The sequence below is a fragment of the Rhipicephalus microplus genome, unplaced genomic scaffold (assembly GCF_043290135.1).
Source record: "Rhipicephalus microplus isolate Deutch F79 unplaced genomic scaffold, USDA_Rmic scaffold_259, whole genome shotgun sequence".
NCBI lineage: Eukaryota > Metazoa > Arthropoda > Arachnida > Ixodida > Ixodidae > Rhipicephalus > Rhipicephalus microplus.
The window spans coordinates 7,465-79,553 of NW_027464830.1; positions in this window are offsets into that span (position 1 = coordinate 7,465).

Sequence of the window (72,089 nt, forward strand, 5' to 3'; positions counted from 1 at the left end):
TGCGATAGGTGAAATGTTGTGAAAGCACACAAAACGGCATGAACAAGCCAAATACTGCGTGTTCTACCGTTACAAGTGCGAAACTGCTATATTGTGATATTCTCGTTAAATAGCATGCAAGCATCGTGAAACCTTAAAGAACAATGTCATTTAGCGAGATACAACGTTCTGTACTGCAATAAGTTGGTGAAAAACTGTGAGGTTATGCAAATATGGTAATTGTGAACAAAACAGTGTAATAGAGCGTTTTTAGATACAAGTGCGAATGTTAGGTTAAGATATGAACCGTCGTAAAACCGCATTAAACAATGTCAATTAGTGAGATGCAGTGTTTTTCACCATTAAAAGTCGGGAACTGCGATATCTAATGTGAAAGCGCTTGCAACCGTCGTTAGGTTAGGTTAGATTAGGTTAGGTTAGATTAGGTTAGGTTGGGTTGAGTTGGGTTAGGTTAGGTTAGGTTAGCTTAGGTTGGGTTAGGTTAGGTTAGGTTAGGTTACGTTAGGTTAGGTTAGGTTACGTTAGGTTAGGTTAGGTTACGTTAGGTTAGGTTAGGTTAGGTAAGGATAATTTGGTTAGGTTAGGTAAGGTTAGGTTAGGTTAGGTTAGGTTTGGTTAGGTTAGGTTAGGTTAGGTTAGGTTATGTTAGGTTAGGTTGGGTTAGGTTAGGTTAGGTTACGTTAGGTTAAGGTATGAACCGTCGTAAAACCGCAATAAACAATGTCACTTAGTGAGATGCAGTGTTTTTCACCTTTACAAGTTGGGAACTGCGATATCTAATGTGAAAGCGCATGAAACCGTCGTAATCTTGTAGAAAACATTGTAAAGTAGCGAATAAAACGTTTTCTAACGATAGAAGTGCGAAGGTTCGGTTAGTTTAAACTAGGTAGGGTCGTGAAACCACCAAAAACGACGTCATCTAACGAGATAGTGTTGTTTATTGCGAGTACGAAACTGCGATAGGTAAAATGTTGTGAAAGCACACAAAACGGCATGAACAAGCCAAATACTGCGTGTTGTACCGTTACAAGTGCGAAACTGCTATGTTGTGACATTCTCGGTAAAGCGCATGCAAGTATCGTGAAACCTAAAGAACGATGTCATTTAGCGAGATACAGCGTTCTGTACTGTAATAAGTTGGTGAGAAACTGTGAGGTCAAGTAAATATCGTAATTGTGAACGAAACAGTGTAATTGAGCGTCTTTAGATACAAGTGCGAATGGTAGGTTAGGTTGACATATCAACCATCGTAAAACCGCATTAAACAATGTCACTTAGTGAGATGTAGTGTTTTTCAACATTACAAGTCGGGAACTACGATATCTAATGTGAAAGCGCATGAAACCGTCGTAATCTTGTAGAAAACATTGTAAAGTTGCGAGTAAAACGTTTTCTAACGATAGAAGTGCGAAGGTTATGTTAGGTTGAGTTATGTTAGTTTAAGCTAGGTAGCGTCGTGAAACCACCAAAAACGACGTCATCTAACGAGATAGTGTTGTTTTATTGCGAGTACGAAACTGCGATAGGTAAAATGTGAAAGCACACAAAACGGCATGAACAAGCCAAATACTGCGTGTTGTACCGTTACAAGTTCGAAACTGCTATGTTTTGACATTCTCGGTAAAGCGCATGCAAGTATAGTGAAACCTTAAAGAACGATGTCATTTAGCGAAATACAGCGTTCTGTACTGTAATAAGTTGGTGCGAAACTGTGAGGTCAAGCAAATATCGTAATTGTGAACGAAACAGTGTAGTTGAGCGTCTTTAGATACAAGTGCGAATGTTAGGTTAGGTTGACATATCAACCGTCGTAAAACCGCATTAAACAATGTCACTTAGTGAGATGTAGTGTTTTTCAACATTACAAGTCGGGAACTACGATATCTAATGTGAAAGCGCATGAAACCGTCGTAATCTTGTAGAAAACATTGTAAAGTTGCGAGTAAAACGTTTTCTAACGATAGAAGTGCGAAGGTTAGGTTAGGTTAGGTTAGTTTCAGCTAGGTAGCGTCGTGAAACTACCAAAAACGACGTCATCTAACGAGATAGTGTTGTTTTATAGCGAGTATTAAGCTGCGATAGGTGAAATGTTGTGAAAGCACACAAAACGGCATGAACAAGCCAAATACTGCGTGTTCTACCGTTACAAGTGCGAAACTGCTATATTGTGATATTCTCGTTAAAGCGCATGCAAGCATCGTGAAACCTTAAAGAACAATGTCATTTAGCGAGATACAACGTTCTGTACTGCAATAAGTTGGTGAAAAACTGTGAGGTTATGCAAATATGGTAATTGTGAACAAAACAGTGTAATAGAGCGTTTTTAGATACAAGTGCGAATGTTAGGTTAGGTTAAGATATGAACCGTCGTAAAACCGCATTAAACAATGTCAATTAGTGAGATGCAGTGTTTTTCACCATTGAAAGTCGGGAACTGCGATATCTAATGTGAAAGCGCTTGCAACCGTCGTTAGGTTAGGTTAGGTTAGGTTAGGTTAGCTTAGGTTTTGTTAGGTTAGGTTAGGTTAGGTTAGGTTAGGTTAGGTTAGATTAGGTTAGGTTGGGTTGAGTTGGGTTAGGTTAGGTTAGGTTAGGTTGGGTTAGGTTAGGTTAGGTTAGGTTAGGTTACGTTAGGTTAGGTAAGGTTAGGTTAGGTTAGGTTACGTTAGGTTAAGGTATGAACCGTCGTAAAACCGCATTAAACAATGTCACTTTGTGAGATGCAGTGTTTTTGACCTTTACAAGTTGGGAACTGCGATATCTAATGTGAAAGCGCATGAAACCGTCGTAATCTTGTAGAAAACATTGTAAAGTAGCGAATAAAACGTTTAATAACGATAGAAGTGCGAAGGTTCGGTTAGTTTGAGCTAGGTAGCGTCGTGAAACCACCAAAAACGATGTCATCTAACGAGATAGTGTTGTTTTATTGCGAGTACGAAACTGCGATAGGTGTAATATTGGGAAAGCACACAAAATGGCATGAACTAGCCAGATACTGCGTCTTGTGCCGTTACAAGTGCGAAACTGCTTTAATGTGATATTCTCGTTAAAGCGCATGCAAGTATCGTGAAACCTTAAAGAACGATGTCATTTAGCGAGATACAGCGTTCTGAACTGTAATAAGTTGGTGAGAAACTGTGAGGTCAAGCAAATATCGTAATTGTGAACGAAACAGTGTAATTGAGCGTATTTAGATACAAGTGCGAATGTTAGGTTAGGTTGAGATATCAACCGTCGTAAAACCGCATTAAACAATGTCACTTAGTGAGATGTAGTGTTTTTCATCATTACAAGTCGGGAACAACGATATCTAATGTGAAAGCGCATGAAACCGTCGTAATCTTGTAGAAAACATTGTAAAGTGGCGAGTAAAACGTTTTCTAACGATAGAAGTGCGAAGGTTAGCTTGAGTTATGTTAGTTTAAGCTATGTAGCGTCGTGAGACCACCAAAAAGGACGTCATCTAACGAGATAGTGTTGTTTTATTGCATGTACGTAACTGCAATAGGTGAAATGTTGTGAAAGTACACAAAACTGCTTGAACAAGCCAGATACTGCGTGTTGTACCGTTACAAGTGCGCAACTGCTATAATGTGATATTCTTGTTAAAGCGCATGCAAGCATCGTGAAACCTTAAAGAACGATGTCATTTAGCGAGATACAGCGTTCTGTACTGCAATAAGTTGGTGAAAAACTGTGAGGTTATGCAAATATCGTAATTGTGAACGAAACAGTGTAATAGAGCGTTTTTCCATACAAGTACTAATGTTAGGTTAGGTTAAGATATGAACCGTCGTAAAACCGCATTAAACAATGTCACTTAGTGAGATGCAGTGTTTTTCACCATTACAAGTCGGGAACTGCGATATCTAATGTGAAAGCGCTTGCAAACGTCGTTAGGTTAGGTTAGGTTAGGTTGGGTTAGGTTACGTTAGGTTAGGTTTGGTTAGGTTAGGTTAGGTTAGGTTATGTTAGGTTAGGTTGGGTTAGGTTAGGTTGGGTTAGGTTAGGTTAGGTTAAGATATGAACCGCGCTAAAACCGCATTAAACAATGTCACTTAGTGAGATGCAGTGTTTTTCACCTTTACAAGTTGGGAACTGCGATATCTAATGTGAAAGCGCTTGAAACCGTCGTAATGTTGTAGAAAGCAATGTAAAGTAGCGAGTAAAACGTTTTCTAACGATAGAAGTGCGAAGGTTATGTCAGGTTGAGTTATGTTAGTTTAAGCTAGGTAGTGTCGTGAAACCACCAAAAACGACGTCATCTAACGAGATAGTGTTGTTTATTGCGAGTACGAAACTGCGATAGGTAAAATGTTGTGAAAGCACACAAAACGGCATGAACAAGCCAAATACTGCGTGTTGTACCGTTACAAGTGCGAAACTGCTATGTTGTGACATTCTCGGTAAAGCGCATGCAAGTATCGTGAAACCTTAAAGAACGATGTCATTTAGCGAGATACAGCGTTCTGTACTGTAATAAGTTGGTGAGAAACTGTGAGGTCAAGCAAATATTGTAATTGTGAACAAAACAGTGTAATTGAGCGTCTTTAGATACGAGTGCGAATGTTAGGTTAGGTTGACATATCAACCATCGTAAAACCGCATTAAACAATGTCACTTAGTGAGATGTAGTGTTTTTCAACATTACAAGTCGGGAACTACGATATCTAATGTGAGAGCGCATAAAACCGTCGTAATCTTGTAGAAAACATTGTAAAGTTGCGAGTAAAACGTTTTCTAACGATAGAAGTGCGAAGGTTAGGTTAGGTTAGGTTAGGTTAGTTTAGGCTAGGTAGCGTCGTGAAACTACCAAACACGACGTCATCTAAAGAGATAGTGTTGTTTTATTGCGAGTATTAAACTGCGATAGGTGAAATGTTGTGAAAGCACACAAAACGGCATGAACAAGCCAAATACTGCGTGTTCTACCGTTACAAGTGCGAAACTGCTATATTGTGATATTCTCGTTAAAGCGCATGCAAGCATCGTGAAACCTTAAAGAACAATGTCATTTAGCGAGATACAGCGTTCTGTACTGCAATAAGTTGGTGAAAAACTGTGAGGTTATGCAAATATCGTAATCGTGAACGAAACAGTGTAATAGAGCGTTTTTCAATACAAATACGAATGTTAGGTTAGGTTAAGATATGAACCGTCGTAAAACCGCATTAAACAATGTCACTTAGTGAGATGCAGTGTTTTTCACCATTACAAGTCGGGAACTGCGATATCTAATGTGAAAGCGCTTGCAAACGTCGTTAGGTTAGGTTAGGTTAGGTTAGGTTAGGTTACGTTAGGTTAGGTTTGGTTAGGTTAGGTTAGGTTAGGTTAGGTTATGTTAGGTTAGGTTGGGTTAGGTTACGTTAGGTTAAGGTATGAACCGTCGTAAAACCGCATTAAACAATGTCACTTAGTGAGATGCAGTGTGTTTCACCTTTACAAGTTGGGAACTGTGATATCTAATGTGAAAGCGCTTGAAACCGTCGTATTGTTGTAGAAAGCAATGTAAAGTAGCGAGTAAAACGTTTTCTAACGATAGAAGTGCGAAGGTTATGTTAGGTTGAGTTATGTTAGTTTAAGCTAGGTAGCGTCGTGAAACTACCAAAAACAACGTCATCTAACGAGATAGTGTTGTTTTATTGCGAGTACGAAACTGCGATAGGTGAAATGTTGTGAAAGCACACAAAACGGCATGAACAAGCCAAATACTGCGTGTTGTACCGTTACAAGTGCGAAACTGCTATGTTGTGATATTCTCGTTAAAGCGCATGCAAGCATCGTGAAACCTTAAAGAACGATGTCATTTAGCGAGATACAGCGTTCTGTACTGCAATAAGTTGGTGAAAAACTGTGAGGTTATGCAAATATCCTAATTGTGAACGAAACAGTGTAATAGAGCGTTTTTTAATACAAGTGCGAATGTTAGGTTAGGTTAAGATATGAACCGTCGTAAAACCGCATTAAACAATGTCACTTAGTGAGATGCAGTGTTTTTCACCATTACAAGTCGGGAACTGCGATATCTAATGTGAAAGCGCTTGCAAAAGTCGTTAGGTTAGGTTAGGTTAGGTTAGGTTAGGTTAGGTTACGTTAGGTTAGGTTAGGTTAGGTTTGGTTAGGTTAGGTTAGGTTAGGTTAGGGATGTTAGGTAAGGTTTGGTTAGGTTAGGTTAGGTTAGGTTGGGTTAGGTAAGGTTAGGTTAGGTTAAGATATGAACCGCGCTAAAACCGCATTAAACAATGTCACTTAGTGAGATGCTGTGTTTTTCACCATTACAAGTCGGGAACTGCGATATCTAATGTGAAAGCGCTTGCAAACGTCGTTAGGTTAGGTTAGGTTAGGTTAGGTTACGTTAGGTTAGGTTTGGTTAGGTTAGGTTAGGTTAGGTTAGGTTAGGTTAGGTTGGGTTAGGTTAGGTTAGGTTAGGTTAAGATATGAACCGCGCTAAAACCGCATTAAACAATGTCACTTAGTGAGATGCAGTGTTTTTCACCTTTACAAGTTGGAAACTGCGATATCTAATGTGAAAGCGCTTGAAACCGTCGTAATGTTGTAGAAAGCAATGTAAAGTAGCGAGTAAAACGTTTTCTAACGATAGAAGTGCGAAGGTTATGTTAGGTTGAGTTATGTTATTTTAAGCTAGGTAGCGTCGTGAAACCACCAAAAACGACGTCATCTAACGAGATAGTGTTGTTTATTGCGAGTACGAAACTGCGATAGGTAAAATGTTGTGAAAGCACACAAAACGGCATGAACAAGCCAAATACTGCGTGTTGTACCGTTACAAGTGCCAAACTGCTATGTTGTGATATTCTCGTTAAAGCGCATGCAAGCATCGTGAAACCTTAAAGAACGATGTCATTTAGCGAGATACAGCGTTCTGTACTGCAATAAGTTGGTGAAAAACTGTGAGGTTATGCAAATATCCGAATTGTGAACGAAACAGTGTAATAGAGCGTTTTTTAATACAAGTGCGAATGTTAGGTTAGGTTAAGATATGAACCGTCGTAAAACCGCATTAAACAATGTCACTTAGTGAGATGCAGTGTTTTTCACCATTACAAGTCGGGAACTGCGATATCTAATGTGAAAGCGCTTGCAAACGTCGTTAGGTTAGGTTAGGTTAGGTTAGGTGAGGTTAGGTTACGTTAGGTTAGGTTAGGTTAGGTTAGGTTTGGTTAGGTTAGGTTAGGTTAGGTTAGGGATGTTAGGTAAGGTTTGGTTAGGTTAGGTTAGGTTAAGATATTAACCGCGCTAAAACCGCATTAAACAATGTCACTTAGTGAGATGCTGTGTTTTTCACCATTACAAGTCGGGAACTGCGATATCTAATGTGAAAGCGCTTGCAAACGTCGTTAGGTTAGGTTAGGTTAGGTTAGGTTACGTTAGGTTAGGTTTGGTTAGGTTAGGTTAGGTTAGGTTAGGTTGGGTTAGGTTAGGTTAGGTTAGGTTATGAACCGCGCTAAAACCGCATTAAACAATGTCACTTAGTGAGATGCAGTGTTTTTCACCTTTACAAGTTGGAAACTGCGATATCTAATGTGAAAGCGCTTGAAACCGTCGTAATGTTGTAGAAAGCAATGTAAAGTAGCGAGTAAAACGTTTTCTAACGATAGAAGTGCGAAGGTTATGTTAGGTTGAGTTATGTTAGTTTAAGCTAGGTAGCGTCGTGAAACCACCAAAAACGACGTCATCTAACGAGATAGTGTTGTTTATTGCGAGTACGAAACTGCGATAGGTAAAATGTTGTGAAAGCACACAAAACGGCATGAACAAGCCAAATACTGCGTGTTGTACCGTTACAAGTGCGAAACTGCTATGTTGTGACATTCTCGGTAAAGCGAATGCAAGTATCGTGAAACCTTAAAGAACGATGTCATTTAGCGAGATACAGCGTTCTGTACTGTAATAAGTTGGTGAGAAACTGTGAGGTCAAGCAAATATCGTAATTGTGAACAAAACAGTGTAATTGAGCATCTTTAGATACAAGTGCGAATGTTAGGTTAGGTTGACATATCAACCATCGTAAAACCGCATTAAACAATGTCACTTAGTGAGATGTAGTGTTTTTCAACATTACAAGTCGGGAACTACGATATCTAATGTGAAAGCGCATGAAACCGTCGTAATCTTGTAGAAAACATTGTAAAGTTGCGAGTAAAACGTTTTCTAACGATAGAAGTGCGAAGGTTAGGTTAGGTTAGGTTAGTTTAGGCTAGGTAGCGTCGTGAAACTACCAAAAACGACGTCATCTAATGAGATAGTGTTGTTTTATTACCAGTATTAAACTGCGATAGGTGAAATGTGAAAGCACACAAAACGGCATGAACAAGCCAAATACTGCGTGTTCTACCGTTACAAGTGCGAAACTGCTATATTGTGATATTCTCGTTAAAGCGCATGCAAGCATCGTGAAACCTTAAAGAACAATGTCATTTAGCGAGATACAGCGTGCTGTACTGCAATAAGTTGGTGAAAAACTGTGAGGTTATGCAAATATCGTAATTGTGAACGAAACAGTGTAATAGAGCGTTTTTCAATACAAGTACGAATGTTAGGTTAGGTTAAGATATGAACCGTCGTAAAACCGCATTAAACAATGTCACTTAGTGAGATGCAGTGTTTTTCACCATTACAAGTCGGGAACTGCGAATCTAATGTGAAAGCGCTTGCAAACGTCGTTAGGTTAGGTTAGGTTACGTTAGGTTAGGTTTGGTTAGGTTAGGTTAGGTTAGGTTATGTTAGGTTAGGTTGGGTTAGGTTAGGTTAGGTTACGTTAGGTTAAGGTATGAACCGTCGTAAAACCGCAATAAACAATGTCACTTAGTGAGATGCAGTGTTTTTCACCTTTACAAGTTGGGAACTGCGATATCTAATGTGAAAGCGCATGAAACCGTCGTAATCTTGTAGAAAGCATTGTAAAGTAGCGAATAAAACGTTTTCTAACGATAGAAGTGCGAAGGTTCGGTTAGTTTGAACTAGGTAGCGTCGCGAAACCACCAAAAACGACGTCATCTAACGAGATAGTGTTGTTTATTGCGAGTACGAAACTGCGATAGGTAAAATGTTGTGAAAGCTCACAAAACGGCATGAACAAGCCAAATACTGCGTGTTGTACCGTTACAAGTGCGAAACTGCTATTTTGTGACATTCTCGGTAAAGCGCATGTAAGTATCGTGAAACCTAAAGAACGATGTCATTTAGCGAGATACAGCGTTCTGTACTGTAATAAGTTGGTGAGAAACTGTGAGGTCAAGCAAATATCGTAATTGTGAACGAAACAGTGTAATTGAGCGTCTTTAGATACAAGTGCGAATGTTAGGTTAGGTTGACATATCAACCGTCGTAAAACCGCATTAAACAATGTCACTTAGTGAGATGTAGTGTTTTTCATTATTACAAGTCGGGAACTACGATATCTAATGTGAAAGCGCATGAAACCGTCGTAATCTTGTAGAAAACATTGTAAAGTTGCGAGTAAAACGTTTTCTAACGATAGAAGTGCGAAGGTTAGGTTAGGTTAGGTTAGTTTAGGCTAGGTAGCGTCGTGAAACTACCAAAAACGACGTCATCTAATGAGATAGTGTTGTTTTATTACCAGTATTAAACTGCGATAGGTGAAATGTTGTGAAAGCACACAAAACGGCATGAACAAGCCAAATACTGCGTGTTCTACCGTTACAAGTGCGAAACTGCTATATTGTGATATTCTCGTTAAAGCGCATGCAAGCATCGTGAAACCTTAAAGAACAATGTCATTTAGCGAGATACAGCGTGCTGTACTGCAATAAGTTGGTGAAAAACTGTGAGGTTATGCAAATATCGTAATTGTGAACGAAACAGTGTAATAGAGCGTTTTTCAATACAAGTACGAATGTTAGGTTAGGTTAAGATATGAACCGTCGTAAAACCGCATTAAACAATGTCACTTAGTGAGATGCAGTGTTTTTCACCATTACAAGTCGGGAACTGCGAATCTAATGTGAAAGCGCTTGCAAACGTCGCTAGGTTAGGTTAGGTTAGGTTAGGTTACGTTAGGTTAGGTTTGGTTAGGTTAGGTTAGGTTAGGTTATGTTAGGTTAGGTTGGGTTAGGTTAGGTTAGGTTACGTTAGGTTAAGGTATGAACCGTCGTAAAACCGCAATAAACAATGTCACTTAGTGAGATGCAGTGTTTTTCACCTTTACAAGTTGGGAACTGCGATATCTAATGTGAAAGCGCATGAAACCGTCGTAATCTTGTAGAAAACATTGTAAAGTAGCGAATAAAACGTTTTCTAACGATAGAAGTGCGAAGGTTCGGTTAGTTTGAACTAGGTAGCGTCGCGAAACCACCAAAAACGACGTCATCTAACGAGATAGTGTTGTTTATTGCGAGTACGAAACTGCGATAGGTAAAATGTTGTGAAAGCTCACAAAACGGCATGAACAAGCCAAATACTGCGTGTTGTACCGTTACAAGTGCGAAACTGCTATGTTGTGACATTCTCGGTAAAGCGCATGCAAGTATCGTGAAACCTAAAGAACGATGTCATTTAGCGAGATACAGCGTTCTGTACTGTAATAAGTTGGTGAGAAACTGTGAGGTCAAGCAAATATCGTAATTGTGAATGAAACAGTGTAATTGAGCGTCTTTAGATACAAGTGCGAATGGTAGGTTAGGTTGACATATCAACCATCGTAAAACCGCATTAAACAATGTCACTTATTGAGATGTAGTGTTTTTCAACATTACAAGTCGGGAACTACGATATCTAATGTGGAAGCGCATGAAACCGTCGTAATCTTGTAGAAAACATTGTAAAGTTGCGAGTAAAACGTTTTCTAACGATAGAAGTGCGAAGGTTATGTTAGGTTGAGTTATGTTAGTTTAAGCTAGGTAGCGTCGTGAAACCACCAAAAACGACGTCATCTAACGAGATAGTGTTGTTTTATTGCGAGTACGAAACTGCGATAGGTAAAATGTGAAAGCACACAAAACGGCATGAACAAGCCAAATACTGCGTGTTGTACCGTTACAAGTGCGAAACTGCTATGTTTTGACATTCTCGGTAAAGCGCATGCAAGTATCGTGAAACCTTAAAGAACGATGTCATTTAGCGAGATACAGCGTTCTGTACTGTAATAAGTTGGTGCGAAACTGTGAGGTCAAGCAAATATCGTAATTGTGAACGAAACAGTGTAATTGAGCGTCTTTAGATACAAGTGCGAATGTTAGGTTAGGTTGACATATCAACCGTCGTAAAACCGCATTAAACAATGTCACTTAGTGAGATGTAGTGTTTTTCAACATTACAAGTCGGGAACTACGATATCTAATGTGAAAGCGCATGAAACCGTCGTAATCTTGTAGAAAACATTGTAAAGTTGCGAGTAAAACGTTTTCTAACGATAGAAGTGCGAAGGTTAGCTTGAGTTATGTTAGTTTAAGCTATGTAGCGTCGTGAGACCACCAAAAAGGACGTCATCTAACGAGATAGTGTTGTTTTATTGCATGTACGTAACTGCAATAGGTGAAATGTTGTGAAAGTACACAAAACGGCTTGAACAAGCCAGATACTGCGTGTTGTACTGTTACAAGTGCGAAACTGCTATAATGTGATATTCTTGTTAAAGCGCATGCAAGCATCGTGAAACCTTAAAGAACGATGTCATTTAGCGAGATACAGCGTTCTGTACTGCAATAAGTTGGTGAAAAACTGTGAGGTTATGCAAATATCGTAATTGTGAACGAAACAGTGTAATAGAGCGTTTTTCCATACAAGTACTAATGTTAGGTTAGGTTAAGATATGAACCGTCGTAAAGCCGCATTAAACAATGTCACTTAGTGAGATGCAGTGTTTTTCACCATTACAAGTCGGGAACTGCGATATCTAATGTGAAAGCGCTTGCAAACGTCGTTAGGTTAGGTTAGGTTAGGTTAGGTTGGGTTACGTTAGGTTAGGTTTGGTTAGGTTAGGTTAGGTTAGGTTATGTTAGGTTAGGTTGGGTTAGGTTAGGTTGGGTTAGGTTAGGTTAGGTTAAGATATGAACCGCGCTAAAACCGCATTAAACAATGTCACTTAGTGAGATGCAGTGTTTTTCACCTTTACAAGTTGGGAACTGCGATATCTAATGTGAAAGCGCTTGAAACCGTCGTAATGTTGTAGAAAGCAATGTAAAGTAGCGAGTAAAGCGTTTTCTAACGATAGAAGTGCGAAGGTTATGTTAGGTTGAGTTATGTTAGTTTAAGCTAGGTAGTGTCGTGAAACCACCAAAAACGACGTCATCTAACGAGATAGTGTTGTTTATTGCGAGTACGAAACTGCGATAGGTAAAATGTTGTGAAAGCACACAAAACGGCATGAACAAGCCAAATACTGCGTGTTGTACCGTTACAAGTGCGAAACTGCTATGTTGTGACATTCTCGGTAAAGCGCATGCAAGTATCGTGAAACCTTAAAGAACGATGTCATTTAGCGAGATACAGCGTTCTGTACTGTAATAAGTTGGTGAGAAACTGTGAGGTCAAGCAAATATTGTAATTGTGAACGAAACAGTGTAATTGAGCGTCTTTAGATACGAGTGCGAATGTTAGGTTAGGTTGACATATCAACCATCGTAAAACCGCATTAAACAATGTCACTTAGTGAGATGTAGTGTTTTTCAACATTACAAGTCGGGAACTACGATATCTAATGTGAGAGCGCATGAAACCGTCGTAATCTTGTAGAAAACATTGTAAAGTTGCGAGTAAAACGTTTTCTAACGATAGAAGTGCGAAGGTTAGGTTAGGTTAGGTTAGTTTAGGCTAGGTAGCGTCGTGAAACTACCAAAAACGACGTCATCTAAAGAGATAGTGTTGTTTTATTGCGAGTATTAAACTGCGATAGGTGAAATGTTGTGAAAGCACACAAAACGGCATGAACAAGCCAAATACTGCGTGTTCTACCGTTACAAGTGCGAAACTGCTATATTGTGATATTCTCGTTAAAGCGCATGCAAGCATCGTGAAACCTTAAAGAACAATGTCATTTAGCGAGATACAGCGTTCTGTACTGCAATTCAGGTAAAAAATTGCGCTGAAATAGAAAGGACACCACAAAGAAGGAACACTTAAACAGATCGAGCGCAAACTACCAACTGTTTTTTATTGACTGTAGAACGTCGGTAAAATAGGGAACCCGTACATAGCTGCGCCGACGCGTCGAGGATCAACACGTGCTACTTAACGCACCTTATCAATCAAAAAGGACACTTCTGCACCGTAGAGCGATACCGAGGCCTCACTTACACAGCTATCACCTTTCATGTTGATGAAGAATGCTTCCAACACCTCACGAGCACACGCATCTCTGCTATGTCCCAGTATCTTAGTCTCCTGAAATAGTGGTTCACATCCACATGCTGCGCAGTGTGCAGGCAAATTTCCCATTTCGCTATTTTTGATCGACAGCTGGTGTTCACGTATGCGATCGTTAACGCAGCGGCCTGTTTGGCCCACGTAAGATCTGCCGCAGGAAAACGGAGTCGCATATACCACTCCCACATCGCATTGCACCACCGGGTTGGCATGCTTCTTGTTACACAGGCTAGTGCGCTCATTGCCGCTCGAAATTCGCGCGCACAACCTCGAGAGCTTCTTAGGTGCAGAAAACACCATGTCAACTCCGTGCCGGTTAGCAACCTTCTTCAGGTTGTGCGTCACCCGGTGTAAATAGGGTACCACTAACGGCCTCTCACGCCCACTGGGCGCGTCTTTCAGGCACTGCTTCCGTGATCGCCCTTTTAGCTTCTTCAGGAGGGTTTCGGCCACCGCCGCCAGCACAGACTGCGGGAACGCGGCTGCCTTCAGTCGTTCAATCTGAGCACGGAAGCTGGCCTGCCTCTCATGCGAGCACGACCTCACCAGCGCAGACTCCAAACACATTGAAGCGATCGCCCTCTTAACTACCTTAGAATGTGATGATGTATATGGTAAAGGCTTCTTTCTAGCACGCGGACAGTACGCATAACAAGTATGTTGATGCTTGAATATGAGCTTAAGATCTAAAAACTGAAGCGTTCCTTCCTGCGGTAGCTCGTAAGTAAAACATAGACCCCTCCCATACAGCTGTCGATCAAAAATAGCGAAATGGGAAATTTGCCTGCACACTGCGCAGCATGTGGATGTGAACCACTATTTCAGGAGACTAAGATACTGGGACATAGCAGAGATGCGTGTGCTCGTGAGGTGTTGGAAGCATTCTTCATCAACATGAAAGGTGATAGCTGTGTAAGTGAGGCCTCGGTATCGCTCTACGGTGCAGAAGTGTCCTTTTTGATTGATAAGGTGCGTTAAGTAGCACGTGTTGATCCTCGACGCGTCGGCGCAGCTATGTACGGGTTCCCTATTTTACCGACGTTCTACAGTCAATAAAAAACAGTTGGTAGTTTGCGCTCGATCTGTTTAAGTGTTCCTTCTTTGTGGTGTCCTTTCTATTTCAGCGCAATTTTTTACCTGAATAGAATGAACCAACTAGCCCCTCAAGACGTCCTGATCGACTGCAATAAGTTGGTGAAAAACTGTGAGGTTATGCGAATATCGTAATTGTGAACGAAACAGTGTAATAGAGCGTTTTTCAATACAAATACGAATGTTAGGTTAGGTTAAGATATGAACCGTCGTAAAACCGCATTAAACAATGTCACTTAGTGAGATGCAGTGTTTTTCACCATTGCAAGTCGGGAACTGCGATATCTAATGTGAAAGCGCTTGCAAACGTCGTTAGGTTAGGTTAGGTTAGGCTAGGTTAGGTTACGTTAGGTTAGGTTTGGTTAGGTTAGGTTAGGTTAGGTTATGTTAGCTAAGGTTGGGTTAGGTTACGTTAGGTTAAGGTATGAACCGTCGTAAAACCGCATTAAACAATGTCACTTAGTGAGATGCAGTGTTTTTCACCTTTACAAGTTGGGAACTGTGATATCTAATGTGAAAGCGCTTGAAACCGTCGTATTGTTGTAGAAAGCAATGTAAAGTAGCGAGTAAAACGTTTTCTTACGATAGAAGTGCGAAGCTTATGTTAGGTTGAGTTATGTTAGTTTAAGCTAGGTAGCGTCGTGAAACTACCAAAAACAACGTCATCTAACGAGATAGTGTTGTTTTATTGCGAGTACGAAACTGCGATAGGTGAAATGTTGTGAAAGCACACAAAACGGCATGAACAAGCCAAATACTGCGTGTTGTACCGTTACAAGTGCGAAACTGCTATGTTGTGATATTCTCGTTAAAGCGCATGCAAGCATCGTGAAACCTTAAAGAACGATGTCATTTAGCGAGATACAGCGTTCTGTACTGCAATAAGTTGGTGAAAAACTGTGAGGTTATGCAAATATCCTAATTGTGAACGAAACAGTGTAATAGAGCGTTTTTTAATACAAGTGCGAATGTTAGGTTAGGTTAAGATATGAACCGTCGTAAAACCGCATTAAACAATGTCACTTAGTGAGATGCAGTGTTTTTCACCATTACAAGTCGGGAACTGCGATATCTAATGTGAAAGCGCTTGCAAACGTCGTTAGGTTAGGTTAGGTTAGGTTAGGTTAGGTTAGGTTAGGTTACGTTAGGTTAGGTTAGGTTAGGTTTGGTTAGGTTAGGTTAGGTTAGGTTAGGGATGTTAGGTAAGGTTTGGTTAGGTTAGGTTAGGTTAGGTTGGGTTAGGTAAGGTTAGGTTAGGTTAAGATATGAACCGCGCTAAAACCGCATTAAACAATGTCACTTAGTGAGATGCTGTGTTTTTCACCATTACAAGTCGGGAACTGCGATATCTAATGTGAAAGCGCTTGCAAACGTCGTTAGGTTAGGTTAGGTTAGGTTAGGTTACGTTAGGTTAGGTTTGGTTAGGTTACGTTAGGTTAGGTTAGGTTAGGTTAGGTTGGGTTAGGTTAGGTTAGGTTAGGTTAGGTTAAGTGGGCCCGGCGGCACGTTAAGGATGCATCGCCCTAACTGGCTTCGTTTCTTCGTAACGCAGCTCGTCGTGCTTTCCTGGCAGCCTTTCCCGGTTCGGATCGAGAGGCAGCCCGTCGGTGTTCTACAGGATGCCGGCGTTCCGCACCCCGGACCTGCAGATACGCTCAACAGTGACTACAGTTTCCACGAGGATGGCCGTGATGGCTGCATGCCTGCACAAACAGTCTGCGCAGAATCATCTGCGCGGCAGGCTCATCTTTGGTGGTACGGCCCGCGCATGGATCGGACTTACTACGTGCTATCTGCAACCAGCATATTACCCTCCCCCTTGGAAAAGTCTATAAAGCCTGGTGAAACCATCGCCGCGACTAGTGGGCCCGGCGGCACGTTAAGGATGCATCGCCCTAACTGGCTTCGTTTCTTCGTAACGCAGCTCGTCGTGCTTTCCTGGCAGCCTTTCCCGGTTCGGATCGAGAGGCAGCCCGTCGGTGTTCTACAGGATGCCGGCGTTCCGCACCCCGGACCTGCAGATACGCTCAACAGTGACTACAGTTTCCACGAGGATGGCCGTGATGGCTGCATGCCTGCACAAACAGTCTGCGCAGAATCATCTGCGCGGCAGGCTCATCTTTGGTGGTACGGCCCGCGCATGGATCGGACTTACTACGTGCTATCTGCAACCAGCATATTACCCTCCCCCTTGGAAAAGTCTATAAAGCCTGGTGAAACCATCGCCGCGACTAGTGGGCCCGGCGGCACGTTAAGGATGCATCGCCCTAACTGGCTTCGTTTCTTCGTAACGCAGGTAACGAATCAGCATTGCCTCTATGCTAAGCGTACTAGCTCTCGTGCATTGTTTGTGCTGCCGGGCCCACGGCGAACGCTCGTGATAATATATGACTGTACATGCATGCTGATGAGAGTACTTTTGTTAGCAGGTGATGTCGAAACTAATCCCGGCCCCGCTACCAAAGCGTCGGGCGACTTACTTGAAATGCTCAAAGTGTTACAAAATGGGCAGTCAGCTATGATCGAACAATTAACTTCCATTAAGGAGACGCTGTCCGAAAACGAAAAAAAGTTTAATGACATCAATAACAGACTCTACAAGATTGAATCCGACCTTAAGTCAATTCAAAGCATCAATCTCAAGCTTGAAAATATAGAAACAGTCACGAACAACTGCGGTGTTCAGGTATCTCAGCTGACTGCTCGCGTTGAAGATATGGAATGTAGATCTCGCCGATGCAACCTAGTGTTCTATGGCCTCGCAGACAAACAAACGGAGACGTGGCGCGATTCAGAGGAATTAATCATCCAGCATTGCGAAAAAAATCTTGATATAACAATTCAAGCACGCAACATTGAAAGGGCTCACAGGCTTGGCGCTTTTAAAGACAGAAAGAATCGACCAATAATTGTCAAGTTTGCCCATTTCAAGGACAAAGACCACATTCTTTCTAGGGGCGGCAAGCTGAAAGGCACTGTCTACGGTATAAGTGAAGATTTTCCTCCGCATACGCGCTTGGCCCGTAGACGCTTGGTTGAATTCGGCAAGGCTCAAAACATGCCCATCAAACTGCGCTACGATAAACTTATCTGTGGTAACAAAACATACGTATTTGATCATCCTACTCAGACTGTTGTCGAGTACAAACGTTAGCAACTAGCAAAGAAAGTCGGCAACCCAGATAAGCCTTCTAAACATGATGTATCAATTCTTTACAGTAATATTCGTAGCCTCATACCGAAACGTGACGCCATAAGCAGCCTCATTTCATCCTCTTCTAGTAACGTCGTACTAATCACCGAAACTTGGCTCAATTCTCTGGTCTCAAGTCCTGAGCTCTTTCCCAACCTGCCTGAGTTCGATATCTTCCGCAAGGATAGGGACAGCTCTCGCGGTGGCGGTGTACTAATAGCCACTAATCGTCAATTGCAATGTTCCCTTGTAAGCGTGCAAACGCCTTTAGAAATGTTGTGGGTCCGCAGCCACGCAACCACGCCGCATATGCTCATTGGCGTCTGTTACCGTTCACCCAATTCTGAAAGTTCGTTTGCATCTGATTTTCATGACGTATTACATGAGATAACGCTTACTAATCCTAGTACTCCCATCTTGCTTTTTGGCGATTTCAATTTTCCTTTCATTGACTGGTCCAAGCTATCCACCTGCCAAAACACAGATAATGTCTCCAATGAATTCTTACACACGTGCTTAACGTTTGGTCTATCACAGCTTGTCACTTCTCCTACGCGCACAACCGATCATTCAAGCAACGTTCTTGACCTTCTGCTTACGTCACATCCTGATAACTTTTCTTCTCTTTCTTATATTAGCGGTCTCAGTGACCACACCGCGATCCACACTACGTTTCCCGGTAACATGATAAAAAAAAGCGTCAAATCGAAGAAATTACTGACTCTTTACGACAAAGCCGACTATGTCGCTATGAACAACGACTTAGCAGCCTTTTATAGTGAATTTTCCTCAACTTACGATCAACAATCCACTGAATCTAATTGGGCTTTATTTAAATCCAAGATGCAGGACTTGATCAAACTTTACATTCCAACAATCACTATATGTGAAAGATCTCGTTCTCCCTGGTTTAATGTCAATATAAAACGTATGAAAAATAAGAAGAAACGACAGTTTCGTTCTGCCAGGCAATCGAACTCTCAACTAGCCTGGGACAAGTATAAAAGTACAGCCAAAGAATACATGGCATTATTGGCATTGGCAAAGAGAAACTTTTTTTCAACCACACTACCCAACATGCTTCGGGACAACCCACGCCGCTTTTGGAAAATAATGAAACCGGATGATAAAACTACACTTTCTCTTTGTGACAATTCTGGATCCCCTATTGCCGATTGTGACGTTCCATCTGTCTTGAACTCTGCATTTTGTTCCGTTTTTACTAACGAAGCTAGCGGAGAACTTCCTGAATATCCGCATTTTGCTTTTCCGCAAATGCCGAAGATTGAGTTCAGCTCAGAGGGAATCGTTAATGTAATCAATCAATTAAAAAATTCTTCATCATGTGGTATAGATGGCATCAATGCCAAAATTCTTAAAAATACTAAGCATATCTCTGGTTCCATACTATCAATCATTTTCCAACAGTCGCTCGATACAGGTGAAGTCCCATTGGACTGGAGAATTGGGAAGGTCATTCCGGTCTTCAAGAAGGGCGATCGTTTATCTGCAGGTAACTACCGCCCCATCTCGCTCACTAGTGTTTGTTCTAAGATCATGGAGCATGTCATCTTCTCTCATGTTGCCAGCTTTTTATCATCTGCAAGTTTTTTTCACCCAAACCAGCATGGCTTTCGTAAAGGTCACTCCTGTGAGACCCAACTAACATTATTCCTGCATGACATCCATCTCCACATAGATCGTAACATCCCAGTTGATACACTGTTTCTTGATTTCGAAAAAGCATTTGACAAGGTGCCTCACTCTCGTCTCCTACTAAAAGTCTCGCGTCTAAGCCTTCACCAGTATGTTTTCAACTGGATCAAAGCATTCTTAACAAACCGCAAACAATTTGTGCATGTTAATAACCTTTCTTCCAACCTCTCCCCAGTTCTGTCTGGCGTGCCCCAAGGTACCGTCCTCGGGCCTCTCCTATTCTTGATATATATTAACGACATTCCACTTTCTGTTCAATCTAATATTCGTCTTTTTGCCGACGATTGTGTCCTTTACCGTCCAATACATAACTCTACCGATGTTTCTTCCCTACAGCATGACCTCTTACGCATTCAACAGTGGTGTAACACTTGGCTGATGTCTCTGAATACGAATAAAACATTGCTCATTTCTTTCCATCGTCGCAGAAACTACGCGCCGGCTACTTACACCATCAACAACTGTCCTATAGCTGCTACTAACTCAATCAAATATCTAGGTGTCCATCTTACGAGCGACCTATCATGGGGTGACCACATAGATCACATAGCTTACTCCGCTAACCGTGCCCTTGGTTACGTACGCCGCAACATTTTCATGGCACCACCTTCCGTTAAACTACTCGCTTATATCACCATTGTCAGACCTAAACTTGAATATGCATCTGCCGTCTTTGACCCCCACCAAACAAATCATATTAAAATTCTGGAATCTGTCCAGAACCGAGCAGCCAGATTCATTGCTTCAGATTACTCCCGTTACTCCAGCATCTCCAACCTAAAAAACCAGTTAAAGCTTCCTACCCTCGCTTTTCGTCGTCATATTGCACGTTTGTGCCTTTTTCACAAATTCTTTCATTCAGCCACACGTGACAACCAGCTCATCCAACCAGTCCATCGAGGCCATCGCAGAAGTCATCCAAACGCTGTAATTCCGCCACGTGCTCACACCACATCATTTCAACAGTCATTCTTTTTGCGCACCGCCCGAGACTGGAATGACCTTCCGGAAGAGGCGGCTGTCATCCGGGATTCTGCGCGCTTCAGGAATGCCATACAAGCAGCAGACTCAACTGCATCTTAACCTTTACTTTTGATACCGCCTTTCATCGCCCACCCCTCATGTAAAGTTCCATACGGAACCTTTGAGGATATAATAAAATAAAATAAAATAAAAATATGAACCGCGCTAAAACCGCATTAAACAATGTCACTTACTGAGATGCAGTGTTTTTCACCTTTACAAGTTGGGAACTGCGATATCTAATGTGAAAGCGCTTGAAACCGTCGTAATGTTGTAGAAAGCAATGTAAAGTAGCGAGTAAAACGTTTTCTAACGATAGAAGTGCGAAGGTTATGTTAGGTTGAGTTATGTTAGTTTAAGCTAGGTAGCGTCGTGAAACCACCAAAAACGACGTCATCTAACGAGATAGTGTTGTTTATTGCGAGTACGAAACTGCGATAGGTAAAATGTTGTGAAAGCACACAAAACGGCATGAACAAGCCAAATACTGCGTGTTGTACCGTTACAAGTGCGAAACTGCTATGTTGTGATATTCTCGTTAAAGCGCATGCAAGCATCGTGAAACCTTAAAGAACGATGTCATTTAGCGAGATACAGCGTTCTGTACTGCAATAAGTTGGTGAAAAACTGTGAGGTTATGCAAATATCTTAATTGTGAACGAAACAGTGTAATAGAGCGTTTTTTAATACAAGTGCGAATGTTAGGTTAGGTTAAGATATGAACCGTCGTAAAACCGCATTAAACAATGTCACTTAGTGAGATGCAGTGTTTTTCACCATTACAAGTCGGGAACTGCGATATCTAATGTGAAAGCGCTTGAAAACGTCGTTAGGTTAGGTTAGGTTAGGTTAGGTTAGGTTAGGTTACGTTAGGTTAGGTTAGGTTAGGTTTGGTTAGGTTAGGTTAGGTTAGGTTAGGGATGTTAGGGAAGGTTTGGTTAGGTTAGGTTAGGGTAGGCTGGGTTAGGTAAGGTTAGGTTAGGTTAAGATATGAACCGCGCTAAAACCGCATTAAACAATGTCACTTAGTGAGATGCTGTGTTTTTCACCATTACAAGTCGGGAACTGCGATATCTAATGTGAAAGCGCTTGCAAACGTCGTTAGGTTAGGTTAGGTTAGGTTAGGTTACGGTAGGTTAGGTTTGGTTAGGTTAGGTTAGGTTAGGTTAGGTTAGGTTAGGTTGGGTTAGGTTAGGTTAGGTTAGGTTAGGTTAAGATATGAACCGCGCTAAAACCGCATTAAACAATGTCACTTAGTGAGATGCAGTGTTTTTCACCTTTACAAGTTGGGAACTGCGATATCTAATGTGAAAGCGCTTGAAACCGTCGTAATGTTGTAGAAAGCAATGTAAAGTAGCGAGTAAAACGTTTTCTAACGATAGAAGTGCGAAGGTTATGTTAGGTTGAGTTATGTTAGTTTAAGCTAGGTAGCGTCGTGAAACCACCAAAAACGACGTCATCTAACGAGATAGTGTTGTTTATTGCGAGTACGAAACTGCGATAGGTAAAATGTTGTGAAAGCACACAAAACGGCATGAACAAGCCAAATACTGCGTGTTGTACCGTTACAAGTGCGAAACTGCTATGTTGTGACATTCTCGGTAAAGCGCATGCAAGTATCGTGAAACCTTAAAGAACGATGTCATTTAGCGAGATACAGCGTTCTGTACTGTAATAAGTTGGTGAGAAACTGTGAGGTCAAGCAAATATCGTAATTGTGAACAAAACAGTGTAATTGAGCATCTTTAGATACAAGTGCGAATGTTAGGTTAACATATCAACCATCGTAAAACCGCATTAAACAATGTCACTTAGTGAGATGTAGTGTTTTTCAACACTACAAGTCGGGCACTACGATATCTAATGTGAAAGCGCATGAAACCGTCGTAATCTTGTAGAAAACATTGTAAAGTTGCGAGTAAAACGTTTTTTAACGATAGAAGTGCGAAGGTTAGGTTAGGTTAGGTTAGTTTAGGTTAGGTAGCCTCGTGAAACTACCAAAAACGACGTCATCTAATGAGATAGTGTTGTTTTATTACGAGTATTAAACTGCGATAGGTGAAATGTTGTGAAAGCACACAAAACGGCATGAACAAGCCAAATACTGCGTGTTCTACCGTTACAAGTGCGAAACTGCTATATTGTGATATTCTCGTTAAAGCGCATGCAAGCATCGTGAATCCTTAAAGAACAATGTCATTTAGCGAGATACAGCGTTCTGTACTGCAATAAGTCGGTGAAAAACTGTGAGGTTATGCAAATATCGTAATTGTGAACGAAACAGTGTAATAGAGCGTTTTTCAATACAAGTACGAATGTTAGGTTAGGTTAAGATATGAACCGTCGTAAAACCGCATTAAACAATGTCACTTAGTGAGATGCAGTGTTTTTCACCATTACAAGTCGGGAACTGCGATATCTAATGTGAAAGCGCTTGCAAACGTCGTTAGGTTAGGTTAGGTTAGGTTAGGTTAGGTTAGGTTACGTTAGGTTAGGTTTGGTTAGGTTAGGTTAGGTTAGGTTATGTTAGGTTAGGTTGGGTTAGGTTAGGTTAGGTTACGTTAGGTTAAGGTATGAACCGTCGTAAAACCGCAATAAACAATGTCACTTAGTGAGATGCAGTGATTTTCACCATTACAAGTTGGGAACTGCGATATCTAATGTGAAAGCGCTTGAAACCGTCGTAATGTTGTAGAAAGCAATGTAAAGTAGCGAGTAAAACGTTTTCTAACGATAGAAGTGCGAAGGTTATGTTAGGTTGAGTTATGTTAGTTTAAGCTAGGTAGCGTCGTGAAACCACCAAAAACGACGTCATCTAACGAGATAGTGTTGTTTTATTGCGAGTACGAAACTGCGCTAGGTAAAATGTGAAAGCACACAAAACGGCATGAACAAGCCAAATACTGCGTGTTGTACCGTTACAAGTGCGAAACTGCTATGTTTTGACATTCTCGGTAAAGCGCATGCAAGTATCGTGAAACCTTAAAAAACGATGTCATTTAGCGAGATACAGCGTTCTGTACTGTAATAAGTTGGTGAGAAACTGTGAGGTTATGCAAATATCTTAATTGTGAACGAAACAGTGTAATAGAGCGTTTTTTAATACAAGTGCGAATGTTAGGTTAGGTTAAGATATGAACCGTCGTAAAACCGCATTAAACAATGTCACTTAGTGAGATGCAGTGTTTTTCACCATTACAAGTCGGGAACTGCGATATCTAATGTGAAAGCGCTTGAAAACGTCGTTAGGTTAGGTTAGGTTAGGTTAGGTTAGGTTAGGTTACGTTAGGTTAGGTTAGGTTAGGTTTGGTTAGGTTAGGTTAGGTTAGGTTAGGGATGTTAGGTAAGGTTTGGTTAGGTTAGGTTAGGGTAGGTTGGGTTAGGTAAGGTTAGGTTAGGTTAAGATATGAACCGCGCTAAAACCGCATTAAACAATGTCACTTAGTGAGATGCTGTGTTTTTCACCATTACAAGTCGGGAACTGCGATATCTAATGTGAAAGCGCTTGCAAACGTCGTTAGGTTAGGTTAGGTTAGGTTGGGTTACGGTAGGTTAGGTTTGGTTAGGTTAGGTTAGGTTAGGTTAGGTTGGGTTAGGTTAGGTTAGGTTAGGTTAGGTTAAGATATGAACCGCGCTAAAACCGCATTAAACAATGTCACTTAGTGAGATGCAGTGTTTTTCACCTTTACAAGTTGGGAACTGCGATATCTAATGTGAAAGCGCTTGAAACCGTCGTAATGTTGTAGAAAGCAATGTAAAGTAGCGAGTAAAACGTTTTCTAACGATAGAAGTGCGAAGGTTATGTTAGGTTGAGTTATGTTAGTTTAAGCTAGGTAGCGTCGTGAAACCACCAAAAACGACGTCATCTAACGAGATAGTGTTGTTTATTGCGAGTACGAAACTGCGATAGGTAAAATGTTGTGAAAGCACACAAAACGGCATGAACAAGCCAAATACTGCGTGTTGTACCGTTACAAGTGCGAAACTGCTATGTTGTGACATTCTCGGTAAAGCGCATGCAAGTATCGTGAAACCTTAAAGAACGATGTCATTTAGCGAGATACAGCGTTCTGTACTGTAATAAGTTGGTGAGAAACTGTGAGGTCAAGCAAATATCGTAATTGTGAACAAAACAGTGTAATTGAGCATCTTTAGATACAAGTGCGAATGTTAGGTTAACATATCAACCATCGTAAAACCGCATTAAACAATGTCACTTAGTGAGATGTAGTGTTTTTCAACACTACAAGTCGGGAACTACGATATCTAATGTGAAAGCGCATGAAACCGTCGTAATCTTGTAGAAAACATTGTAAAGTTGCGAGTAAAACGTTTTTTAACGATAGAAGTGCGAAGGTTAGGTTAGGTTAGGTTAGTTTAGGCTAGGTAGCGTCGTGAAACTACCAAAAACGACGTCATCTAATGAGATAGTGTTGTTTTATTACGAGTATTAAACTGCGATAGGTGAAATGTTGTGAAAGCACACAAAACGGCATGAACAAGCCAAATACTGCGTGTTCTACCGTTACAAGTGCGAAACTGCTATATTGTGATATTCTCGTTAAAGCGCATGCAAGCATCGTGAAACCTTAAAGAACAATGTCATTTAGCGAGATACAGCGTTCTGTACTGCAATAAGTCGGTGAAAAACTGTGAGGTTATGCAAATATCGTAATTGTGAACGAAACAGTGTAATAGAGCGTTTTTCAATACAAGTACGAATGTTAGGTTAGGTTAAGATATGAACCGTCGTAAAACCGCATTAAACAATGTCACTTAGTGAGATGCAGTGTTTTTCACCATTACAAGTCGGGAACTGCGATATCTAATGTGAAAGCGCTTGCAAACGTCGTTAGGTTAGGTTAGGTTAGGTTAGGTTAGGTTACGTTAGGTTAGGTTTGGTTAGGTTAGGTTAGGTTAGGTTATGTTAGGTTAGGTTGGGTTAGGTTAGGTTAGGTTACGTTAGGTTAAGGTATGAACCGTCGTAAAACCGCAATAAACAATGTCACTTAGTGAGATGCAGTGATTTTCACCATTACAAGTTGGGAACTGCGATATCTAATGTGAAAGCGCTTGAAACCGTCGTAATGTTGTAGAAAGCAATGTAAAGTAGCGAGTAAAACGTTTTCTAACGATAGAAGTGCGAAGGTTATGTTAGGTTGAGTTATGTTAGTTTAACCTAGGTAGCGTCGTGAAACCACCAAAAACGACGTCATCTAACGAGATAGTGTTGTTTTATTGCAAGTACGAAACTGCGCTAGGTAAAATGTGAAAGCACACAAAACGGCATGAACAAGCCAAATACTGCGTGTTGTACCGTTACAAGTGCGAAACTGCTGTTTTGACATTCTCGGTAAAGCGCATGCAAGTATCGTGAAACCTTAAAAAACGATGTCATTTAGCGAGATACAGCGTTCTGTACTGTAATAAGTTGGTGAGAAACTGTGAGGTCAAGCAAATATCGTAATTGTGAACGAAACAGTGTAATTGAGCGTCTTTAGATACAAGTGCGAATGTTAGGTTAGGTTGACATATCAACCGTCGTAAAACCGCAATAAACAGTCACTTAGTGAGATGTAGTGTTTTTCAAGATTACAAGTCGGGAACTACGATATCTAATGTGAAAGCGCATGAAACCGTCGTAATCTTGTAGAAAACATTGTAAAGTTGCGAGTAAAACGTTTTCTAACGATAGAAGTGCGAAGGTTAGGTTAGGTTAGTTTAAGCTAGGTAGCGTCGTGAAACTACTAAAAACGACGTCATCTAACGAGATAGTGTTGTTTTATAGCGAGTATTAAACTTCGATAGGTGAAATGTTGTGAAAGCACACAAAACGGCATGAACAAGCCAAATACTGCGTGTTCTACCGTTACAAGTGCGAAACTGCTATATTGTGATATTCTCGTTAAATAGCATGCAAGCATCGTGAAACCTTAAAGAACAATGTCATTTAGCGAGATACAACGTTCTGTACTGCAATAAGTTGGTGAAAAACTGTGAGGTTATGCAAATATGGTAATTGTGAACAAAACAGTGTAATAGAGCGTTTTTAGATACAAGTGCGAATGTTAGGTTAGGTTAAGATATGAACCGTCGTAAAACCGCATTAAACAATGTCAATTAGTGAGATGCAGTGTTTTTCACCATTAAAAGTCGGGAACTGCGATATCTAATGTGAAAGCGCTTGCAACCGTCGTTAGGTTAGGTTAGGTTAGGTTAGGATAGATTAGGTTAGGTTGGGTTGAGTTGGGTTAGGTTAGGTTAGGTTAGGTTGGGTTGGGTTAGGTTAGGTTAGGTTAGGTTAGGTTACGTTAGGTTAGGTTAGGTTACGTTAGGTTAGGTTAGGTTAGGTTACGTTAGGTTAGGTTAGGTTAGGTAAGGATAATTTGGTTAGGTTAGGTAAGGTTAGGTTAGGTTAGGTTAGGTTTGGTTAGGTTAGGTTAGGTTAGGTTAGGTTATGTTAGGTTAGGTTGGGTTAGGTTAGGTTAGGTTACGTTAGGTTAAGGTATGAACCGTCGTAAAACCGCAATAAACAATGTCACTTAGTGAGATGCAGTGTTTTTCACCTTTACAAGTTGGGAACTGCGATATCTAATGTGAAAGCGCATGAAACCGTCGTAATCTTGTAGAAAACATTGTAAAGTAGCGAATAAAACGTTTTCTAACGATAGAAGTGCGAAGGTTCGGTTAGTTTGAACTAGGTAGCGTCGTGAAACCACCAAAAACGACGTCATCTAACGAGATAGTGTTGTTTATTGCGAGTACGAAACTGCGATAGGTAAAATGTTGTGAAAGCACACAAAACGGCATGAACAAGCCAAATACTGCGTGTTGTACCGTTACAAGTGCGAAACTGCTATGTTGTGACATTCTCGGTAAAGCGCATGCAAGTATCGTGAAACCTAAAGAACGATGTCATTTAGCGAGATACAGCGTTCTGTACTGTAATAAGTTGGTGAGAAACTGTGAGGTCAAGCAAATATCGTAATTGTGAACGAAACAGTGTAATTGAGCGTCTTTAGATACAAGTGCGAATGGTAGGTTAGGTTGACATATCAACCATCGTAAAACCGCATTAAACAATGTCCCTTATTGAGATGTAGTGTTTTTCAACATTACAAGTCGGGAACTACGATATCTAATGTGAAAGCGCATGAAACCGTCGTAATCTTGTAGAAAACATTGTAAAGTTGCGAGTAAAACGTTTTCTAACGATAGAAGTGCGAAGGTTATGTTAGGTTGAGTTATGTTAGTTTAAGCTAGGTAGCGTCGTGAAACCACCAAAAACGACGTCATCTAACGAGATAGTGTTGTTTTATTGCGAGTACGAAACTGCGATAGGTAAAATGTGAAAGCACACAAAACGGCATGAACAAGCCAAATACTGCGTGTTGTACCGTTACAAGTGCGAAACTGCTATGTTTTGACATTCTCGGTAAAGCGCATGCAAGTATCGTGAAACCTTAAAGAACGATGTCATTTAGCGAGATACAGCGTTCTGTACTGTAATAATTTGGTGCGAAACTGTGAGGTCAAGCAAATATCGTAATTGTGAACGAAACAGTGTAATTGAGCGTCTTTAGATACAAGTGCGAATGTTAGGTTAGGTTGACATATCAACCGTCGTAAAACCGCATTAAACAATGTCACTTAGTGAGATGTAGTGTTTTTCAACATTACAAGTCGGGAACTACGATATCTAATGTGAAAGCGCATGAAACCGTCGTAATCTTGTAGAAAACATTGTAAAGTTGCGAGTAAAACGTTTTCTAACGATAGAAGTGCGAAGGTTAGGTTAGGTTAGGTTAGTTTCAGCTAGGTAGCGTCGTGAAACTACCAAAAACGACGTCATATAACGAGATAGTGTTGTTTTATAGCGAGTATTAAACTGCGATAGGTGAAATGTTGTGAAAGCACACAAAACGGCATGAACAAGCCAAATACTGCGTGTTCTACCGTTACAAGTGCGAAACTGCTATATTGTGATATTCTCGTTAAAGCGCATGCAAGCATCGTGAAACCTTAAAGAACAATGTCATTTAGCGAGATACAACGTTCTGTACTGCAATAAGTTGGTGAAAAACTGTGAGGTTATGCAAATATGGTAATTGTGAACAAAACAGTGTAATAGAGCGTTTTTAGATACAAGTGCGAATGTTAGGTTAGGTTAAGATATGAACCGTCGTAAAACCGCATTAAACAATGTCAATTAGTGAGATGCAGTGTTTTTCACCATTGAAAGTCGGGAACTGCGATATCTAATGTGAAAGCGCTTGCAACCGTCGTTAGGTTAGGTTAGGTTAGGTTAGGTTAGGTTTTGTTAGGTTAGGTTAGGTTAGGTTAGGTTAGATTAGGTTAGGTTGGGTTGAGTTGGGTTAGGTTAGGTTAGGTTAGGTTGGGTTAGGTTAGGTTAGGTTAGGTTAGGTTAGGTTACGTTAGGTTAGGTTAGGTTACGTTAGGTTAGGTTAGGTTAGGTTACGTTAGGTTAGGTTAGGTTAGGTAAGGTTAGGTTAGGTTAGGTTAGGTTGGGTTGGGTGTTGTTGGGTTGGGTTGGGTTGGGTTAGGTTGGGTTAGGTTGGGTTAGGTTAGGTTAGGTTACGTTAGGTTAGGTTAGGTTAGGTTAGGTTAGGTTAGGTTACGTTAGGTTATGTTAGGTTAGGTTAGGTTACGTTAGGTTAGGTTAGGTCAGGTAAGGTTAGGTTACGTTAGAATAGGTTAGGTTAGGTTAGGTTACGTTAGGTTAGGTTAAGTTAGGTTAGGTTAGGTTTGGTTAGGTTTGGTTAGGTTAGCTTAGGTTGGGTTGGGTTGGGTTGGGTTAGGTTAGGTTAGGTTAGGTTAGGTTGGGTTAGGTTAGGTTAGTTTAGGTTAGGTTAGGTTAGGTTAGGTTGGGTTCGGTTGGGTTAGGTTAGGTTAGGTTAGGTAAGGTTAGGTTAGGTTAGGTTAGGTTACGTTAGGTTAAGGTATGAACCGTCGTAAAACCGCATTAAACAATGTCACTTTGTGAGATGCAGTGTTTTTGACCTTTACAAGTTGGGAACTGCGATATCTAATGTGAAAGCGCATGAAACCGTCGTAATCTTGTAGAAAACATTGTAAAGTAGCGAATAAAACGTTTTCTAACGATAGAAGTGCGAAGGTTCGGTTAGTTTGAGCTAGGTAGCGTCGTGAGACCACCAAAAACGATGTCATCTAACGAGATAGTGTTGTTTTATTGCGAGTACGAAACTGCGATAGGTGTAATATTGGGAAAGCACACAAAATGGCATGAACTAGCCAGATACTGCGTCTTGTGCCGTTACAAGAGCGAAACTGCTTTAATGTGATATTCTCGTTAAAGCGCATGCAAGTATCGTGAAACCTTAAAGAACGATGTCATTTAGCGAGATACAGCGTTCTGAACTGTAATAAGTTGGTGAGAAACTGTGGGGTCAAGCAAATATCGTAATTGTGAACGAAACAGTGTAATTGAGCGTATTTAGATACAAGTGCGAATGTTAGGTTAGGTTGAAATATCAACCGTCGTAAAACCGCATTAAACAATGTCACTTAGTGAGATGTAGTGTTTTTCATCATTACAAGTCGGGAACTACGATATCTAATGTGAAAGCGCATGAAACCGTCGTAATCTTGTAGAAAACATTGTAAAGTTGCGAGTAAAACGTTTTCTAACGATAGAAGTGCGAAGGTTAGCTTGAGTTATGTTAGTTTAAGCTATGTAGCGTCGTGAGACCACCAAAAAGGACGTCATCTAACGAGATAGTGTTTTTTTATTGCATGTACGTAACTGCAATAGGTGAAATGTTGTGAAAGTACACAAAACGGCTTGAACAAGCCAGATACTGCGTGTTGTACCGTTACAAGTGCGAAACTGCTATAATGTGATATTCTTGTTAAAGCGCATGCAAGCATCGTGAAACCTTAAAGAACGATGTCATTTAGCGAGATACAGCGTTCTGTACTGCAATAAGTTGGTGAAAAACTGTGAGGTTATGCAAATATCGTAATTGTGAACGAAACAGTGTAATAGAGCGTTTTTCCATACAAGCACTAATGTTAGGTTAGGTTAAGATATGAACCGTCGTAAAACCGCATTAAACAATGTCACTTAGTGAGATGCAGTGTTTTTCACCATTACAAGTCGGGAACTGCGATATCTAATGTGAAAGCGCTTGCAAACGTCGTTAGGTTAGGTTAGGTTAGGTTGGGTTAGGTTACGTTAGGTTAGGTTTGGTTAGGTTAGGTTAGGTTAGGTTATGTTAGGTTAGGTTGGGTTAGGTTAGGTTAGGTTGGGTTAGGTTAGGTTAGGTTAAGATATGAACCGCGCTAAAACCGCATTAAACAATGTCACTTAGTGAGATGCAGTGTTTTTCACCTTTACAAGTTGGGAACTGCGATATCTAATGTGAAAGCGCTTGAAACCGTCGTAATGTTGTATAAAGCAATGTAAAGTAGCGAGTAAAACGTTTTCTAACGATAGAAGTGCGAAGGTTATGTTAGGTTGAGTTATGTTAGTTTAAGCTAGGTAGCGTCGTGAAACCACCAAAAACGACGTCATCTAACGAGATAGTGTTGTTTATTGCGAGTACGAAACTGCGATAGGTAAAATGTTGTGAAAGCACACAAAACGGCATGAACAAGCCAAATACTGCGTGTTGTACCGTTACAAGTGCGAAACTGCTATATTGTGATATTCTCGTTAAAGCGCATGCAAGCATCGTGAAACCTTAAAGAACGATGTCATTTAGCGAGATACAGCGTTCTGTACTGCAATAAGTTGGTGAAAAACTGTGAGGTTATGCAAATATCCTAATTGTGAACGAAACAGTGTAATAGAGCGTTTTTTAATACAAGTGCGAATGTTAGGTTAGGTTCAGATATGAACCGTCGTAAAACCGCATTAAACAATGTCAATTAGTGAGATGCAGTGTTTTTCACCATTAAAAGTCGGGAACTGCGATATCTAATGTGAAAGCGCTTGCAACCGTCGTTAGGTTAGGTTAGGTTAGGTTAGGTTTTGTTAGGTTAGGTTAGGTTAGGTTAGATTAGGTTAGGTTGGGTTGAGTTGGGTTAGGTTAGGTTAGGTTAGGTTGGGTTAGGTTAGGTTAGGTTACGTTAGGTTAGGTTAGGTTACGTTAGGTTAGGTTAGGTTAGGTTAGGTTACGTTAGGTTAGGTTAGGTTAGGTAAGGATAATTTGGTTAGGTTAGGTAAGGTTAGGTTAGGTTAGGTTAGGTTGGGTTGGGTGTTGTTGGGTTGGGTTGGGTTGGGTTAGGTTGGGTTAGGTTAGGTTAGGTTACGTTAGGTTAGGTTAGGTTACGTTAGGTTATGTTAGGTTAGGTTAGGTTAGGTTACGTTAGGTTAGGTTAGGTCAGGAAAGGTTAGGTTACGTTAGAATAGGTTAGGTTAGGTTAGGTTATGTTAGGTTAGGTTAAGTTAGGTTAGGTTTGGTTAGGTTAGCTTAGGTTAGGTTAGGTTGGGTTGGGTTGGGTTGGGTTAGGTTAGGTTAGGTTAGGTTAGGTTGGGTTAGGTTAGTTTAGGTTAGGTTAGGTTAGGTTAGGTTGGGTTGGGTTGGGTTAGGTTAGGTTAGGTTAGGTTAGGTAAGGTTAGGTTAGGTTAGGTTAGGTTACGTTAGGTTAAGGTATGAACCGTCGTAAAACCGCATTAAACAATGTCACTTAGTGAGATGCAGTGTTTTTCACCTTTACAAGTTGGGAACTGTGATACCTAATGTGAAAGCGCTTGAAACCGTCGTATTGTTGTAGAAAGCAATGTAAAGTAGCGAGTAAAACATTTTCTAACGATAGAAGTGCGAAGGTTATGTTAGGTTGAGTTATGTTAGTTTAAGCTAGGTAGCGTCGTGAAACTACCAAAAACAACGTCATTTAACGAGATAGTGTTGTTTTATTGCGAGTACGAAACTGCGATAGGTGAAATGTTGTGAAAGCACACAAAACGGCATGAACAAGCCAAATACTGCGTGTTGTACCGTTACAAGTGCGAAACTGCTATGTTGTGATATTCTCGTTAAAGCGCATGCAAGCATCGTGAAACCTTAAAGAACGATGTCATTTAGCGAGATACAGCGTTCTGTACTGCAATAAGTTGGTGAAAAACTGTGAGGTTATGCAAATATCCTAATTGTGAACGAAACAGTGTAATAGAGCGTTTTTTAATACAAGTGCGAATGTTAGGTTAGGTTAAGATATGAACCGTCGTAAAACCGCATTAAACAATGTCACTTGATGAGATGCAGTGTTTTTCGCCATTACAAGTCGGGAACTGCGATATCTAATGTGAAAGCGCTTGCAAACGTCGTTAGGTTAGGTTAGGTTAGGTTAGGTTACGTTAGGTTAGGTTAGGTTAGGTTTGGTTAGGTTAGGTTAGGTTAGGTTAGGTTAGGGATGTTAGGTAAGGTTTGGTTAGGTTAGGTTAGGTTAGGTTGGGTTAGGTAAGGTTAGGTTAGGTTAAGATATGAACCGCGCTAAAACCGCATTAAACAATGTCACTTAGTGAGATGCTGTGTTTTTCACCATTACAAGTCGGGAACTGCGATATCTAATGTGAAAGCGCTTGCAAACGTCGTTAGGTTAGGTTAGGTTAGGTTAGGTTAGGTTAGGTTACGTTAGGTTAGGTTTGGTTAGGTTAGGTTAGGTTAGGTTATGTTAGGTTAGGTTGGGTTAGGTTAGGTTAGGTTAGGTTAGGTTAAGATATGAACCGCGCTAAAACCGCATTAAACAATGTCACTTAGTGAGATGCAGTGTTTTTCACCTTTACAAGTTGGGAACTGCGATATCTAATTTGAAAGCGCATGAAACCATCGTAATCTTGTAGAAAACATTGTAAAGTGGTGAGTAAAACGTTTTCTAACGATAGAAGTGCGAAGGTTAGGTTAGGTTAGGTTAGTTTAAGCTAGGTAGCGTCGTGAAACTACCAAAAACGACGTCATCTAACGAGATAGTGTTGTTTTATAGCGAGTATTAAACTGCGATAGGTGAAATGTTGTGAAAGCACACAAAACGGCATGAACAAGCCAAATACTGCGTGTTCTACCGTTGCAAGTGCGAAACTGCTATATTGTGATATTCTCGTTAAAGCGCATGCAAGCATCGTGAAACTTTAAAGAACAATGTCATTTAGCGAGATACAACGTTCTGTACTGCAATAAGTTGGTGAAAAACTGTGAGGTTATGCAAATATGGTAATTGTGAACAAAACAGTGTAATAGAGCGTTTTTCGATTCAAGTGCGAATGTTAGGTTAGGTTAAGATATGAACCGTCGTAAAACCGCATTAAACAATGTCACTTAGTGAGATGTAGTGTTTTTCAACATTACAAGTCGGGAACTACGATATCTAATGTGAAAGCGCATGAAACCGTCGTAATCTTGTAGAAAACATTGTAAAGTGGTGAGTAAAACGTTTTCTAACGATAGAAGTGCGAAGGTTAGGTTAGGTTAGTTTAAGCTAGGTAGCGTCGTGAAAGTACCAAAAACGACGTCATCTAACGAGATAGTGTTGTTTTATAGCGAGTATTAAACTGCGATAGGTGAAATGTTGTGAAAGCACACAAAACGGCATGAACAATCCAAATACTGCGTGTTGTACCGTTACAAGTGCGAAACTGCTATGTTTTGACATTCTCGGTAAAGCGCATGCAAGTATCGTGAAACCTTAAAGAACGATGTCATTTAGCGAGATACAGCGTTCTGTACTGTAATAAGTTGGTGAGAAACTGTGAGGTCAAGCAAATATCGTAATTGTGAACGAAACAGTGTAATAGAGCGTTTTTTAATACAAGTGCGAATGTTAGGTTAGGTTAAGATATGAACCGTCGTAAAACCGCATTAAACAATGTCACTTGATGAGATGCAGTGTTTTTCACCATTACAAGTCGGGAACTGCGATATCTAATGTGAAAGCGCTTGCAAACGTCGTTAGGTTAGGTTAGGTTAGGTTAGGTTACGTTAGGTTAGTTTTGGTTAGGTTTGGTTAGGTTAGGTTAGGTTAGGTTAGGTTAGGGATGTTAGGTAAGGTTTGGTTAGGTTAGGTAAGTTTAGGTTGGGTTAGGTAAGGATAGGTTAGGTTAAGATATGAACCGCGCTAAAACCGCATTAAACAATGTCACTTAGTGAGATGCTGTGTTTTTCACCATTACAAGTCGGGAACTGCGATATCTAATGTGAAAGCGCTTGCAAACGTCGTTAGGTTAGGTTAGGTTAGGTTAGGTTAGGTTAGGTTACGTTAGGTTAGGTTTGGTTAGGTTAGGTTAGGTTAGGTTATGTTAGGTTAGGTTGGGTTAGGTTAGGTTAGGTTAGGTTAGGTTAAGATATGAACCGCGCTAAAACCGCATTAAACAATGTCACTTAGTGAGATGCCGTGTTTTTCACCTTTACAAGTTGGGAACTGCGATATCTAATGTGAAAGCGCTTGAAACCGTCGTATTGTTGTAGAAAGCAATGTAAAGTAGCGAGTAAAACGTTTTCTAACGATAGAAGTGCGAAGGTTATGTTAGGTTGAGTTATGTTAGTTTAAGCTAGGTAGCGTCGTGAAACTACCAAAAACAACGTCATCTAACGAGATAGTGTTGTTTTATTGCGAGTACGAAACTGCGATAGGTGAAATGTTGTGAAAGCACACAAAACGGCATGAACAAGCCAAATACTGCGTGTTGTACCGTTACAAGTGCGAAACTGCTATGTTGTGATATTCTTGTTAAAGCGCATGCAAGCATCGTGAAACCTTAAAGAACGATGTCATTTAGCGAGATACAGCGTTCTGTACTGCAATAAGTTGGTGAAAAACTGTGAAGTTATGCAAATATCCTAATTGTGAACGAAACAGTGTAATAGAGCGTTTTTTAATACAAGTGCGAATGTTAGGTTAGGTTAAGATATGAACCGTCGTAAAACCGCATTAAACAATGTCACTTAGTGAGATGCAGTGTTTTTCACCATTACAAGTCGGGAACTGCGATATCTAATGTGAAAGCGCTTGCAAACGTCGTTAGGTTAGGTTAGGTTAGGTTAGGTTAGGTTAGGTTACGTTAGGTTAGGTTAGTTTAGGTTTGGTTAGGTTAGGTTAGGTTAGGTTAGGTTAGGGATGTTAGGTAAGGTTTGGTTAGGTTGGGTTAGGTTAGGTTGGGTTAGGTAAGGTTAGGTTAGGTTAAGATATGAACCGCGCTAAAACCGCATTAAACAATGTCACTTAGTGAGATGCTGTGTTTTTCACCATTACAAGTCGGGAATTGCGATATCTAATGCGAAAGCGCTTGCAAACGTCGTTAGGTTAGGTTAGGTTAGGTTAGGTTAGGTTACGTTAGGTTAGGTTTGGTTAGGTTAGGTTAGGTTAGGTTATTTTAGGTTAGGTTGGGTTAGGTTAGGTTAGGTTAGGTTAAGATATGAACCGCGCTAAAACCACATTAAACAATGTCACTTAGTGAGATGCAGTGTTTTTCACCTTTACAAGTTGGGAACTGCGATATCTAATGTGAAAGCGCATGAAACCGTCGTAATCTTGTAGAAAACATTGTAAAGTGGTGAGTAAAACGTTTTCTAACGATAGAAGTGCGAAGGTTAGGTTAGGTTAGGTTAGTTTAAGCTAGGTAGCGTCGTGAAACTACCAAAAACGACGTCATCTAACGAGATAGTGTTGTTTTATAGCGAGTATTAAACTGCGATAGGTGAAATGTTGTGAAAGCGCACAAAACGGCATGAACAAGCCAAATACTGCGTGTTCTACCGTTACAAGTGTGAAACTGCTATATTGTGATATTCTCGTTAAAGCGCATGCAAGCATCGTGAAACTATAAAGAACAATGTCATTTAGCGAGATACAACGTTCTGTACTGCAATAAGTTGGTGAAAAACTGTGAGGTTATGCAAATATTGTAATTGTGAACAAAACAGTGTAATAGAGCGTTTTTAGATACAAGTGCGAATGTTAGGTTAGGTTAAGATATGAACCGTCGTAAAACCGCATTAAACAATGTCACTTAGTGAGATGTAGTGTTTTTCAACATTACAAGTCGGGAACTACGATATCTAATGTGAAAGCGCATGAAACCGTCGTAATCTTGTAGAAAACATTGTAAAGTGGTGAGTAAAACGTTTTCTAACGATAGAAGTGCGAAGGTTAGGTTAGGTTAGGTTAGTTTAAGCTAGGTAGCATCGTGAAACTACCAAAAACGACGTCATCTAACGAGATAGTGTTGTTTTATAGCGAGTATTAAACTGCGATAGGTGAAATGTTGTGAAAGCACACAAAACGGCATGAACAAGCCAAATACTGCGTGTTCTACCGTTACAAGTGCGAAACTGCTATATTGTGATATTCTCGTTAAAGCGCATGCAAGCATCGTGAAACCTTAAAGAACAATGTCATTTAGCGAGATACAACGTTCTGTACTGCAATAAGTTGGTGAGAAACTGTGAGGTTATGCAAATATGGTAATTGTGAACAAAACAGTGTAATAGAGCGTTTTTAGATACAAGTGCGAATGTTAGGTTAGGTTAAGATATGAACCGTCGTAAAACCGCATTAAACAAATGTCAATTAGTGAGATGCAGTGTTTTTCACCATTAAAAGTCGGGAACTGCGATATCTAATGTGAAAGCGCTTGCAAACGTCGTTAGGTTAGGTTAGGTTACGCTAGGTTAGGTTTGGTTAGGTTAGGTTAGGTTAGGTTAGGTTATGTTAGGTTAGGTTGGGTTAGGTTAGGTTAGGTTACGTTAGGTTAAGGTATGAACCGTCGTAAAACCGCATTAAACAATGTCACTTAGTGAGATGCAGTGTTTTTCACCTTTACAAGTTGGGAACTGCGATATCTAATGTGAAAGCGCTTGAAACCGTCGTAATGTTGTAGAAAGCAATGTAAAGTAGCGAGTAAAACGTTTTCTAACGATAGAAGTGCGAAGGTTATGTTAGGTTGAGTTTTGTTAGTTTAAGCTAGGTAGCGTCGTGAAACCACCAAAAACGACGTCATCTAACGAGATAGTGTTGTTTATTGCGAGTACGAAACTGCGATAGGTAAAATGTTGTGAAAGCACACAAAACGGCATGAACAAGCCAAATACTGCGTGTTGTACCGTTACAAGTGCGAAACTGCTATGTTGTGACATTCTCGGTAAAGCGCATGCAAGTATCGTGAAACCTTAAAGAACGATGTCATTTAGCGAGATACAGCGTTCTGTACTGTAATAAGTTGGTGAGAAACTGTGAGGTCAAGCAAATATCGTAATTGTGAACGAAACAGTGTAATTGAGCGTCTTTAGATACAAGTGCGAATGTTAGGTTAGGTTGATATATCAACCGTCGTAAAACCGCATTAAATAATGTCACTTAGTGAGATGTAGTGTTTTTCAACATTACAAGTCGGGAACTACGATATCTAATGTGAAAGCGCATGAAACCGTCGTAATCTTGTAGAAAACATTGTAAAGTTGCGAGTAAAACGTTTTCTAACGATAGAAGTGCGAAGGTTAGGTTAGGTTAGGTTAGTTTAGGCTAGGTAGCGTCGTGAAACTACCAAAAACGACGTCATCTAAAGAGATAGTGTTTTATAGCGAGTATTAAACTGCGATAGGTGAAATGTTGTGAAAGCACACAAAACGGCATGAACAAGCCAAATACTGCGTGTTCTACCGTTACAAGTGCGAAACTGCTATATTGTGATATTCTCGTTAAAGCGCATGCAAGCATCGCGAAACCTTAAAGAACAATGTCATTTAGCGAGATACAACGTTCTGTACTGCAATAAGTTGGTGAAAAACTGTGAGGTTATGCAAATATGGTAATTGTGAACAAAACAGTGTAATAGAGCGGTTTTAGATACAAGTGCGAATGTTAGGTTAGGTTAAGATATGAACCGTCGTAAAACCGCATTAAACAATGTCAATTATTGAGATGCAGTGTTTTTCACCATTAAAAGTCGGGAACTGCGATATCTAATGTGAAAGCGCTTGCAACCGTCGTTAGGTAGGTTAGGTTAGGTTAGGTTAGGTTTTGTTAGGTTAGGTTAGGTTAGGTTAGATTAGGTTAGGTTGGGTTGAGTTGGGTTAGGTTAGGTTAGGTTAGGTTGGGTTAGGTTAGGTTAGGTTAGGTTACGTTAGGTTAGGTTAGGTTACGTTAGGTTAGGTTAGGTTAGGTTAGGTTACGTTAGGTTAGGTTAGGTTAGGTAAGGATAATTTGGTTAGGTTAGGTAAGGTTAGGTTAGGTTAGGTTAGGTTGGGTTGGGTGTTGTTGGTTTGGGTTGGGTTGGGTTGGGTTGGGTTAGGTTAGGTTAGGTTACGTTAGGTTAGGTTAGGTTAGGTTACGTTAGGTTATGTTAGGTTAGGTTAGGTTAGGTTACGTTAGGTTAGGTTAGGTCAGGAAAGGTTAGGTTACGTTAGAATAGGTTAGGTTAGGTTAGGTTACGTTAGGTTAGGTTAAGTTAGGTTAGGTTTGGTTAGGTTAGCTTAGGTTAGGTTAGGTTGGGTTGGGTTGGGTTGGGTTAGGTTAGGTTAGGTTAGGTTGGGTTAGGTTAGTTTAGGTTAGGTTAGGTTACGTTAGGTTAGGTTGGGTTGGGTTGGGTTAGGTTAGGTTAGGTTAGGTAAGGTTAGGTTAGGTTAGGTTAGGTTACGTTAGGTTAAGGTATGAACCGTCGTAAAACCGCATTAAACAATGTCACTCAGTGAGATGCAGTGTTTTTCACCTTTACAAGTTGGGAACTGTGATATCTAATGTGAAAGCGCTTGAAACCGTCGTATTGTTGTAGAAAGCAATGTAAAGTAGCGAGTAAAACGTTTTCTAACGATAGAAGTGCGAAGGTTATGTTAGGTTGAGTTATGTTAGTTTAAGCTAGGTAGCGTCTTGAATTTACCAAAAACAACGTCATCTAACGAGATAGCGTTGTTTTATTGCATGTACGTAACTGCAATAGGTGAAATGTTGTGAAAGCACACAAAACGGCTTGAACAAGCCAGATACTGCGTGTTGTACCGTTACAAGTGCGAAACTGCTATAATGTGATATTCTTGTTAAAGCGCATGCAACCATCGTGAAACCTTAAAGAACGATGTCATTTAGCGAGATACAGCGTTCTGTACTGCAATAAGTTGGTGAAAAACTGTGAGGTTATGCAAATATCGTAATTGTGAACGAAACAGTGTAATAGAGCGTTTTTCCATACAAGTACGAATGTTAGGTTAGGTTAAGATATGAACCGTCGTAAAACCGCATTAAACAATGTCATTTAGTGAGATGCAGTGTTTTTCACCTTTACAAGTCGGGAACTGCGATATCTAATGTGAAAGCGCTTGCAAACGTCGTTAGGTTAGGTTAGGTTAGGTTAGGTTAGGTTACGTTAGGTTAGGTTTCGTTAGGTTAGGTTAGGTTAGGTTATGTTAGGTTAGGTTGGGTTAGGTTAGGTTAGGTTAGGTTAGGTTAAGATACGAACCGCGCTAAAACCGCATTAAACAATGTCACTTAGTGAGATGCAGTGTTTTTCACCTTTACAAGTCGGGAACTGCGATATCTAATGTGAAAGCGCTTGAAACCGTCGTAATGTTGTAGAAAGCAATGTAAAGTAGCGAGTAAAACGTTTTCTAACGATAGAAGTGCGAAGGTTATGTTAGGTTGAGTTATGTTAGTTTAAGCTAGGTAGCGTCGTGAAACCACCAAAAACGACGTCATCTAACGAGATAGTGTTGTTTTATTGCGAGTACGAAACTGCGATAGGTAAAATGTGAAAGCATACAAAACGGCATGAACAAGCCAAATACTGCGTGTTGTACCGTTACAAGTGCGAAACTGCTATGTTTTGACATTCTCGGTAAAGCGCATGCAAGTATCGTGAAACCTTAAAGAACGATGTCATTTAGCGAGATACAGCGTTCTGTACTGTAATAAGTTGGTGAGAAACTGTGAGGTCAAGCAAATATCGTAATTGTGAACGAAACAGTGTAATTGAGCGTCTTTAGATACAAGTGCGAATGTTAGGTTAGGTTGACATATCAACCGTCGTAAAACCGCATTAAACAATGTCACTTAGTGAGATGTAGTGTTTTTCAACATTACAAGTCGGGAATACGATATCTAATGTGAAAGCGCATGAAACCGTCGTAATCTTGTAGAAAACATTGTAAAGTTGCGAGTAAAACGTTTTCTAACGATAGAAGTGCGAAGGTTAGGTTAGGTTAGGTTAGTTTAAGCTAGGTAGCGTCGTGAAACTACCGAAAACGACGTCATCTAACGAGATAGTGTTTTATAGCGAGTATTAAACTGCGATAGGTGAAATGTTGTGAAAGCACACAAAACGGCATGAACAAGCCAAATACTGCGTGTTCTACAGTTACAAGTGCGAAACTGCTATATTGTGATATTCTCGTTAAAGCGCATGCAAGCATCGTGAAACCTTAAAGAACAATGTCATTTAGCGAGATACAACGTTCTGTACTGCAATAAGTTGGTGAAAAACTGTGAGGTTATGCAAATATGGTAATTGTGAACAAAACAGTGTAATAGAGCGGTTTTAGATACAAGTGCGAATGTTAGGTTAGGTTAAGATATGAACCGTCGTAAAACCGCATTAAACAATGTCAATTAGTGAGATGCAGTGTTTTTCACCATTAAAAGTCGGGAACTGCGATATCTAATGTGAAAGCGCTTGCAACCGTCGTTAGGTAGGTTAGGTTAGGTTTTGTTAGGTTAGGTTAGGTTAGGTTAGGTTAGATTAGGTTAGGTTGGGTTGAGTTGGGTTAGGTTAGGTTAGGTTAGGTTGGGTTAGGTTAGGTTAGGGTAGGTTACGTTAGGTTAGGTTAGGTTACGTTAGGTTAGGTTAGGTTACGTTAGGTTAGGTTAGGTTAGGTTAGGTTAGGTAAGGATAATTTGGTTAGGTTAGGTAAGGTTAGGTTAGGTTAGGTTAGGTTGGGTTGGGTGTTGTTGGTTTGGGTTGGGTTGGGTTGGGTTGGGTTAGGTTAGGTTAGGTTAGGTTACGTTAGGTTAGGTTAGGTTAGGTTAGGTTACGTTAGGTTAGGTTAGGTCAGGAAAGGTTAGGTTACGTTAGAATAGGTTAGGTTAGGTTAGGTTACGTTAGGTTAGGTTAAGTTAGGTTAGGTTTGGTTAGGTTAGCTTAGGTTAGGTTAGGTTGGGTTGGGTTGGGTTGGGTTAGGTTAGGTTAGGTTAGGTTGGGTTAGGTTAGTTTAGGTTAGGTTAGGTTAGGTTGGGTTGGGTTGGGTTAGGTTAGGTTAGGTTAGGTAAGGTTAGGTTAGGTTAGGTTAGGTTACGTTAGGTTAAGGTATGAACCGTCGTAAAACCGCATTAAACAATGTCACTTAGTGAGATGCAGTGTTTTTCACCTTTACAAGTTGGGAACTGTGATATCTATTGTGAAAGCGCTTGAAACCGTCGTATTGTTGTAGAAAGCAATGTAAAGTAGCGAGTAAAACGTTTTCTAACGATAGAAGTGCGAAGGTTATGTTAGGTTGAGTTATGTTAGTTTAAGCTAGGTAGCGTCTTGAAACTACCAAAAACAACGTCATCTAACGAGATAGCGTTGTTTTATTGCATGTACGTAACTGCAATAGGTGAAATGTTGTGAAAGCACACAAAACGGCTTGAACAAGCCAGATACTGCGTGTTGTACCGTTACAAGTGCGAAACTGCTATAATGTGATATTCTTGTTAAAGCGCATGCAACCATCGTGAAACCTTAAAGAACGATGTCATTTAGCGAGATACAGCGTTCTGTACTGCAATAAGTTGGTGAAAAACTGTGAGGTTATGCAAATATCGTAATTGTGAACGAAACAGTGTAATAGAGCGTTTTTCCATACAAGTACGAATGTTAGGTTAGGTTAAGATATGAATCGTCGTAAAACCGCATTAAACAATGTCACTTAGTGAGATGCAGTGTTTTTCACCTTTACAAGTCGGGAACTGCGATATCTAATGTGAAAGCGCTTGCAAACGTCGTTAGGTTAGGTTAGGTTAGGTTAGGTTAGGTTAGGTTACGTTAGGTTAGGTTTGGTTAGGTTAGGTTAGGTTAGGTTATGTTAGGTTAGGTTGGGTTAGGTTAGGTTAGGTTAGGTTAGGTTAAGATACGAACCGCGCTAAAACCGCATTAAACAATGTCACTTAGTGAGATGCAGTGTTTTTCACCTTTACAAGTCGGGAACTACGATATCTAATGTGAAAGCGCATGAAACCGTCATAATCTTGTAGAAAACATTGTAAAGTTGCGAGTAAAACGTTTTCTAACGATAGAAGTGCGAAGGTTAGGTTAGGTTAGGTTAGTTTAGGCTAGGTAGCGTCGTGAAACTACCAAAAACGGCGTCATCTAAAGAGATAGTGTTGTTTTATTGCGAGTATTAAACTGCGATAGGTGAAATGTTGTGAAAGCACACAAAACGTCATGAACAAGCCAAATACTGCGTGTTCTACCGTTACAAGTGCGAAACTGCTATATTGTGATATTCTCGTTAAAGCGCATGCAAGCATCGTGAAACCTTAAAGAACAATGTCATTTAGCGAGATACAGCGTTCTGTACTGCAATAAGTTGGTGAAAAACTGTGAGGTTATGCAAATATCGTAATTGTGAACGAAACAGTGTAATAGAGCGTTTTTCAATACAAGTACGAATGTTAGGTTAGGTTAAGATATGAACCGTCGTAAAACCGCATTAAACAATGTCACTTAGAGAGATGCAGTGTTTTTCACCATTACAAGTCGGGAACTGTGATATCTAATGTGAAAGCGCTTGCAAACGTCGTTAGGTTAGGTTAATTTAGGTTAGGTTACGTTAGGTTAGGTTTGGTTAGGTTAGGTTAGGTTAGGTTAGGTTATGTTAGGTTAGGTTGGGTTAGGTTAGGTTAGGTTACGTTAGGTTAAGGTATGAACCGTTGTAAAACCGCAATAAACAATGTGACTTAGTGAGATGCAGTGTTTTTCACCTTTACAAGTTGGGAACTGCGATATCTAATGTGAAAGCGCTTGAAACCGTCGTAATGTTGTAGAAAGCAATGTAAAGTAGCGAGTAAAACGTTTTCTAACGATAGAAGTGCGAAGGTTATGTTAGGTTGAGTTATGTTAGTTTAAGCTAGGTAGCGTCGTGAAACCACCAAAAACGACGTCATCTAACGAGATAGTGTTGTTTTATTGCGAGTACGAAACTGCGATAGGTAAAATGTGAAAGCACACAAAACGGCATGAACAAGCCGAATACTGCGTGTTGTACCGTTACAAGTGCGAAACTGCTATGTTTTGACATTCTCGGTAAAGCGCATGCAAGTATCGTGAAACCTTAAAGAACGATGTCATTTAGCGAGATACAGTGTTCTGTACTGTAATAAGTTGGTGAGAAACTGTGAGGTCAAGCAAATATCGTGATTGTGAACGAAACAGTGTAATTGAGCGTCTTTAGATACAAGTGCGAATGTTAGGTTAGGTTGACATATCAACCGTCGTAAAACCGCATTAAACAATGTCACTTAGTGAGATGTAGTGTTTTTCAACATTTCAAGTCGGGAACTACGATATCTAATGTGAAAGCGCATGAAACCGTCGTAATCTTGTAGAAAACATTGTAAAGTTGCGAGTAAAACGTTTTCTAACGATAGAAGTGCGAAGGTTAGGTTAGGTTAGGTTAGTTTAAGCTAGGTAGCGTCGTGAAACTACCAAAAACGACGTCATCTAACGAGATAGTGTTGTTTTATAGCGAGTATTAAACTGCGATAGGTGAAATGTTGTGAAAGCACACAAAACGGCATGAACAAGCCAAATACTGCGTGTTCTACCGTTACAAGTGCGAAACTGCTATATTGTGATATTCTCGTTAAAGCGCATGCAAGCATCGTGAAACCTTAAAGAACAATGTCATTTAGCGAGATACAACGTTCTGTACTGCAATAAGTTGGTGAAAAACTGTGAGGTTATGCAAATATGGTAATTGTGAACAAAACAGTGTAATAGAGCGGTTTTAGATACAAGTGCGAATGTTAGGTTGGGTTAAGATATGAACCGTCGTAAAACCGCATTAAACAATGTCAATTAGTGAGATGCAGTGTTTTTCACCATTAAAAGTCGGGAACTGCGATATCTAATGTGAAAGCGCTTGCAACCGTCGTTAGGTAGGTTAGGTTAGGTTTTGTTAGGTTAGGTTAGGTTAGGTTAGGTTAGATTAGGTTAGGTTGGGTTGAGTTGGGTTAGGTTAGGTTAGGTTAGGTTAGGTTGGGTTAGGTTAGGTTAGGTTAGGTTACGTTAGGTTAGGTTAGGTTACGTTAGGTTAGGTTAGGTTACGTTAGGTTAGGTTAGGTTAGGTTAGGTAAGGATAATTTGGTTAGGTTAGGTAAGGTTAGGTTAGGTTAGGTTAGGTTGGGTTGGGTGTTGTTGGTTTGGGTTGGGTTGGGTTGGGTTGGGTTAGGTTAGGTTAGGTTAGGTTACGTTAGGTTAGGTTAGGTTAGGTTAGGTTAGGTTACGTTAGGTTAGGTTAGGTCAGGAAAGGTTAGGTTACGTTAGAATAGGTTAGGTTAGGTTAGGTTACGTTAGGTTAGGTTAAGTTAGGTTAGGTTTGGTTAGGTTAGCTTAGGTTAGGTTAGGTTGGGTTGGGTTGGGTTGGGTTAGGTTAGGTTAGGTTGGGTTAGGTTAGTTTAGGTTAGGTTAGGTTAGGTTAGGTTAGGTTGGGTTGGGTTGGGTTAGGTTAGGTTAGGTAAGGTTAGGTTAGGTTAGGTTAGGTTACGTTAGGTTAAGGTATGAACCGTCGTAAAACCGCATTAAACAATGTCACTTAGTGAGATGCAGTGTTTTTCACCTTTACAAGTTGGGAACTGTGATATCTATTGTGAAAGCGCTTGAAACCGTCGTATTGTTGTAGAAAGCAATGTAAAGTAGCGAGTAAAACGTTTTCTAACGATAGAAGTGCGAAGGTTATGTTAGGTTGAGTTATGTTAGTTTAAGCTAGGTAGCGTCTTGAAACTACCAAAAACAACGTCATCTAACGAGATAGCGTTGTTTTATTGCATGTACGTAACTGCAATAGGTGAAATGTTGTGAAAGCACACAAAACGGCTTGAACAAGCCAGATACTGCGTGTTGTACCGTTACAAGTGCGAAACTGCTATAATGTGATATTCTTGTTAAAGCGCATGCAACCATCGTGAAACCTTAAAGAACGATGTCATTTAGCGAGATACAGCGTTCTGTACTGCAATAAGTTGGTGAAAAACTGTGAGGTTATGCAAATATCGTAATTGTGAACGAAACAGTGTAATAGAGCGTTTTTCCATACAAGTACGAATGTTAGGTTAGGTTAAGATATGAATCGTCGTAAAACCGCATTAAACAATGTCACTTAGTGAGATGCAGTGTTTTTCACCTTTACAAGTCGGGAACTGCGATATCTAATGTGAAAGCGCTTGCAAACGTCGTTAGGTTAGGTTAGGTTAGGTTAGGTTAGGTTACGTTAGGTTAGGTTTGGTTAGGTTAGGTTAGGTTAGGTTATGTTAGGTTAGGTTGGGTTAGGTTAGGTTAGGTTAGGTTAGGTTAAGATACGAACCGCGCTAAAACCGCATTAAACAATGTCACTTAGTGAGATGCAGTGTTTTTCACCTTTACAAGTCGGGAACTACGATATCTAATGTGAAAGCGCATGAAACCGTCGTAATCTTGTAGAAAACATTGTAAAGTTGCGAGTAAAACGTTTTCTAACGATAGAAGTGCGAAGGTTAGGTTAGGTTAGGTTAGTTTAGGCTAGGTAGCGTCGTGAAACTACCAAAAACGACGTCATCTAATGAGATAGTGTTGTTTTATTACGAGTATTAAACTGCGATAGGTGAAATGTTGTGAAAGCACACAAAACGGCATGAACAAGCCAAATACTGCGTGTTGTACCGTTACAAGTGCGAAACTGCTATGTTGTGACATTCTCGGTAAAGCGCATGCAAGTATCGTGAAACCTTAAAGAACGATGTCATTTAGCGAGATACAGCGTTCTGTACTGTAATAAGTTGGTGAGAAACAGTGAGGTCAAGCAAATATCGTAATTGTGAACGAAACAGTGTAATTGAGCATCTTTAGATACAAGTGCGAATGTTAGGTTAGGTTGACATATCAACCATCGTAAAACCGCATTAAACAATGTCACTTAGTGAGATGTAGTGTTTTTCAACATTACAAGTCGGGAACTACGATATCTAATGTGAAAGCGCATGAAACCGTCGTAATCTTGTAGAAAACATTGTAAAGTTGCGAGTAAAACGTTTTCTAACGATAGAAGTGCGAAGGTTAGGTTAGGTTAGGTTAGTTTAGGCTAGGTAGCGTCGTGAAACTACCAAAAACGACGTCATCTAATGAGATAGTGTTGTTTTATTACGAGTATTAAACTGCGATAGGTGAAATGTTGTGAAAGCACACAAAACGGCATGAACAAGCCAAATACTGCGTGTTCTACCGTTACAAGTGCGAAACTGCTATATTGTGATATTCTCGTTAAAGCGCATGCAAGCATCGTGAAACCTTAAAGAACAATGTCATTTAGCGAGATACAGCGTTCTGTACTGCAATAAGTTGGTGAAAAACTGTGAGGTTATGCAAATATCGTAATTGTGAACGAAACAGTGTAATAGAGTGTTTTTCAATACAAGTACGAATGTTAGGTTAGGTTAAGATATGAACCGTCGTAAAACCGCATTAAACAATGTCACTTAGTGAGATACAGTGTTTTTCACCATTACAAGTCGGGAACTGCGATATCTAATGTGAAAGCGCTTGCAAACGTCGTTAGGTTAGGTTAGGTTAGGTTAGGTTAGGTTACGTTAGGTTAGGTTTGGTTAGGTTAGGTTAGGTTAGGTTAGGTTAGGTTAGGTTGGGTTAGGTTAGGTTAGGTTACGTTAGGTTAAGGTATGAACCGTCGTAAAACCGCAATAAACAATGTCACTTAGTGAGATGCAGTGTTTTTCACCATTACAAGTTGGGAACTGCGATATCTAATGTGAAAGCGCTTGAAACCGTCGTAATGTTGTAGAAAGCAATGTAAAGTAGCGAGTAAAACGTTTTCTAACGATAGAAGTGCGAAGGTTATGTTAGGTTGAGTTATGTTAGTTTAAGCTAGATAGCGTCGTGAAACCACCAAAAACGACGTCATCTAACGAGATAGTGTTGTTTTATTGCGAGTACGAAACTGCGCTAGGTAAAATGTGAAAGCACACAAAACGGCATGAACAAGCCAAATACTGCGTGTTGTACCGTTACAAGTGCGAAACTGCTATGTTTTGACATTCTCGGTAAAGCGCATGCAAGTATCGTGAAACCTTAAAAAACGATGTCATTTAGCGAGATACAGCGTTCTGTACTGTAATAAGTTGGTGAGAAACTGTGAGGTCAAGCAAATATCGTAATTGTGAACGAAACAGTGTAATTGAGCGTCTTTAGATACAAGTGCGAATGTTAGGTTAGGTTGACATATCAACCGTCGTAAAACCGCAATAAACAGTCACTTAGTGAGATGTAGTGTTTTTCAAGATCACAAGTCGGGAACTACGATATCTAATGTGAAAGCGCATGAAACCGTCGTAATCTTGTAGAAAACATTGTAAAGTTGCGAGTAAAACGTTTTCTAACGATAGAAGTGCGAAGGTTAGGTTAGGTTAGGTTAGTTTAAGCTAGGTAGCGTCGTGAAACTACTAAAAACGACGTCATCTAACGAGATAGTGTTGTTTTATAGCGAGTAATAAACTGCGATAGGTGAAATGTTGTGAAAGCACACAAAACGGCATGAACAAGCCAAATACTGCGTGTTCTACCGTTACAAGTGCGAAACTGCTATATTGTGATATTCTCGTTAAATAGCATGCAAGCATCGTGAAACCTTAAAGAACAATGTCATTTAGCGAGATACAACGTTCTGTACTGCAATAAGTTGGTGAAAAACTGTGAGGTTATGCAAATATGGTAATTGTGAACAAAACAGTGTAATAGAGCGTTTTTAGATACAAGTGCGAATGTTAGGTTAGGTTAAGATATGAACCGTCGTAAAACCGCATTAAACAATGTCAATTAGTGAGATGCAGTGTTTTTCACCATTAAAAGTCGGGAACTGCGATATCTAATGTGAAAGCGCTTGCAACCGTCGTTAGGTTAGGTTAGGTTAGGTTAGGTTAGATTAGGTTAGGTTGGGTTGAGTTGGGTTAGGTTAGGTTAGGTTAGGTTAGGTTGGGTTAGGTTAGGTTAGGTTAGGTTAGGTTACGTTAGGTTAGGTTAGGTTACGTTAGGTTAGGTTAGGTTAGGTTACGTTAGGTTAGGTTAGGTTAGGTAAGGATAATTTGGTTAGGTTAGGTAAGGTTAGGTTAGGTTAGGTTAGGTTTGGTTAGGTTAGGTTAGGTTAGGTTATGTTAGGTTAGGTTGGGTTAGGTTAGGTTAGGTTACGTTAGGTTAAGGTATGAACCGTCGTAAAACCGCAATAAACAATGTCACTTAGTGAGATGCAGTGTTTTTCACCTTTACAAGTTGGGAACTGCGATATCTAATGTGAAAGCGCATGAAACCGTCGTAATCTTGTAGAAAACATTGTAAAGTAGCAAATAAAACGTTTTCTAACGATAGAAGTGCGAAGGTTCGGTTAGTTTGAACTAGGTAGCGTCGTGAAACCACCAAAAACGACGTCATCTAACGAGATAGTGTTGTTTAGTGCGAGTACGAAACTGCGATAGGTAAAATGTTGTGAAAGCACACAAAACGGCATGAACAAGCCAAATACAGCGTGTTGTACCGTTACAAGTGCGAAACTGCTATGTTGTGACATTCTCGGTAAAGCGCATGCAAGTATCGTGAAACCTAAAGAACGATGTCATTTAGCGAGATACAGCGTTCTGTACTGTAATAAGTTGGTGAGAAACTGTGAGGTCAAGCAAATATCGTAATTGTGAACGAAACAGTGTAATTGAGCGTCTTTAGATACAAGTGCGAATGGTAGGTTAGGTTGACATATCAACCATCGTAAAACCGCATTAAACAATGTCACTTAGTGAGATGTAGTGTTTTTCAACATTACAAGTCGGGAACTACGATATCTAATGTGAAAGCGCATGAAACCGTCGTAATCTTGTAGAAAACATTGTAAAGTTGCGAGTAAAACGTTTTCTAACGATAGAAGTGCGAAGGTTATGTTAGGTTGAGTTATGTTAGTTTAAGCTAGGTAGCGTCGTGAAACCACCAAAAACGACGTCATCTAACGAGATAGTGTTGTTTTATTGCGAGTACGAAACTGCGATAGGTAAAATGTGAAAGCACACAAAACGGCATGAACAAGCCAAATACTGCGTGTTGTACCGTTACAAGTGCGAAACTGCTATGTTTTGACATTCTCGGTAAAGCGCATGCAAGTATCGTGAAACCTTAAAGAACGATGTCATTTAGCGAGATACAGCGTTCTGTACTGTAATAAGTTGGTGAAAAACTGTGAGGTTATGCAAATATGGTAATTGTGAACAAAACAGTGTCATAGAGCGTTTTTAGATACAAGTGCGAATGTTAGGTTAGGTTAAGATATGAACCGTCGTAAAACCGCATTAAACAATGTCAATTAGTGAGATGCAGTGTTTTTCACCATTGAAAGTCGGGAACTGCGATATCTAATGTGAAAGCGCTTGCAACCGTCGTTAGGTTAGGTTAGGTTAGGTTAGGTTAGGTTTTGTTAGGTTAGGTTAGGTTAGGTTAGGTTAGATTAGGTTAGGTTGGGTTGAGTTGGGTTAGGTTAGGTTAGGTTAGGTTGGGTTAGGTTAGGTTAGGTTAGGTTAGGTTACGTAAGGTTAGGTTAGGTTACGTTAGGTTAGGTTACGTTAGGTTACGTTAGGTTAGGTTAGGTTACGTTAGGTTAGGTTAGGTTGGGTTGGGTGTTGTTGGGTTGGGTTGGGTTGGGTTAGGTTGGGTTAGGTTAGGTTAGGTTACGTTAGGTTAGGTTAGGTTAGGTTAGGTTACGTTAGGTTATGTTAGGTTAGGTTAGGTTACGTTAGGTTAGGTTAGGTCAGGTAAGGTTAGGTTACGTTAGAATAGGTTAGGTTAGGTTAGGTTACGTTAGGTTAGGTTAAGTTAGGTTAGGTTAGGTTTGGTTAGGTTTGGTTAGGTTAGCTTAGGTTAGGTTAGGTTGGGTTGGGTTGGGTTGGGTTATGTTAGGTTAGGTTAGGTTAGGTTGGGTTAGGTTAGTTTAGGTTAGGTTAGGTTAGGTTAGGTTGGGTTGGGTTGGGTTAGGTTAGGTTAGGTTAGGTTAGGTTAGGTAAGGTTAGGTTAGGTTAGGTTAGGTTACGTTAGGTTAAGGTATGAACCGTCGTAAAACCGCATTAAACAATGTCACTTAGTGAGATGCAGTGTTTTTCACCTTTACAAGTTGGGAACTGCGATATCTAATGTGAAAGCGCATGAAACCGTCGTAATCTTGTAGAAAACATTGTAAAGTAGCGAATAAAACGTTTTCTAACGATAGAAGTGCGAAGGTTAGGTTAGGTTAGGTTAGGTTAGTTTAGGCTAGGTAGCGTCGTGAAACTACCAAAAACGACGTCATCTAAAGAGTTAGTGTTGTTTTATTGCGAGTATTAAACTTCGATAGGTGAATTGTGAAAGCACACAAAACGGCATGAACAAGCCAAATACTGCGTGTTCTACCGTTACAAGTGCGAAACTGCTATATTGTGATATTCTCGTTAAAGCGCATGCAAGCATCGTGAAACCTAAAGAACAATGTCATTTAGCGAGATACAGCGTTCTGTACTGCAATAAGTTGGTGAAAAACTGTGAGGTTATGCAAATATCGTAATTGTGAACGAAACAGTGTAATAGAGCGTTTTTCAATACAAGTACGAATGTTAGGTTAGGTTAAGATATGAACCGTCGTAAAACCGCATTAAACAATGTCACTTAGTGAGATGCAGTGTTTTTCACCTTTACAAGTTGGGAACTGCGATATCTAATGTGAAAGCGCTTGAAACCGTCGTAAAGTTGTAGAAAGCAATGTAAAGTAACGAGTAAAACGTTTTCTAACGATAGAAGTGCGAAGGTTATGTTAGGTTGAGTTATGTTAGTTTAAGCTAGGTAGCGTCGTGAAACCACCAAAAACGACGTCATCTAACGAGATAATGTTGTTTTATTGCGAGTACGAAACTGCGATAGGTAAAATGTTGTGAAAGCACACAAAACGGCATGAACAAGCCAAATACTGCGTGTTGTACCGTTACAAGTGCGAAACTGCTATGTTGTGACATTCTCGGTAAAGCGCATGCAAGTATCGTGAAACCTTAAAGAACGATGTCATTTAGCGAGATACAGCATTCTGTACTGTAATAAGTTGCTGAGAAACTGTGAGGTCAAGCAAATATCGTAATTGTGAACGAAACAGTGTAATTGAGCGTCTTTATATACAAGTGCGAATGTTAGGTTAGGTTGACATATCAACCGTCGTAAAACCGCATTAAACAATGTCACTTAGTGAGATGTAGTGTTTTTCAACATTACAAGTCGGGAACTACGATATCTAATGTGAAAGCGCATGAAACCGTCTTAATCTTGTAAAAACATTGTAAAGTTGCGAGTAAAACGTTTTCTAACGATAGAAGTGCGAAGGTTAGGTTAGGTTGGGTTTAAGCTAGGTAGCGTCGTGAAACTACCAAAAACGACGTCATCTAACGAGATAGTGTTGTTTTATTGCGAGTATTAAACTGCGATAGGTGAAATGTTGTGAAAGCACACAAAACGGCATGAACAAGCCAAATACTGCGTGTTCTACCGTTACAAGTGCGAAACTGCTATATTGTGATATTCTCGTTAAAGCGCATGCAAGCATCGTGAAACCTTAAAGAACAATGTCATTTAGCGAGATACAGCGTTCCGTACTGCAATATGTTGGTGAAAAACTGTGAGGTTATGCAAATATCGTAATTGTGAACAAAACAGTGTAATAGAGCGTTTTTAGATACAAGTGCGAATGTTAGGTTAAGTTAAGATATGAACCGTCGTAAAACCGCATTAAACAATGTCAATTAGTGAGATGCAGTGTTTTTCACCATTAAAAGTGGGGAACTGCGATATCTAATGTGAAAGCGCTTGCAAACGTCGTTAGGTTAGGTTAGGTTAGGTTAGGTTAGGTTACGTTAGGTTAGGTTTGGTTAGGTTAGGTTAGGTTAGGTTATGTTAGGTTAGGTTGGGTTAGGTTAGGTTAGGTTAAGATATGAACCGCGCTAAAACCGCATTAAACAATGTCACTTAGTGAGATGCAGTGTTTTTCACCTTTACAAGTTGAGAACTGCGATATCTAATGTGAAAGCGCTTGAAACCGTCGTAATGTTGTAGAAAGCAATGTAAAGTAGCGAGTAAAACGTTTTCTAACGATAGAAGTGCGAAGGTTATGTTAGGTTGAGTTATGTTAGTTTAAGCTAGGTAGCGTCGTGAAACCACTAAAAAACGACGTCATTTAACGAGATAGTGTTGTTTTATTGCGAGTACGAAACTGCGATAGGTAAAATGTTGTGAAAGCACACAAAACGGCATGAACAAGCCAAATACTGCGTGTTGTACCGTTACAAGTGCGAAACTGCTATGTTGTGACATTCTCGGTAAAGCGCATGCAAGTATCGTGAAACCTTAAAGAACGATGTCATTTAGCGAGATACAGCGTTCTGTACTGTAATAAGTTGGTGAGAAACTGTGAGGTCAAGCAAATATCGTAATTGTGAATGAAACAGTGTAATTGAGCGTCTTTAGATACAAGTGCGAATGTTAGGTTAGGTTCACATATCAACCGTCGTAAAACCGCATTAAACAATGTCACTTAGTGAGATGTAGTGTTTTTCAACATTACCAGTCGGGAACTACGATATCTAATGTGAAAGCGCATGAAACCGTCGTAATCTTGTAGAAAACATTGTAAAGTTGCGAGTAAAACGTTTTCTAACAATAGAAGTGCGAAGGTTAGGTTAGGTTGGGTTAGTTTAAGCTAGGTAGCGTCGTGAAACTACCAAAGACGACGTCATCTAACGAGATAGTGTTGTTTTATTGCGAGTATTAAACTGCGATAGGTGAAATGTTGTGCAAGCACACAAAACGGCATGAACAAGCCAAATACTGCGTGTTCTACCGTTACAAGTGAGAAACTGCTATATTGTGATATTCTCGTTAAAGCGCATGCAAGCATCGTGAAACCCTAAAGAACAATGTCATTTAGCGAGATACAGCGTTCTGTACTGCAATAAGTTGGTGAAAAACTGTGAGGTTATGCAAATATCGTAATTGTGAACGAAACAGTGTAATTGAGCGTTTTTCAATACAAGTACGAATGTTAGGTTAGGTCAAGATATGAACCGTCGTAAAACCGCATTAAACAATGTCAATTAGTGAGATGCAGTGTTTTTCACCATTAAAAGTGGGGAACTGCGATATCTAATGTGAAAGCGCTTGCAACCGTCGTTAGGTTAGGTTAGGTTAGGTTAGGTTTGGTTAGGTTAGGTTAGGTTAGGTTAGGTTAGATTAGGTTGGGTTGAGTTGGGTTAGGTTAGGTTAGGTTAGGTTAGGTTAGGTTACGTTAGGTTAGGTTAGGTTAGGTTACGTTAGGTTAGGTTAGGTTAGGTAAGGATAATTTGGTTAGGTTAGGTAAGGTTAGGTTAGGTTAGGTTAGGTTGGGTTGGGTGTTGTTGGGTTGGGTTGGGTTAGGTTGGGTTAGGTTAGGTTAGGTTACGTTAGGTTAGGTTAGGTTAGGTTAGGTTACGTTAGGTTATGTTAGGTTAGGTTAGGTTAAGTTAGGTTAGGTTAGGTCAGGTAAGGTTAGGTTACGTTAGAATAGGTTAGGTTAGGTTAGGTTACGTTAGGTTACGTTAGGTTAGGTTAAGTTAGGTTAGGTTAGGTTTGGTTAGGTTAGGTTAGTTTAGCTTAGGTTAGGTTAGGTTGGGTTGGGTTGGGTTAGGTTGGGTTAGGTTAGGTTAGGTTAGGTTGGGTTAGGTTAGTTTAGGTTAGGTTAGGTTAGGTTAGGTTGGATTGGGTTGGGTTAGGTTAGGTTAGGTTAGGTAAGGTTAGGTTAGGTTAGGTTAGGTTACGTTAGGTTAAGGTATGAACCGTCGTAAAACCGCATTAAACAATGTCACTTAGTGAGATGCAGTGTTTTTCACCTTTACAAGTTGGGAACTGTGATATCTAATGTGAAAGCGCTTGAAACCGTCGTAATGTTGTAGAAAGCAATATAAAGTAGCGAGTAAAACGTTTTCTAACGATAGAAGTGCGAAGGTTATGTTAGGTTGAGTTATGTTAGTTTAAGCTACGTAGCGTCGTGAGACCACCAAAAAGGACGTCATCTAACGAGATAGTGTTGTTTTATTGCATGTACGAAACTGCAATAGGTGAAATGTTGTGAAAGTACACAAAACGGCTTGAACAAGCCAGATACTGCGTGTTGTACCGTTACAAGTGCGAAACTGCTTTATTGTGATATTCTCGTTAAAGCGCATGCAAGTATCGTGAAACCTTAAAGAACGATGTCATTTAGCGAGATACAGCGTTCTGTACTGTAATAAGTTGGTGAGAAACTGTGAGGTCAAGCAAATATCGTAATTGTGAACGAAACAGTGTAATTGAGCGTATTTAGATACAAGTGCGAATGTTAGGTTAGGTTGAGATATCAACCGTCGTAAAACCGCATTAAATAATGTCACTTAGTGAGATGTAGTGTTTTTCAACATTACAAGTCGGGAACTACGATATCTAATGTGAAAGCGCATGAAACCGTCGTAATGTTGTAGAAAGCAATGTAAAGTAGCGAGTAAAACGTTTTCTAACGATAGAAGTGCGAAGGTTATGTTAGGTTGAGTTATGTTAGTTTAAGCTACGTAGCGTCGTGAGACCACCAAAAAGGACGTCATCTAACGAGATAGTGTTGTTTTATTGCATGTACGTAACTGCAATAGGTGAAATGTTGTGAAGGTACACAAAACGGCTTGAACAAGCCAGATACTGCGTGTTGTACCGTTACAAGTGCGAAACTGCTATAATGTGATATTCTTGTTAAAGCGCATGCAACCATCGTGAAACCCTAAAGAACAATGTCATTTAGCGAGATACAGCGTTCTGTACTGCAATAAGTTGGTGAAAAACTGTGAGGTTATGCAAATATCGTAATTGTGAACGAAACAGTGTAATAGAGCGTTTCTCAATACAAGTACGAATGTTAGGTTAGGTTAAGATATGAACCGTCGTAAAACCGGATTAAACAATGTCACTTAGTGAGATGCAGTGTTTTTCACCATTACAAGTCGGGAACTGCGATATCTAATGTCAAAGCGCTTGCAAACGTCGTTAGGTTAGGTTAGGTTAGGTTAGGTCAGGTAAGGTTAGGTTACGTTAGTATAGGTTAGGTTAGGTTAGGTTACGTTAGGTTAGGTTAAGTTAGGTTAGGTTAGGTTTGGTTAGGTTAGGTTAGGTTAGCTAAGGTTAGGTTAGGTTGGGTTGGGTTGGGTTAGGTTGGGTTAGGTTAGGTTAGGTTAGGTTAGGTTGGGTTAGGTTAGTTTAGGTTAGGTTAGGTTAGGTTAGGTTGGGTTGGGTTGGGTTAGGTTAGGTTAGGTTAGGTAAGGTTAGGTTAGGTTAGGTTAGGTTACGTTAGGTTAAGGTATGAACCGTCGTAAAACCGCATTAAACAATGTCACTTAGTGAGATGCAGTGTTTTTCACCTTTACAAGTTGGGAACTGTGATATCTAATGTGAAAGCGCTTGAAACCGTCGTAAAGTTGTAGAAAGCAATGTAAAGTAGCGAGTAAAACGTTTTCTAACGATAGAAGTGCGAAGGTTATGTTAGGTTGAGTTATGTTAGTTTAAGCTAGGTAGCGTCGTGAAACCACCAAAAACGACGTCATCTAACGAGATAATGTTGTTTTATTGCGAGTACGAAACTGCGATAGGTAAAATGTTGTGAAAGCACACAAAACGGCATGAACAAGCCAAATACTGGGTGTTGTACCGTTACAAGTGCGAAACTGCTATGTTGTGACATTCTCGGTAAAGCGCATGCAAGTATCGTGAAACCTTAAAGAACGATGTCATTTAGCGAGGTACAGCGTTCTGTACTGTAATAAGTTGGTGAGGAACTGTGAGGTCAAGCAAATATCGTAATTGTGAACGAAACAGTGTAATTGAGCGTCTTTAGATACAAGTGCGAATGTTAGGTTAGGTTGACATATCAACCGTCGTAAAACCGCATTAAACAATGTCACTTAGTGAGATGTGGTGTTTTTCAACATTACAAGTCGGGAACTACGATATCTAATGTGAAAGCGCATGAAACCGTCGTAATCTTGTAGAAAACATTGTAAAGTTGCGAGTAAAACGTTTTCTAACGATAGAAGTGCGAAGGTTAGGTTAGTTTCAGCTAGGTAGCGTCGTGAAACTACCAAAAACGACGTCATCTAACGAGATAGTGTTGTTTTATAGCGAGTATTAAACTGCGATAAGTGAAATGTTGTGAAAGCACACAAAACGGCATGAACAAGCCAAATACTGCGTGTTCTACCGTTACAAGTGCGAAACTGCTATATTGTGATATTCTCGTTAAAGCGCATGCAAGCATCGTGAAACCTTAAAGAACAATGTCATTTAGCGAGATACAACGTTCTGTACTTCAATAAGTTGGTGAAAAACTGTGAGGTTATGCAAATATGGTAATTGTGAACAAAACAGTGTCATAGAGCGTTTTTAGATACAAGTGCGAATGTTAGGTTAGGTTAAGATATGAACCGTCGTAAAACCGCATTAAACAATGTCAATTAGTGAGATGCAGTGTTTTTCACCATTGAAAGTCGGGAACTGCGATATCTAATGTGAAAGCGCTTGCAACCGTCGTTAGGTTAGGTTAGGTTAGGTTAGGTTAGGTTTTGTTAGGTTAGGTTAGGTTAGGTTAGGTTAGATTAGGTTAGGTTTGGTTGAGTTGGGTTAGGTTAGGTTAGGTTAGGTTGGGTTAGGTTAGGTTAGGTTAGGTTAGGTTACGTAAGGTTAGGTTAGGTTACGTTAGGTTAGGTTACGTTAGGTTACGTTAGGTTAGGTTAGGTTACGTTAGGTTAGGTTAGGTTGGGTTGGGTGTTGTTGGGTTGGGTTGGGTTGGGTTAGGTTGGGTTAGGTTAGGTTAGGTTACGTTAGGTTAGGTTAGGTTAGGTTACGTTAGGTTATGTTAGGTTAGGTTACGTTAGGTTAGGTTAGGTCAGGTAAGGTTAGGTTACGTTAGAATAGGTTAGGTTAGGTTAGGTTACGTTAGGTTAGGTTAAGTTAGGTTAGGTTAGGTTTGGTTAGGTTTGGTTAGGTTAGCTTAGGTTACGTTAGGTTGGTTTGGGTTGGGTTGGGTTATGTTAGGTTAGGTTAGGTTAGGTTGGGTTAGGTTAGTTTAGGTTAGGTTAGGTTAGGTTAGGTTGGGTTGGGTTGGGTTAGGTTAGGTTAGGTTAGGTTAGGTAAGGTTAGGTTAGGTTAGGTTAGGTTACGTTAGGTTAAGGTATGAACCGTCGTAAAACCGCATTAAACAATGTCACTTAGTGAGATGCAGTGTTTTTCACCTTTACAAGTTGGGAACTGCGATATCTAATGTGAAAGCGCATGAAACCGTCGTAATCTTGTAGAAAACATTGTAAAGTAGCGAATAAAACGTTTTCTAACGATAGAAGTGCGAAGGTTAGGTTAGGTTAGGTTAGGTTAGTTTAGGCTAGGTAGCGTCGTGAAACTACCAAAAACGACGTCATCTAAAGAGTTAGTGTTGTTTTATTGCGAGTATTAAACTTCGATAGGTGAATTGTTGTGAAAGCACACAAAACGGCATGAACAAGCCAAATACTGCGTGTTCTACCGTTACAAGTGCGAAACTGCTATATTGTGATATTCTCGTTAAAGCGCATGCAAGCATCGTGAAACCTTAAAGAACAATGTCATTTAGCGAGATACAGCGTTCTGTACTGCAATAAGTTGGTGAAAAACTGTGAGTTTATGCAAATATCGTAATTGTGAACGAAACAGTGTAATAGAGCGTTTTTCAATACAAGTACGAATGTTAGGTTAGGTTAAGATATGAACCGTCGTAAAACCGCATTAAACAATGTCACTTAGTGAGATGCAGTGTTTTTCACCTTTACAAGTTGGGAACTGCGATATCTAATGTGAAAGCGCTTGAAACCGTCGTAAAGTTGTAGAAAGCAATGTAAAGTAACGAGTAAAACGTTTTCTAACGATAGAAGTGCGAAGGTTATGTTAGGTTGAGTTATGTTAGTTTAAGCTAGGTAGCGTCGTGAAACCACCAAAAACGACGTCATCTAACGAGATAATGTTGTTTTATTGCGAGTACGAAACTGCGATAGGTAAAATGTTGTGAAAGCACACAAAACGGCATGAACAAGCCAAATACTGCGTGTTGTACCGTTACAAGTGCGAAACTGCTATGTTGTGACATTCTCGGTAAAGCGCATGCAAGTATCGTGAAACCTTAAAGAACGATGTCATTTAGCGAGATACAGCATTCTGTACTGTAATAAGTTGCTGAGAAACTGTGAGGTCAAGCAAATATCGTAATTGTGAACGAAACAGTGTAATTGAGCGTCTTTATATACAAGTGCGAATGTTAGGTTAGGTTGACATATCAACCGTCGTAAAACCGCATTAAACAATGTCACTTAGTGAGATGTAGTGTTTTTCAACATTACAAGTCGGGAACTACGATATCTAATGTGAAAGCGCATGAAACCGTCTTAATCTTGTAAAAACGTTGTAAAGTTGCGAGTAAAACGTTTTCTAACGATAGAAGTGCGAAGGTTAGGTTAGGTTGGGTTAGTTTAAGCTAGGTAGCGTCGTGAAACTACCAAAAACGACGTCATCTAACGAGATAGTGTTGTTTTATTGCGAGTATTAAACTGCGATAGGTGAAATGTTGTGCAAGCACACAAAACGGCATGAACAAGCCAAATACTGCGTGTTCTACCGTTACAAGTGAGAAACTGCTATATTGTGATATTCTCGTTAAAGCGCATGCAAGCATCGTGAAACCCTAAAGAACAATGTCATTTAGCGAGATACAGCGTTCTGTACTGCAATAAGTTGGTGAAAAACTGTGAGGTTATGCAAATATCGTAATTGTGAACGAAACAGTGTAATTGAGCGTTTTTCAATACAAGTACGAATGTTAGGTTAGGTCAAGATATGAACCGTCGTAAAACCGCATTAAACAATGTCAATTAGTGAGATGCAGTGTTTTTCACCATTAAAAGTGGGGAACTGCGATATCTAATGTGAAAGCGCTTGCAACCGTCGTTAGGTTAGGTTAGGTTAGGTTAGGTTTGGTTAGGTTAGGTTAGGTTAGGTTAGGTTAGATTAGGTTGGGTTGAGTTGGGTTAGGTTAGGTTAGGTTAGGTTAGGTTAGGTTAGGTTACGTTAGGTTAGGTTAGGTTAGGTTACGTTAGGTTAGGTTAGGTTAGGTAAGGATAATTTGGTTAGGTTAGGTAAGGTTAGGTTAGGTTAGGTTAGGTTGGGTTGGGTGTTGTTGGGTTGGGTTGGGTTAGGTTGGGTTAGGTTAGGTTAGGTTACGTTAGGTTAGGTTAGGTTAGGTTAGGTTACGTTAGGTTATGTTAGGTTAGGTTAGGTTAAGTTAGGTTAGGTTAGGTCAGGTAAGGTTAGGTTACGTTAGAATAGGTTAGGTTAGGTTAGGTTACGTTAGGTTACGTTAGGTTAGGTTAAGTTAGGTTAGGTTAGGTTTGGTTAGGTTAGGTTAGTTTAGCTTAGGTTAGGTTAGGTTGGGTTGGGTTGGGTTAGGTTGGGTTAGGTTAGGTTAGGTTAGGTTGGGTTAGGTTAGTTTAGGTTAGGTTAGGTTAGGTTAGGTTGGATTGGGTTGGGTTAGGTTAGGTTAGGTTAGGTAAGATTAGGTTAGGTTAGGTTAGGTTACGTTAGGTTAAGGTATGAACCGTCGTAAAACCGCATTAAACAATGTCACTTAGTGAGATGCAGTGTTTTTCACCTTTACAAGTTGGGAACTGTGATATCTAATGTGAAAGCGCTTGAAACCGTCGTAATGTTGTAGAAAGCAATATAAAGTAGCGAGTAAAACGTTTTCTAACGATAGAAGTGCGAAGGTTATGTTAGGTTGAGTTATGTTAGTTTAAGCTACGTAGCGTCGTGAGACCACCAAAAAGGACGTCATCTAACGAGATAGTGTTGTTTTATTGCATGTACGAAACTGCAATAGGTGAAATGTTGTGAAAGTACACAAAACGGCTTGAACAAGCCAGATACTGCGTGTTGTACCGTTACAAGTGCGAAACTGCTTTATTGTGATATTCTCGTTAAAGCGCATGCAAGTATCGTGAAACCTTAAAGAACGATGTCATTTAGCGAGATACAGCGTTCTGTACTGTAATAAGTTGGTGAGAAACTGTGAGGTCAAGCAAATATCGTAATTGTGAACGAAACAGTGTAATTGAGCGTATTTAGATACAAGTGCGAATGTTAGGTTAGGTTGAGATATCAACCGTCGTAAAACCGCATTAAACAATGTCACTTAGTGAGATGTAGTGTTTTTCAACATTACAAGTCGGGAACTACGATATCTATTGTGAAAGCGCATGAAACCGTCGTAATGTTGTAGAAAGCAATGTAAAGTAGCGAGTAAAACGTTTTCTAACGATAGAAGTGCGAAGGTTATGTTAGGTTGAGTTATGTTAGTTTAAGCTACGTAGCGTCGTGAGACCACCAAAAAGGACGTCATCTAACGAGATAGTGTTGTTTTATTGCATGTACGTAACTGCAATAGGTGAAATGTTGTGAAGGTACACAAAACGGCTTGAACAAGCCAGATACTGCGTGTTGTACCGTTACAAGTGCGAAACTGCTATAATGTGATATTCTCGTTAAAGCGCATGCAAGCATCGTGAAACCCTAAAGAACAATGTCATTTAGCGAGATACAGCGTTCTGTACTGCAATAAGTTGGTGAAAAACTGTGAGGTTATGCAAATATCGTAATTGTGAACGAAACAGTGTAATTGAGCGTTTTTCAATACAAGTACGAATGTTAGGTTAGGTCAAGATATGAACCGTCGTAAAACCGCATTAAACAATGTCAATTAGTGAGATGCAGTGTTTTTCACCATTAAAAGTGGGGAACTGCGATATCTAATGTGAAAGCGCTTGCAACCGTCGTTAGGTTAGGTTAGGTTAGGTTAGGTTTGGTTAGGTTAGGTTAGGTTAGGTTAGATTAGGTTGGGTTGAGTTGGGTTAGGTTAGGTTAGGTTAGGTTAGGTTAGGTTACGTTAGGTTAGGTTAGGTTAGGTTACGTTAGGTTAGGTTAGGTTAGGTAAGGATAATTTGGTTAGGTTAGGTAAGGTTAGGTTAGGTTAGGTTAGGTTGGGTTGGGTGTTGTTGGGTTGGGTTGGGTTAGGTTGGGTTAGGTTAGGTTAGGTTACGTTAGGTTAGGTTAGGTTAGGTTAGGTTACGTTAGGTTATGTTAGGTTAGGTTAGGTTAAGTTAGGTTAGGTTAGGTCAGGTAAGGTTAGGTTACGTTAGAATAGGTTAGGTTAGGTTAGGTTACGTTAGGTTAGGTTAAGTTAGGTTAGGTTAGGTTTGGTTAGGTTAGGTTAGTTTAGCTTAGGTTAGGTTAGGTTGGGTTGGGTTGGGTTAGGTTGGGTTAGGTTAGGTTAGGTTAGGTTGGGTTAGGTTAGTTTAGGTTAGGTTAGGTTAGGTTAGGTTGGATTGGGTTGGGTTAGGTTAGGTTAGGTTAGGTAAGGTTAGGTTAGGTTAGGTTAGGTTACGTTAGGTTAAGGTATGAACCGTCGTAAAACCGCATTAAACAATGTCACTTAGTGAGATGCAGTGTTTTTCACCTTTACAAGTTGGGAACTGTGATATCTAATGTGAAAGCGCTTGAAACCGTCGTAATGTTGTAGAAAGCAATATAAAGTAGCGAGTAAAACGTTTTCTAACGATAGAAGTGCGAAGGTTATGTTAGGTTGAGTTATGTTAGTTTAAGCTACGTAGCGTCGTGAGACCACCAAAAAGGACGTCATCTAACGAGATAGTGTTGTTTTATTGCATGTACGAAACTGCAATAGGTGAAATGTTGTGAAAGTACACAAAACGGCTTGAACAAGCCAGATACTGCGTGTTGTACCGTTACAAGTGCGAAACTGCTTTATTGTGATATTCTCGTTAAAGCGCATGCAAGTATCGTGAAACCTTAAAGAACGATGTCATTTAGCGAGATACAGCGTTCTGTACTGTAATAAGTTGGTGAGAAACTGTGAGGTCAAGCAAATATCGTAATTGTGAACGAAACAGTGTAATTGAGCGTATTTAGATACAAGTGCGAATGTTAGGTTAGGTTGAGATATCAACCGTCGTAAAACCGCATTAAACAATGTCACTTAGTGAGATGTAGTGTTTTTCAACATTACAAGTCGGGAACTACGATATCTATTGTGAAAGCGCATGAAACCGTCGTAATGTTGTAGAAAGCAATGTAAAGTAGCGAGTAAAACGTTTTCTAACGATAGAAGTGCGAAGGTTATGTTAGGTTGAGTTATGTTAGTTTAAGCTACGTAGCGTCGTGAGACCACCAAAAAGGACGTCATCTAACGAGATAGTGTTGTTTTATTGCATGTACGTAACTGCAATAGGTGAAATGTTGTGAAGGTACACAAAATGGCTTGAACAAGCCAGATACTGCGTGTTGTACCGTTACAAGTGCGAAACTGCTATAATGTGATATTCTTGTTAAAGCGCATGCAACCATCGTGAAACCCTAAAGAACAATGTCATTTAGCGAGATACAGCGTTCTGTACTGCAATAAGTTGGTGAAAAACTGTGAGGTTATGCAAATATCGTAATTGTGAACGAAACAGTGTAATAGAGCGTTTCTCAATACAAGTACGAATGTTAGGTTAGGTTAAGATATGAACCGTCGTAAAACCGGATTAAACAATGTCACTTAGTGAGATGCAGTGTTTTTCACCATTACAAGTCGGGAACTGCGATATCTAATGTCAAAGCGCTTGCAAACGTCGTTAGGTTAGGTTAGGTTAGGTTAGGTCAGGTAAGGTTAGGTTACGTTAGTATAGGTTAGGTTAGGTTAGGTTACGTTAGGTTAGGTTAAGTTAGGTTAGGTTAGGTTTGGTTAGGTTAGGTTAGGTTAGCTAAGGTTAGGTTAGGTTGGGTTGGGTTGGGTTAGGTTGGGTTAGGTTAGGTTAGGTTAGGTTAGGTTGGGTTAGGTTAGTTTAGGTTAGGTTAGGTTAGGTTAGGTTGGGTTGGGTTGGGTTAGGTTAGGTTAGGTTAGGTAAGGTTAGGTTAGGTTAGGTTAGGTTACGTTAGGTTAAGGTATGAACCGTCGTAAAACCGCATTAAACAATGTCACTTAGTGAGATGCAGTGTTTTTCACCTTTACAAGTTGGGAACTGTGATATCTAATGTGAAAGCGCTTGAAACCGTCGTAAAGTTGTAGAAAGCAATGTAAAGTAGCGAGTAAAACGTTTTCTAACGATAGAAGTGCGAAGGTTATGTTAGGTTGAGTTATGTTAGTTTAAGCTAGGTAGCGTCGTGAAACCACCAAAAACGACGTCATCTAACGAGATAATGTTGTTTTATTGCGAGTACGAAACTGCGATAGGTAAAATGTTGTGAAAGCACACAAAACGGCATGAACAAGCCAAATACTGGGTGTTGTACCGTTACAAGTGCGAAACTGCTATGTTGTGACATTCTCGGTAAAGCGCATGCAAGTATCGTGAAACCTTAAAGAACGATGTCATTTAGCGAGGTACAGCGTTCTGTACTGTAATAAGTTGGTGAGGAACTGTGAGGTCAAGCAAATATCGTAATTGTGAACGAAACAGTGTAATTGAGCGTCTTTAGATACAAGTGCGAATGTTAGGTTAGGTTGACATATCAACCGTCGTAAAACCGCATTAAACAATGTCACTTAGTGAGATGTAGTGTTTTTCAACATTACAAGTCGGGAACTACGATATCTAATGTGAAAGCACATGAAACCGTCGTAATCTTGTAGAAAACATTGTAAAGTTGCGAGTAAAACGTTTTCTAACGATAGAAGTGCGAAGGTTAGGTTAGGTTAGGTTAGTTTCAGCTAGGTAGCGTCGTGAAACTACCAAAAACGACGTCATCTAACGAGATAGTGTTGTTTTATAGCGAGTATTAAACTGCGATAAGTGAAATGTTGTGAAAGCACACAAAACGGCATGAACAAGCCAAATACTGCGTGTTCTACCGTTACAAGTGCGAAACTGCTATATTGTGATATTCTCGTTAAAGCGCATGCAAGCATCGTGAAACCTTAAAGAACAATGTCATTTAGCGAGATACAACGTTCTGTACTTCAATAAGTTGGTGAAAAACTGTGAGGTTATGCAAATATGGTAATTGTGAACAAAACTGTGTCATAGAGCGTTTTTAGATACAAGTGCGAATGTTAGGTTAGGTTAAGATATGAACCGTCGTAAAACCGCATTAAACAATGTCAATTAGTGAGATGCAGTGTTTTTCACCATTGAAAGTCGGGAACTGCGATATCTAATGTGAAAGCGCTTGCAACCGTCGTTAGGTTAGGTTAGGTTAGGTTAGGTTAGGTTAGGTTAGGTTTTGTTAGGTTAGGTTAGGTTAGGTTAGGTTAGATTAGGTTAGGTTTGGTTGAGTTGGGTTAGGTTAGGTTAGGTTAGGTTGGGTTAGGTTAGGTTAGGTTAGGTTAGGTTACGTAAGGTTAGGTTAGGTTACGTTAGGTTAGGTTACGTTAGGTTACGTTAGGTTAGGTTAGGTTACGTTAGGTTAGGTTAGGTTGGGTTGGGTGTTGTTGGGTTGGGTTGGGTTGGGTTAGGTTGGGTTAGGTTAGGTTAGGTTACGTTAGGTTAGGTTAGGTTAGGTTACGTTAGGTTATGTTAGGTTAGGTTACGTTAGGTTAGGTTAGGTCAGGTAAGGTTAGGTTACGTTAGAATAGGTTAGGTTAGGTTAGGTTACGTTAGGTTAGGTTAAGTTAGGTTAGGTTAGGTTTGGTTAGGTTTGGTTAGGTTAGCTTAGGTTAGGTTAGGTTGGGTTGGGTTGGGTTGGGTTATGTTAGGTTAGGTTAGGTTAGGTTGGGTTAGGTTAGTTTAGGTTAGGTTAGGTTAGGTTAGGTTGGGTTGGGTTGGGTTAGGTTAGGTTAGGTTAGGTAAGGTTAGGTTAGGTTAGGTTAGGTTACGTTAGGTTAAGGTATGAACCGTCGTAAAACCGCATTAAACAATGTCACTTAGTGAGATGCAGTGTTTTTCACCTTTACAAGTTGGGAACTGCGATATCTAATGTGAAAGCGCATGAAACCGTCGTAATCTTGTAGAAAACATTGTAAAGTAGCGAATAAAACGTTTTCTAACGATAGAAGTGCGAAGGTTAGGTTAGGTTAGGTTAGGTTAGTTTAGGCTAGGTAGCGTCGTGAAACTACCAAAAACGACGTCATCTAAAGAGTTAGTGTTGTTTTATTGCGAGTATTAAACTTCGATAGGTGAATTGTTGTGAAAGCACACAAAACGGCATGAAGAAGCCAAATACTGCGTGTTCTACCGTTACAAGTGCGAAACTGCTATATTGTGATATTCTCGTTAAAGCGCATGCAAGCATCGTGAAACCTTAAAGAACAATGTCATTTAGCGAGATACAGCGTTCTGTACTGCAATAAGTTGGTGAAAAACTGTGAGGTTATGCAAATATCGTAATTGTGAACGAAACAGTGTAATAGAGCGTTTTTCAATACAAGTACGAATGTTAGGTTAGGTTAAGATATGAACCGTCGTAAAACCGCATTAAACAATGTCACTTAGTGAGATGCAGTGTTTTTCACCTTTACAAGTTGGGAACTGCGATATCTAATGTGAAAGCGCTTGAAACCGTCGTAAAGTTGTAGAAAGCAATGTAAAGTAACGAGTAAAACGTTTTCTAACGATAGAAGTGCGAAGGTTATGTTAGGTTGAGTTATGTTAGTTTAAGCTAGGTAGCGTCGTGAAACCACCAAAAACGACGTCATCTAACGAGATAATGTTGTTTTATTGCGAGTACGAAACTGCGATAGGTAAAATGTTGTGAAAGCACACAAAACGGCATGAACAAGCCAAATACTGCGTGTTGTACCGTTACAAGTGCGAAACTGCTATGTTGTGACATTCTCGGTAAAGCGCATGCAAGTATCGTGAAACCTTAAAGAACGATGTCATTTAGCGAGATACAGCATTCTGTACTGTAACAGGTTGCTGAGAAACTGTGAGGTCAAGCAAATATCGTAATTGTGAACGAAACAGTGTAATTGAGCGTCTTTATATACAAGTGCGAATGTAAGGTTAGGTTGACATATCAACCGTCGTAAAACCGCATTAAACAATGTCACTTAGTGAGATGTAGTGTTTTTCAACATTACAAGTCGGGAACTACGATATCTAATGTGAAAGCGCATGAAACCGTCTTAATCTTGTAAAAACGTTGTAAAGTTGCGAGTAAAACGTTTTCTAACGATAGAAGTGCGAAGGTTAGGTTAGGTTGGGTTAGTTTAAGCTAGGTAGCGTCGTGAAACTACCAAAAACGACGTCATCTAACGAGATAGTGTTGTTTTATTGCGAGTATTAAACTGCGATAGGTGAAATGTTGTGAAAGCACACAAAACGGCATGAACAAGCCAAATACTGCGTGTTCTACCGTTACAAGTGCGAAACTGCTATATTGTGATATTCTCGTTAAAGCGCATGCAAGCATCGTGAAACCTTAAAGAACAATGTCATTTAGCGAGATACAGCGTTCCGTACTGCAATATGTTGGTGAAAAACTGTGAGGTTATGCAAATATCGTAATTGTGAACAAAACAGTGAAATAGAGCGTTTTTAGATACAAGTGCGAATGTTAGGTTAGGTTAAGATATGAACCGTCGTAAAACCGCATTAAACAATGTCAATTAGTGAGATGCAGTGTTTTTCACCATTAAAAGTGGGGAACTGCGATATCTAATGTGAAAGCGCTTGCAAACGTCGTTAGGTTAGGTTAGGTTAGGTTAGGTTAGGTTAGGTTACGTTAGGTTAGGTTTGGTTAGGTTAGGTTAGGTTAGGTTATGTTAGGTTAGGTTGGGTTAGGTTAGGTTAGGTTAAGATATGAACCGCGCTAAAACCGCATTAAACAATGTCACTTAGTGAGATGCAGTGTTTTTCACCTTTACAAGTTGAGAACTGCGATATCTAATGTGAAAGCGCTTGAAACCGTCGTAATGTTGTAGAAAGCAATGTAAAGTAGCGAGTAAAACGTTTTCTAACGATAGAAGTGCGAAGGTTATGTTAGGTTGAGTTATGTTAGTTTAAGCTAGGTAGCGTCGTGAAACCACTAAAAAACGACGTCATTTAACGAGATAGTGTTGTTTTATTGCGAGTACGAAACTGCGATAGGTAAAATGTTGTGAAAGCACACAAAACGGCATGAACAAGCCAAATACTGCGTGTTGTACCGTTACAAGTGCGAAACTGCTATGTTGTGACATTCTCGGTAAAGCGCATGCAAGTATCGTGAAACCTTAAAGAACGATGTCATTTAGCGAGATACAGCGTTCTGTACTGTAATAAGTTGGTGAGAAACTGTGAGGTCAAGCAAATATCGTAATTGTGAATGAAACAGTGTAATTGAGCGTCTTTAGATACAAGTGCGAATGTTAGGTTAGGTTCACATATCAACCGTCGTAAAACCGCATTAAACAATGTCACTTAGTGAGATGTAGTGTTTTTCAACATTACCAGTCGGGAACTACGATATCTAATGTGAAAGCGCATGAAACCGTCGTAATCTTGTAGAAAACATTGTAAAGTTGCGAGTAAAACGTTTTCTAACAATAGAAGTGCGAAGGTTAGGTTAGGTTGGGTTAGTTTAAGCTAGGTAGCGTCGTGAAACTACCAAAAACGACGTCATCTAACGAGATAGTGTTGTTTTATTGCGAGTATTAAACTACGATAGGTGAAATGTTGTGCAAGCACACAAAACGGCATGAACAAGCCAAATACTGCGTGTTCTACCGTTACAAGTGAGAAACTGCTATATTGTGATATTCTCGTTAAAGCGCATGCAAGCATCGTGAAACCCTAAAGAACAATGTCATTTAGCGAGATACAGCGTTCTGTACTGCAATAAGTTGGTGAAAAACTGTGAGGTTATGCAAATATCGTAATTGTGAACGAAACAGTGTAATTGAGCGTTTTTCAATACAAGTACGAATGTTAGGTTAGGTCAAGATATGAACCGTCGTAAAACCGCATTAAACAATGTCAATTAGTGAGATGCAGTGTTTTTCACCATTAAAAGTGGGGAACTGCGATATCTAATGTGAAAGCGCTTGCAACCGTCGTTAGGTTAGGTTAGGTTAGGTTAGGTTTGGTTAGGTTAGGTTAGGTTAGGTTAGGTTAGATTAGGTTGGGTTGAGTTGGGTTAGGTTAGGTTAGGTTAGGTTAGGTTAGGTTACGTTAGGTTAGGTTAGGTTAGGTAAGGATAATTTGGTTAGGTTAGGTAAGGTTAGGTTAGGTTAGGTTAGGTTGGGTTGGGTGTTGTTGGGTTGGGTTGGGTTAGGTTGGGTTAGGTTAGGTTAGGTTACGTTAGGTTAGGTTAGGTTAGGTTAGGTTACGTTAGGTTATGTTAGGTTAGGTTAGGTTAGGTTAAGTTAGGTTAGGTTAGGTCAGGTAAGGTTAGGTTACGTTAGAATAGGTTAGGTTAGGTTAGGTTACGTGAGGTTACGTTAGGTTAGGTTAAGTTAGGTTAGGTTAGGTTTGGTTAGGTTAGGTTAGTTTAGCTTAGGTTAGGTTAGGTTGGGTTGGGTTGGGTTAGGTTGGGTTAGGTTAGGTTAGGTTAGGTTGGGTTAGGTTAGTTTAGGTTAGGTTAGGTTAGGTTAGGTTGGATTGGGTTGGGTTAGGTTAGGTTAGGTTAGGTAAGGTTAGGTTAGGTTAGGTTAGGTTAAGGTATGAACCGTCGTAAAACCGCATTAAACAATGTCACTTAGTGAGATGCAGTGTTTTTCACCTTTACAAGTTGGGAACTGTGATATCTAATGTGAAAGCGCTTGAAACCGTCATAATGTTGTAGAAAGCAATATAAAGTAGCGAGTAAAACGTTTTCTAACGATAGAAGTGCGAAGGTTATGTTAGGTTGAGTTATGTTAGTTTAAGCTACGTAGCGTCGTGAGACCACCAAAAAGGACGTCATCTAACGAGATAGTGTTGTTTTATTGCATGTACGAAACTGCAATAGGTGAAATGTTGTGAAAGTACACAAAACGGCTTGAACAAGCCAGATACTGCGTGTTGTACCGTTACAAGTGCGAAACTGCTTTATTGTGATATTCTCGTTAAAGCGCATGCAAGTATCGTGAAACCTTAAAGAACGATGTCATTTAGCGAGATACAGCGTTCTGTACTGTAATAAGTTGGTGAGAAACTGTGAGGTCAAGCAAATATCGTAATTGTGAACGAAACAGTGTAATTGAGCGTATTTAGATACAAGTGCGAATGTTAGGTTAGGTTGAGATATCAACCGTCGTAAAACCGCATTAAACAATGTCACTTAGTGAGATGTAGTGTTTTTCAACATTACAAGTCGGGAACTACGATATCTAATGTGAAAGCGCATGAAACCGTCGTAATGTTGTAGAAAGCAATGTAAAGTAGCGAGTAAAACGTTTTCTAACGATAGAAGTGCGAAGGTTATGTTAGGTTGAGTTATGTTAGTTTAAGCTACGTAGCGTCGTCAGACCACCAAAAAGGACGTCATCTAACGAGATAGTGTTGTTTTATTGCATGTACGTAACTGCAATAGGTGAAATGTTGTGAAGGTACACAAAACGGCTTGAACAAGCCAGATACTGCGTGTTGTACCGTTACAAGTGCGAAACTGCTATAATGTGATATTCTTGTTAAAGCGCATGCAACCATCGTGAAACCCTAAAGAACAATGTCATTTAGCGAGATACAGCGTTCTGTACTGCAATAAGTTGGTGAAAAACTGTGAGGTTATGCAAATATCGTAATTGTGAACGAAACAGTGTAATAGAGCGTTTCTCAATACAAGTACGAATGTTAGGTTAGGTTAAGATATGAACCGTCGTAAAACCGCATTAAACAATGTCACTTAGTGAGATGCAGTGTTTTTCACCATTACAAGTCGGGAACTGCGATATCTAATGTCAAAGCGCTTGCAAACGTCGTTAGGTTAGGTTAGGTTAGGTTAGGTCAGGTAAGGTTAGGTTACGTTAGAATAGGTTAGGTTAGGTTAGGTTACGTTAGGTTAGGTTAAGTTAGGTTAGGTTAGGTTTGGTTAGGTTAGGTTAGGTTAGCTAAGGTTAGGTTAGGTTGGGTTGGGTTGGGTTAGGTTGGGTTAGGTTAGGTTAGGTTAGGTTAGGTTGGGTTAGGTTAGTTTAGGTTAGGTTAGGTTAGGTTGGGTTGGGTTGGGTTAGGTTAGGTTAGGTTAGGTAAGGTTAGGTTAGGTTAGGTTAGGTTACGTTAGGTTAAGGTATGAACCGTCGTAAAACCGCAATAAACAATGTCACTTAGTGAGATGCAGTGTTTTTCACCTTTACAAGTTGGGAACTGTGATATCTAATGTGAAAGCGCTTGAAACCGTCGTAAAGTTGTAGAAAGCAATGTAAAGTAGCGAGTAAAACGTTTTCTAACGATAGAAGTGCGAAGGTTATGTTAGGTTGAGTTATGTTAGTTTAAGCTAGGTAGCGTCGTGAAACCACCAAAAACGACGTCATCTAACGAGATAATGTTGTTTTATTGCGAGTACGAAACTGCGATAGGTAAAATGTTGTGAAAGCACACAAAACGGTATGAACAAGCCAAATACTGCGTGTTCTACCGTTACAAGTGCGAAACTGCTATGTTTTGACATTCTCGGTAAAGCGCATGCAAGTATCGTGAAACCTTAAATGACGATGTCATTTAGCGAGATACAGCGTTCTGTACTGTAATAAGTTGGTGAGAAACTGTGAGGTCAAGCAAATATCGTAATTGTGAACGAAACAGTGTAATTGAGCGTCTTTAGATACAAGTGCGAATGTTAGGTTAGGTTGACATATCAACCGTCGTAAAACCGCATTAAACAATGTCACTTAGTGAGATGTAGTGTTTTTCAACATTACAAGTCGGGAACTACGATATCTAATGTGAAAGCGCATGAAACCGTCGTAATCTTGTAGAAAACATTGTAAAGTTGCGAGTAAAACGTTTTCTAACGATAGAAGTGCGAAGGTTAGGTTAGGTTAGGTTAGTTTAAGCTAGGTAGCGTCGTGAAACTACCAAAAACGACGTCATCTAACGAGATAGTGTTGTTTTATAGCGAGTATTAAACTGCGATAGGTGAAATGTTGTGAAAGCACACAAAACGGCATGAACAAGCCAAATACTGCGTGTTCTACCGTTACAAGTGCGAAACTGCTATATTGTGATATTCTCGTTAAAGCGCATGCAAGCATCGTGAAACCTTAAAGAACAGTGTCATTTAGCGAGATACAACGTTCTGTACTGCAATAAGTTGGTGAAAAACTGTGAGGTTATGCAAATATGGTAATTGTGAACAAAACAGTGTAATAGAGCGGTTTTAGATACAAGTGCGAATGTTAGGTTAGGTTAAGATATGAACCGTCGTAAAACCGCATTAAACAATGTCAATTAGTGAGATGCAGTGTTTTTCACCATTAAAAGTCGGGAACTGCGATATCTAATGTGAAAGCGC